The sequence below is a fragment of the Pinus tabuliformis genome, chromosome 3_2 (genome assembly GCF_031772625.1).
Source record: "Pinus tabuliformis cultivar Carrire ecotype Pingquan chromosome 3_2, CPIR1, whole genome shotgun sequence".
NCBI lineage: Eukaryota > Viridiplantae > Streptophyta > Pinopsida > Pinales > Pinaceae > Pinus > Pinus tabuliformis.
The window spans coordinates 251,218,672-251,290,760 of NC_142302.1; positions in this window are offsets into that span (position 1 = coordinate 251,218,672).

Below are 72,089 nucleotides of genomic sequence, written 5' to 3' on the forward strand. Positions count from 1 at the left end.
GTTATTCAAAATATTTTAATTTCTTTGAATTCCAACAGGAAATGGGTTAAGCGGTATATTGCACGGAAATAAAATGGTAAGCAGAATTCCTTGAGAGCGCATGATAAAACATGGAGGTGACACGTAGCATGCTGAGGGGGAAGCAAAATAACTTTTGTCGCGTGCTTCCAGAATTTTATCCCTTGTGATAGTTAGAGCACCATATGACGCAATAACCATTGGATATGGAGGAAGAGAATTAACGGTGGAGATTTGAAGTGCAGGTTGGGCATCAGTAAATGTGCAAAGTTGTGTGAATCGGCAGAATGGTAAATTAATGAAGGGTTAAATGGTTTATGTATAATTTTTATTGTACAAGAGTTATAATAGAAATAAAGTGGAATAACTATATTATGGTTAATGTTGGGATTAAACTAAAATCCAAGTTAAAAGGGTATTATTGATATGCGCGGATAATAATATTTAACCAAAGATTATGGAAGAATTTTATAAGGTTCCGTTCGAAGGTTTATAAAGGTTTAGACTTTGGATAATTGAATGAAATGTTTCCACATAGATTTATTTGAAAGAGCATTAAACCTTGATTTAAGAGAGTTTTTCCTGAGTATGTGATTGGAATTCCTGGGACATGAATATGACATGCATTTATATGCATACTGTGGATATTTATGGCTAAGGCTGTACCAGTAGTTCATTTTGGTTTTTCAAGTTACTATTAGTTGATGTTTTGAGCCAATAAAAGAGCGCTACATGGGCCAATGAATGGCAACCACATGGCCTCTCCGTAGCCTTTAAAAAGTTGTTATGATTTGTAGGGTTCTAGGAGATTCAAACTCACAGCCTCCAACACTATCTTCCAATGCATTATGCCAACTATAGTTCACTTGCAATGGTGGGCATATTGATGTTTAAATGTGCTAGACATAGCGCAAGGAATAATTTGTTATATGGTGTCAAGTCAAAGGACAGAGACCTATGTAGAAACCTAGGAAAGCATTGCATTAGAAACAATGGAATTAACTTTATTCATGGCGCAAGGGTGAATTGGCGTAGGTTCACAAACTATGTTATGGTGCAAAGTGAACATATATGGTTTATAAACTATATAAATACATGGTGGGTGCAAAAGACACATGGTGTCAAGTCTAATGGTGGAGGTTTATGTTACAAACCTATATAAAAAAAGTTATGGCATAGTTTTAACTAAATGTGACAATTCGATCTTGGATATGTGACTTTGGTAATAATTGTTAATATATATGGCAGGGCATTTGAATCATAATGTTTATGATATATGTTTCGGAGTTATTAAAATTGTGAAAAATTTGATATACATTACAACAAAGTTTTGTTATGTGGCATGACAACACAGAGGAGGTGGCACATAACTTCAACATATTAACACCATCGTGAATGGTATGTGAATGTAGTTGATCTAGGTGGCTCCAGAGACACACAGGACAAAGAGGGCTTATGAATGCTCGAAAATCAAAGTGCTTAGAATGAATTCGACCCAGGACTAAAGCGTAGACCTAGTTGTCCTGATCGTAGAGGTTTGAACGGTTCATCAATCCGAGCTCGTATGAGGGGGAACAAGCCAGTCAAAGTTTGGTCAAAGATAGACTGTGGGCCAAGTTTAAGTGTCCTACAATTTAGCCGACCCCGAGGCGTGAAACCTAGCTCCCGAAATCGATTGAAATTGTGGCCTCATTAATTTTCCCAATATCCATTATTTTCTAAAAGTTGGAAAATCTCCACTAGCTTTTATAAAATCAAAAAATATAATATGAGGTGGCAGGCCATGACCCCCGCCACCTTCCTTCCAAACCACGCAATTAAAATATAAAAAAAAACCTTTATTTTTGGGTTGGCGGCCATGACCCCGCCAAACCCTCTGTGCAAGCTCCTAAAAAAAATGTTAATTAAAAATAGGCCTACAGCCATGACCCTGCCGAGCCCCCCTCAACAACCACGAACTATGTAACTAATAGGGTGCAGGCCACCCCCGTCAGACCCACCACCCACATATCATAAACGGAACCTAAAGATTTTTATTGAATATAAGGGTGCTGGCAAGGGTTGAACCCGCTTGACCCATGTGGCCGGCCCCCAAGCGGGTGGCGCCATGATACAAACCAACTGCGGTCCACAAGTATTAATGCACCACCAAAACAAAGGAGTTACAGGAGTTATGGGGGCAGGCTGCCCAATGTGGACCCGGCCCCCAAATCAATTCATGTGATTTTTTTTTAATATGGTGGTTAAAACATAAAGTATGAAAAAAGGGAGGGGTAGGGTTTGACCACCCGACCCCTCCTCAACAAACTGCCTCATTTACCACTTTGCCAAACCACCTTCTTTGATTACTCCACCAAAAAACTTATATATAAACCTGCATTTCACCAGTGCATAGGAAATATGGAGGAACCAGGAGTGGGCATGGATTTCGAGACAAGAGGAGGCTATGCACGCAGTTCGAGGCAACATTTTGCAGGAGGGCCGAATTTTCACTTTGTTAGATTTTGACAAATTTTATATGGTTTTAGCACTTCTCGACACCATGAACATAATGGCACTATCTATGTCTCCATCAGAGTTCTACATTTTTCAGCCATATTCAGTATGAGGGTGGAACCATGATTGCTGCAAAAAGAGTGAGTGAAACCATGACCCTTGTAATTTTCTTGAGGAGGTAATTTTTCTCCATGTCGGAATATAGTCAAGTTTACAGTCGTTTTTCATGGTTTTCCATAGGGATCGCAATGGAAATGTTAGATTTGCCTTTGGAGTTGCAGATTTCAAGTCCACCCATGGTGCAGAATCTTAGAGGAATCTAGGGGGAATCTAACAGATTCCTTGAGCCCGAGATTCTCAACTTCTCAAAATTCAAAAATTAGACAGTCGATTTTGCACTATTCGATGCCACAAATCTGATGGTGCATTCAGATTTCTCATTCTCTCATTCTATTCTTTAGCCACTTTTCTAAGTGGAATGTAGGTGTCAACATCCATGTCTGAGCAGTCATGCGATTGATGCCATGAGATCGATGGTCCAAGCAGCTTTAGTAGTTTGACCTCTGCTTCTTTAGATGGCCCTTGGTTGTCAAGTATATGCAGTGTTCATGTACTTATTTTGTGATGCAATGTGCTGCACAAGTCCTTGATTGATGTTTGATGTGGGATCCTATTTCTTACTCATTTTTATGATTCCTGCTTGACGTGACACGGAATCGCCTATGTGATGTACTTGTTGTCATGACTCATCATGTTGTGTTTTGAGATCCCTTTTTTGTATGTTGAGGGGTACTCATGTGTTGCCATGCATGTTTGTTTTGAGATCCCTTTTATGCCATGTTGGCAAGATTCTCATCATGCATGAGTTTTGTGTCATGACTGAGAGTTCTTGTAGTGGAGCATCTCTTAGAGCCACTCCTGTGTGAGGGAATTTTCCTTGTATGATCGCAACATCATCTCTTGTGTACATCATCACTATTAACAACACTTAATGTAGTGGCCTACACCATCTTGACACCGGGGCCCGAAGACATAGTCCCTCCTGGACGAACTCCATTATCAATGCTTTTGTTTTTATGTTACTGATGATTGACATGTTCCTCTTCTTTACAACATGCAGATGTGTTTGTTAATGTTATTTTAAAAATACAATTTAAAACATCACAAAAGTAAAAGGTCTTGGAAGGGTCCTTCGTCACACCTGAACCTGGATCAGTAGTTCAGTTACAACACTTACCATGGGTTGTGCAATGGGTTGGAGTGTTGTCGTGAACGCCGGGGAGTAAGTCACTGCCAACTGATGAATATGGATGTAGTCATCACCACCAGAGTGTGTAGAGGTCACATGCCATGATTGTCAACGGTTTATTGCCATGGGTATGTGGTTCTATAGACCGTTGGACATGCGGTTACAACAAATGTTACCTGGCATGGAGATGTGTCACATGACAATGGCGTATTCCAACTCATCGCTCAGTTCACAAGCCATGAGTCTATGGTTCTCTAAACCACCGGGTGTATGGTTATATAACTGCCAGAGGAATGCATATGCCATGGGTGTAATGTTGTGTTGGCACAGTGGCATCATATATGGCATGGGGTTCTCCTATTAGTGCACAGTCAACAATGATGTAGAATTTCCATGTTAATGCCACAGGGAGGGTCCATGTTCATCCGCTGAGTTGTATGCCAAAACCTTGGGTTATAAATGTCGTCGGTCCAATCTTGGTATACCATATGTATTATATGGTTACACTATATTAAAACATAATGTGCTAACGTTATGTTTGTTAAAAATAAAGTCTAAAGTTAGAGTTAGTGTATGGCATTGATTTAATTCAAATAAGCCAAATGTAATATTTTTATATGTTTGTAACAAAAACTCTAAACTTAACATTGTGAATAGATATAAAAGGAGGTCTTAGAACCAAAGAAAAACAAGTAACTCGAAGGCAAGTAAAGGCATTCCAGTGAAGCCATTTAGAGGGAAGTCAAGCAAAGCTAGAGTGGTGTTGTAGTCCAGTTTTTTATGAGCTAGAAGGTGTGGAGCCAGTGTCTCATCTGATAGTTGTGCAGCTTGAAGTTCTTGGTAAAGTTATCTTTTGGCTTTCTGGAAGCATATGAAAGTCGAATTGGACACTTGAAGAGCCAAAATAGGGGTTTTGGCACATTCCAAAATCAAAGATAGAACTTGTTCGTCAGTTGCAACAACGAATTCTACAAAATACTATACATGAAATGTGTCTCACCTAAGTGAGTTGAGACAAGGTAATTGGTTAATGTATTGTTGATTCTTGAATGCTCGATTTCATTTGAGTTTAGAGTCATTGCTAGAGACTCTATGTTTTTGCTATAAATGACATGTCGATTATAGATTGTCAAGTGAAATTGTGAGAGTTCTCTGTAGGAGAGCTTTTCCATTATGGGGAAATAGCCACAATTGTAATCAACAATTTTTATGTACCTATTCTTATTTACTGAAATACGAGTGGCCTAGCATTTTGAGCAGGGTGCGGAGACCTAACCTAAGAGGGGTGAAATCCGTCATTAACCTCAGTGTCATTCTTCTTGATGTTGCATGATTATGTGTGTCGTGTCCTTTATGGTTAACTTGCACAAATGAATTAAATCATTGTGTTGAAAGAATCATTTAAAACTTGCCAAGTGTGAGGGAGCGATCTTCTTTCACATTTTCAGATCATTGACAAGGTTCTATGCAACGGTAGTGAGAGCTAGTATAAGCTCATCCCTCGAATGGAGTAGCTTCACCTGCTTTATCAAATTATGGGTGGTCATCGACAATGCTTGGAAACAACTTTTTTCAGGGATCGAGAACAAGAACCCATGGTGAGACCTACATAAGATGAATGAAATCATGTACTTCCTATTGCTCACAACCATTACTAGTATGCCCAATTTATGACATAGGTCTTAATTGTGTTTTACAGTTTTTTCTCTCATGCATATCATGGCTCTTAGAGCTGCTTTTTTTTCTATAATAGGCATAATTAGTTATATTTTTGGACCTCTTGGATTGAACCATTGGGGATTCAATCAATGAAACTATGAAATATCATGTGTGTTCGTGGCATACTAAAGAATAGCCATAATTTGAATACATATTGGAAAATACATACAAAAATAAAAATATTTAACCCCCTACCAATATGAACCTGTTGATGGTGTTGGAAATACATCAACCAAAGGGGTTTCCCTGATGTGATGTCTCAATTAGAGCTCACACTATTTGGAATAGGAACCCTATCTGGGATATCGGATCGATTGGCATGTATTCTTATAGGTTTTTCTTGGCTACAAAGTTTATCACAAGAGAGTTATGCATAGCTAATCTTGGATCATCAAGTGAGCATGCTTGGTGAGTGTTCAATTGTATGTGTTAATAATATTCTATTGTGGAGAGAAATTGTTATCGGGAAATCTAGTGCCTATGCAGAGCTGCTAGTCCCACTAAGGCTGGTAGCTACCTTAGAAAAAAACAAACTAAAACCACTTTCATTTTCCCTTATGAGAAATAGATAAGAGGGGAATAAAGGAGACCAACCTCTATCTTGTGCTTGGTACCTTGCTTGATTCCTCTCCCTTCTGATAGATCTTTGCCACTAGCTTCCTTGTCTACCCAGCTTCAAAGAGCACCTGTAGAATCAAAGCAGCATAACACTATCCAAGAACATAGATATATTATCATAAACAACATAGGACCAGATATATATTGACCGCACAAATGCATATATCATCAATCATACAAGAATGTGGAGGAAAACTTGAATAGCTTTATTGATAATCAAGAAATAACAAAGAGGATTACAACCAATTGTTCTGACCCGGCATCATCCTCTCAGCAAGAAATCCCTTATTCACCTCATGAAAAGCTTAGATCACCCAACATTATGATGTTGCACCAAGAAACGAGCAGCACTTCCTTACAAGACACAAAATTCCAGCCTCCTCCCCCCGGATCTCTGGGATGAGAGATCTATATATAGATATTTGTAGAGGTGTGAGTTAGCTCTGGGTTTTTTATTAGAGTCTTCTCTCTGATAGTTCTTGTTTCCACTTGGAGATCTCATTGATCTCTTACTTATCCTTGGGCGATTCTGAGAGGCAAGTTTAACAGGAGAAGTTTCTGGAAGATTCCATGATCATCCACCTCGCAAACTATCTCTGCCACTTGTCTATTCTCATCCATCGCACCCTATAGAAGGGCTTTTCAGTATGCATCACACCTCCCATGTGCATTTAGGTGGGATGCATCGCACCCTCAGCACTGAGCAATCAGTATGGTCCAGTTTTGACCATTTCTGAGTAGTTTTTCGTGGAGAACTTTTGGAAGATGATGTAATCAGTTGACCTTGTTCTTTTAGGGGTTGGAACAACACTTTTAGGGACTTAGGAGCCCTTGGTTTATGGACATATTTGATTGGGGTTGCAGTGCCCAAAAATGTCTATAACAGTTGCCCCCTGAAGCATGAGGTTGTTAATCTTTTGATGTCGAGTGAAATGCTTTATCATGAGGATCTGAAGTTTTTTCGAGCTGGAAGGCGACCTGTAATAAGATACAATACAATACATTATCTTCATAATATTTTCATGATCTAGCTGAGGTGGGCATTCCCATGCTCAGCTCTATAAATTCATTTTCATGTACATAAGACAGACAATCGTCTGAGTGCAAACTGATGATTCTGGTAGAGCCATCATCCCTTAGATTGGATGATTATCTATGCAGCAGTGATGTACATTTGATGTATTTATTTTCCTGAATATATATCGTAGCCCAGATGGATGAAACTAGATCTGGGGTCTTCAATCTCGTTCGATCTTTACTCAAAGTACAAGTCGATCCATGTGAGAGATGTTCTAGAGTCGAACATGGAAAGACATCACCTGATTACCAGCGAGTGATGTAAGCTGTTAACAGGCGTGAGAGGAATCACCGATAATGATGATGACCCTCAAGGTACGATAGTACAATTCACATGGTGTGAAAAAGGGACTTGGTGTCGAACACCACGCAAAATGTTTCGGTCGAAGGCCATTGATGTAAACCTGTCGCCGGAAGTGAGAAACTTGCCATTGAGGCATGTAAGCTTCAAAGTACTAAAAGGGTTGTTCCTAGATCGACTTCCTGGATAATGAGCTGATGTCGACAAGAAGCGATCCGTCATAGGAGGGCCTTAATGAATGCCACATCTACGACACAAAATGGAGCAAATGATTTTAATGGAGGTGAAAACGATCTGATGATATAAGGTTTAGGGTGGCGGTCATGAAAGAATGGAGTGTAAATGTATTGCAGTGGATGAGACACAGGTGAATTCTCTGAGCGACTTCTCTTGAACATATCGGCGACACTGACATGATGGATTGATAGCGTTAACCCCAAATATTGATGGTATGATGGACCAATGGTGATATAACAACCCAACCCGACTCAGATGTGGAATGAAAGTGTCATGTTCAAGAGCGACTTGCTACCAACAAAGTTTCTCCAAGTTTTCTTCCCAATTTTTCCCCAGTCATTGCTGACCAGTACCTCTTTATTTTTGTCAAGCTTGAGGAGGATAAAATATGCTTGTTCTATAATTTTCCCTTCGGGCAAACCCATCGCTATGTTTTAAGAAGCCTAGCGATAGTGAAACTCGTTCTTGTCTGTATGGACAAGTTTGTCACTATTTGGTTTTAACGAGTTTAACGACAATGATAACTTGGTCCTTTTCAATTTTAGAGAGTCTGAAAAGGGACGTAAAGAAAACTCCAATAATCTTTTTTCGTCATATAATCCCTTAAGTCTGAAAAAGTATAAAATAATACAAAAGGGATGAATTTTCGGTAATTTTAGCAAGCCAAACAACACAAGCACTCGATCTTTTTGTGTAATAATCCCTCAGGTCCAAAAAGATTAAAATATAAAGTAGGGATAGCACTTCTGGTCACTTTAATGAGCTGGAGAGGCCAATTTCTTGGCAATCTTTTCATATTTTACGAGTCAGTTGAAAAGAGCTTAAAGGAGACTCGTTTTTTGAGGAATGAGTGATAAATTCGAGTAGCAGCTAATTCCAGGTAAGGTTTCGAATTTTCCAATCACGGCAGTGTCACAAGGATGGCTAACAGGATCACTCTTCGCAGCTGTTCCTCAAAAAGGGTAAACAATCAAATGGAGGTGAATGATCGGCCAATACAGAGTGGAGGTGATGATGAGAACACGACCAAGGTTTAAAAGGCTGATGATAATGCATTCATGATGGTTATTTACCGAAAATAGGTTCATTTTTTAATGAGATTAAACTCTGGGGGAACATTTTCTCATTGCTTATGTTTATTTTTTAATGAGCTTGAATTCCGCGTTAAAACTGCTCGATGCAGGTTTATTTTTTAACGAGCTTGAACCCTACAGTAACATTGCTCATGATAAGTTTGCATGCCCCCAGCATAATAACGCAAATCGAGGTGCATGCCCCCCAAGCTTCATTGCATTCAACTCGGTGGTTGGAATGAAGGTTTACTTTTGAGATTTGGAAAGGGATTTGTTTCATTTTTTAATGAGGTTGACACAGTAAAAGAACTATCCTCATGACTCCTTGTTTCATTTTTTAACGAGGTCGACATGAGATAAGAACCATCCTCGGAATCCACCGTATTTACAGTATTTTATAGAAAATCAAAAACTGAAGGATGATTAAGGTTGTTGGAATAATCTTCGTGGTAATTCGGAAGACGGGAATGATGGTGTTGATTTTCCCATGGTGCCTCTCCTATCATCATTGACTGAATGATTCCTTTGTCTGTAGAACGTACATGCGACCAAGGATCTGAAGAGGTGCCATATTCCTTAGACCTATCTATCCAAACACTCGATGAGCGCTGATTTGGGTTTGCCCCCAAGGCCAAGAAAATTGATTGCTACAATATTTCTAAAATGGCGATGATCCATGCTGACAAAATGTTTAGGAATCTTCCGAATCCATTAGATATAGAAGATTTCATATTGCAGGTTTCCACTGTGGCCACTTCCGCCAGATTACTCAGAGGCGGTAAGGCAAAAGTACCCATTAAGGCAGGGTCTTTTAGGAGGCCTACTCCAATATTTTGAAGCGAATGAGGGCTTTCGTGGATCATCGAAATGCTTCCCGTAACTTGTGAACTATTGGGGAGAAATGTTTGTTGGTCGACGATCGTAATTCCTCCTTGAAAGGGAAATGCAATCTTCCTGAAGTATGTTGACACAATTGTAGCCATAGCATAAATCCACGGCCTTCCTAGTAGGATGTTGTAATCGAGGTTTTCATCGATAACCTCAACATCAATTTCTACTGTTTTTCCCCCTAGTTCAACTTGCAAGTTACTTAAAATCCCGTATGGAGTGTATGATCGTCCATCAAATGCTTTTAACATCGTTGACGATCACGACAAGGGTGGTGAGCGTAAATTTTTCCAGCAACTCATCGACATAATACATGTAGATTCTCCCTCATCAATAATTGTTCGATGAACAGTTTTGTTGAGGGCTTTCACTTGAATAAGGAAAGCTAGTTGAGCTGGTAATTGAGGGTCATATCCTTTGTGATTAAAGGATACAAGATTAGAATCCGTTGGGTCAATCCCACCTATTACTGATAATAGAGCCTGCATTTTGGAGGAGTAATTTTGTGGTACCTCAAGTGTCGACATAGCAGACGGCGATTGGGCCAGGTCCTCTACTATATTATTATTCTGTGCTACTTTGGCACGAGGATTAAATGTTGATTTTTGTACTACTCCATTTGGCGACTTTATCGTTAGCTCAGGAATGATGGGTGGCACAACTTCGGTTGAAGTTGTTGTCGAACTACTCAGTTGATCAGTAGCCTTGTTGTTTGACAGCTATGGATTCCCGTAATATTTATTCCTTGTCGATATGAAAGCATCATTTTGCTATTTTGAAATGGACAACATAAGCACTTGGGATCGGGAAGCATTTTGATTAGCAACCAGTTTGGTTCCCGAGTTTGGAAACGGATCAGTCAATACCGCTGAGGTTTTTGAACTCTTAAAGAGTTTCTTAACTTCAGCTTTATGTGGACAATCTCTCGTCCGATGATCCTCATCGCATATCTAACACCCCGCAGGGGGTTTCCTTTGCCCATAAGGGTTTGCAGAAGGTTTTTCAGGAGATGACTCATCCTACTTCTTTTTTCTCCCTTTCTTTTTCTTCTTTCCCCCTGGTTGCTTTAGTTTTTTGCCTTTGTTGGTCGAGATGACATTTACCTCTGAGGTGAGAAGTTATTCATTTTCATTTTGATCAGAAATCTTACGGGCTTTCTTAGATGTAGCCTTTGTCGATTTCGTGCTTGTCGTACCTGTCATGCCATTGCTGGTGTGAGAGTCTTTGTTTGATTTAGGAGGTGGAGGAACGAAAAATTCTGGTCTAAGAGCATCAGGTATTTTATCGTAGAGCATGCCAGACTGAGTATAAATCAAGTCTAAATATTGCGCATGAGCAATAACTTGCTCTTATGTGGACAATCTCTCGTCCGATGATCCTAATCGCATATCTAACACCCCGCAGGGGGTTTCCTTTGCCCATAAGGGTTTGCAGAAGGTTTTTCAGGAGATGACTCATCCTACTTCTTTTTTCTCCCTTTCTTTTTCTTCTTTCCCCCTGGTTGCTTCAGTTTTTTTCCTTTGTTGGTCGAGACGGCATTTACCTCCGAGGTGAGAAGTTATTCATTTGCATTTTGATCAGAAATCTTACGGGCTTTCATAGATGTAGCCTTTGTCGATTCCGTGCTTGTCGTACCTGTCATGCCATCGCTGGTGTGAGAGTCTTTGTTTGATTTAGGAGGTGGAGGAACAAAAAATTCTGGTCTAAGAGCATCAGGTAGTTTATCGTAGAGCATGCCAGACTGAGTATAAATCAAGTCTAAATATTGCGCATGAGCAATAACTTGCTCTTCGGTGAAGACTCCTCCCTTTGCCACATCTTCTGTAATGGAAGGTAATAATGACTTAATAAACCATTTAGCTAAAAGCTGATCAGGAACATATGTTTTTACCATTCTATGATGACGTTGCCACTCATGAATATGATCGGATATGTGAGTGGCCGTCGTTTGCTTGAAATTGGTAAGAAGTTCTGTTCCCGTTTCATACCTTATGGGTAACAGAAAATGGGTTAAAAAGGTTGTGGCTAGGGTACTGAAGTTATCAAACGAAGCTCTAGGTAATTCGATATACCATTTTGCTGCCGGACCAGTTAACATTCTCTGAAAAAGGCGAAGCCTAATCGAGTCATCGTTTAGAGTATTAGATGAACACCACAGATGAAAGGTCATCACATGATTCGACGGGTCTTCACCCGAATTTCCATTAAATTTAGGAATATCTGACGGAAGTTTATGCGGAATCGCCGACCACCAAGGGGCGTAAGCAATTGGATAATTCATCAGCCGGTTTAGATCTGGTAATTCTAGAGTTGCTACAAAGGAGAACTATTGATTCAGGTTAGGCGAAGCATACCCAGGATAAGATGGAATCGCCTGAGCAGTGGGTCTTTGCATACCAGCATAAAGTATTTGATGCTGGTAACTTTGATAAGGTTGATGGGCATAACCATTATAGTATGGTTGTTGATAACTGCTTTGGAAATGCAATTTCCCATTACTTACAAAGACTTGTTGCTCAGGTCCTTGATATGATTGCTGGAATTGCGGTTGTTGAGATTGAACCAGCCCTAGTTGTTGGACCATTTGCTGTTGTCCAATACTGGATGATTGACCAAGATGAGGAGTCATAGTACTTGTTTGAGCCTGAGTCGATCTAGATAGGGAGGCACTAACCTGAGGTTGCGATTGAGTCATTGAGACAAGAGGCTGTTGTATTGCAACCTGAGAAACTTGGGGTTGACATACAACAGGTAGCGCTTGTACTTGCGATGCAGTCATCATAGCAGGTATAGTGGGAATATTCGTCACAGGGTGGACTAGTTGCATTGAATATACAACCCTTGGTTGCTGAGGCAGTATTGGTACCTAATCGCTGGATGTAATTCCAGTTTGACCTGAACTTTGTTGTAAACTCTCATATGGTTGTTCTTCGGGAGGGAACAATGAAAAGGCATACTGCCCTCCATATGGTGGCAATCCAGTACTTAAAGGGTAGATTGGCCTTTGAAGACACATTGGATCAATTTGTTGAGTTTCAACATAAGAAATACCAGATGATAATCCAGATGAAGAAATAGGAACTGACCATGTCATCGAAACAGTCCCTAATTAGACTCCGGCTTGTTGTTGATAACTTGTTGGGATAGATGGTATACCGGCAAACATCGTTAGAGTAGCAGCAAGAGGCTCTGCCGCTGTTGCGTCAGATGACACAGTCCTGGATGTCGATGGTTGTTCAGACATATCTAGTCTATCCAAAAGATTTCCTAGTGATTCTACAAGAACTTGCGATGAAGGGAGACTAACTTCTAAGACCAACGAGGGAACAGTGACGTTATTCCGATTAAAATAAATTTTAGACGCTTTGACACAACTTGTTTTTTCAATTTTTAAGAGTCAAGAAAAAACAAAAGATGACTCTAGTCACCTTCGATTTTTAATGAGCTTGAAGTGACAAGTGCTCAGATGGACCTTTTCCTTTAAGGAATCTAAAAAGGAATGAAAGAGACTACTCTGGAAATCTAGACAGAGGGATTACCAAACCAATCGTAAAACTACAGAATATTTTTACGGTACGGCAGTCAATCTTCCCGAATGCTGTGTTCAGTGCATTGCGATCGATAGGGCGGCAAACACGACCTCCTATGGATAAAGGATAAAGCCTATTGTGGTCTCCCAATATATACTTGACAGTACGTGGTAGCACAAGTCCGTACTGGCACTTATCGTCTCAAAGTGGAGGAATCACCCAACCAGAAATGAAAACAACAGTTACCAGGCTTTACGACGCCGAAATACGTCTCTAGCCTAGACTTCTAAATGTTGTGTGTTAGGTTCTAAAGCGTTTTTAGATTCATTAAATTTATTTTACAGTTGATCTTGCTTAAGAAATTTTCCTTTCAGGTTCACCGCATGATGTAGATATACAATTCCTAAAATGCAATCTAAGATGATATACAATCGTTTAATCTTATTTTTGCAATGAAAATCCTAGCTACTAAGGAAAGAGAGACGAAATCCTTTCAACATAGAGCAGAGAGCACACACTATATGCACTGTCCTAAATCAAACCAACAAACAGTCTAAATGCAAATGCACATGCATGTATTTGTTTTCAGCCTTCTTAATGTGTGAATGATAAAAAGAAAGCTAAGTGCAAATCTGAATTATTTTTCAAGGCGACATTACTAACAAGTTTCTTTTCAAGACAAAATGAAGACAATGACGGCACTTTGCGATTTGGAATTGAAAACTTGCTTTCGACACTTGAAAAACTACTAATTCAAATCAAATACAAGAGTAACAGTGTAATCGACTATCAAGAAGAATCAGATTCTCTTCTATGACTGAAAATGATACTTGTGACACTTTCAAATCAAGAAACGATAGTTCAATTATGCTACTTCTTTGTAAAAGAGAACTGAAAATGGATCACAATACATAAAAAAATTTACAGTTCTTTGCGCAATGGAGGTGGAATAATGGTAAGGAAGGGGGTTTCAATAGAGGTATACTGACTATAGACAACAAAACTCCTGAATAGAGCTGAAAAGAGTGAACACAGAAACCAAGATCTAAGAGCAGAAGAGGTCTTTTTTTATCAACGCACCTGTAACACAGGGAAAGTGAGATGCATTGCACCTACTACACTCGAGAAGTGCAGTGCATCCAGATTCCAAAGAAGAGACAGTGCGATGGTCCAGGGACGAGACTTCAACTGGGTTCTGGGTCACAGTTTGCAGCTCAGTTCAGGGATTTAGGCCGAAGCAAGTGGTAACCAGTAAATAAATCACAGGGGTAGATCTAAGGAGGTTACTAGAGCCACCACAAGGGCAATTAGAGTGCTTGTAAATCGATTGTTCATTTTATAAAGAAAACCCGGAGAGAGACTGAAGCGGCATTGATCTAGTTTGCACTTGCATAGCAAATGCAGTTCGAAGGCTAGCTGGCTTGACTTCAGGCTCCGTCTGTAAGTTTATAAAGTAAACAAATATAGACAAACAAACAATCTATTCGCTCCCCAGTGGAGTCGCCATTTTGTTATCAGGAAATCTAGTGTCTATGTAGAGCTACTAGTCCCACTAAGGCTGGTAGCTACCTTAGAAACAAACAAACTAAAACCACTTTCGTTTTCCTTTATGAGAAATAGATAAGAGGGGAATAAAGGAGACCAATCTCTATCTTGCACTTGGTTCCTTGCTTGATTCCTCTCCCTTCTGATAGATCTTTGCCACTAGCTTCCTCGTCTACCCAGCCTCAAAGAGAACCTGTAGAATCAAAGCAGCATAACACTATCCAAGAACATAGATCTATTATCATAAACAACATAGGACCAGATATATATTGACCACACAAATGCATATATCATCAATCATACAAGAATGTGAAGGAAAACATGAATAGCTTTATTGATAATCAAGAAATAGAAAAGAGGATTACAACCAATTGTTCTGACCCACCATCATCCTCTCAGCAAGAAAGCCCTTCTTCACCTCATGAAAAGCTTAGATCACCCAACACTATGATGTTGCACCAAAAAACCAGCAGCACTTCCTTACAAGATACAAAATTCCAGCTTCCTCCCCCCAGATCTCTGGGATGAGAGATCTATATATAGATATTTGTAGAGGTGTGAGTCAGCTCTGGGTTTTTGATTAGTGTCTTCTCTCTAATAGTTCTTGTTTCCACTTGGAGATCTCATTGATCTCTTACTCATCCTTGGGCGATTCTGAGAGGCAAGTGTCCCAGGAGAAGTTTCTGGAAGATTCCATGATCATCCACCTCGCAAACTGTCTCCGCCACTTGTCTATTCTCGTCCATCACACCCTATAGAAGGGCTTTTCAGTATGCATCGCACCTCCCGTGTGCATTTAGGTGGGATGCATCGCACCCTCAGCACTGAGCAATCAGTATGGTCTAGTTTTGACCATTTATGAGTAGTTTTTCATGGAGAACTTCTGGGAGATGATGTAATCAGTTGACCTTGTTCTTTTAGGGGTTGTAACAACACTTTTAGGGACTTAGGAGCCCTTGGTTTATGGACATATTTGATTGGGGTTGCAGTGCCCAAAAATGTGTATAACAGAAATAAAAGTGAGCCTCTAGGAGAGAGGTAATAATACCACCCTAGTAGAGACACAAACACACATAATATCCGTTTAACATCCAACAGAATAGTCCACAAGGTGCGACAATAATTGAAACCATTATAAACATGAAAGACCTATCGAACATCCAGCGAAATAGTCCCCAAGGATGCAACAATTATAGAAACCATTACAACACATTCTCGATATGATAAGTGCTAAAATAACCAAAATAGTTCAACTACTTTAGAACAGATGAAAGCAAACATGAATTACAAACATCCACAAAATAGTCTTACAAATATTCATAATCCATGCAGGAAGAACATGTTGGCCATGAGGCTTATGATATTAAGTAAAAGTCACAAGACACATGTATACAACAAACACCACTAGCCCCAATAGTGGAGGGTTGGAGCCACTCCTTTCTCCAGAAAAGAACTCGTTTATCTCTATAATGCCTTGTGGGATGACCAAGGTAAAAATTCCTTCGCTTGTGTAATGAGGGTGTATTTATAAAAAATGTGGTGATCTTTCACCTTTCTTGTGACCTTTGGACTAACCTCATGACTGTTCGACTTCTCTATGACGCTTTGAATTCTTACCACAAAATTTTTTAGGGGCGAATCTTAGCCCAAGGGTGAAATTTATGGGGTTTTATATTTTGGCGGGGAATTTTTTTTATATTACACCCATTTTATGTATTTAGCCCAAAATTTATTTAAAAAATAAATATTTATTACATTTCAGCCATAAAAAAATAAGGTCGGTAAACAACGCAAAGACCAATTCGCCTAGTTTGGGAGGTTGGATTTGCTTGCAATTGCCTAATTTCCTAGGTTTGAGGTTGGATTTGGTGGCAGTCACCTCAATTTCCTAGTTTCCAAATCAAGGGCAGGGTTGAATTCGGGGGATTTGCCTATATAAATTATACAGTCTCCATTCGTATAGGGCGTGACTTGCTTTCGAGCAAGCGACTCAGTCTCCATTCATGCATGTCGTGAGTCCTTTTTGAGCATGAGACTCACTCTCCATTCGTGCAAGTCGTGACTCATTTTGGAGCAAGAGAATTTGGTTTATAAATAATATATCATAGAAGAACAGTGCATTTTTTAGTTTTACACAGGTCGTGACTCGTTTTCAAGCAAGAGACTTTGGTTTATAGACAATATATTAGAGCAGAGTAGCGCCAAGGAGACCATACAAGAATCCATTCAAGTTGTATATTTTGGGAGTAGTAAGTTCCCTAGAGTATATCCAGAGCTTAGAGTAGAGAGGGTAGTTGATTTTGTTCGTACTGGTAGAGCTCTTGGTATAGCGTGAAGGGCTTAAGCAGGTATAACTGATAAGTCTTTGTAGCCTAATAGGACTTGTACAATATCTACCATAACCTAATGACACTATTGACATCTGGAAATGGATTCTAGTATATCCTTCTTCACTAGTAGCAAAAAATAATGCTTCCTGGTTGCTGTGATAGTACTCAGAATAGAGAAGCACTGAGGAGACCATCGAGATTTTTCATTGTGAATATTCAACTCTTTCAGTTCAATTCAGGCAGTGGAAGAGCACAGGTCAGACTGTGGAAGAGAACATGTCATTTCAAAGTGAGATAAGGAAGAATGTGCTCTTGTTTGAGGCAAAGTGGTTACTACTACTACAAAGGTATTTCCAAGCCCTTGTACTGGGTTAATTTTTTGTGGAAATGTTTCATTTTGTTAAGTAATTACTATTTAGGTATCACATATTCTAGTGGAATTTTGATGGTGGCAGTGTTGAGTTGTTTCCATAAGTGATTCAAGTTCCAACCACCTTCTAGTATGAACCCCTCTCTCAGTCACAGAGTACTCAAATCCCAGCTTTGCATTGAATTGAATAATAATGTTAGAAGATGAGCGTGAGTACCCCCAATGAGGGAAGTTGTAATTGTTATTTTTAATTTAAGAAAAAATTTACATTTTTAAATAAATAAGCCTGCAATCATAAGCCTATAGTATCAGGTGGGGGTCTGCTGGTAGCAGAGAATAGAAAGGCATGCCTTGTTGTCTGTAATTTATTCACCAAAACCCTTAGGATTTTTCATTTTGTTCTACCTCACCCATGGTCTTGATCACTTGTTGGCCTTTGATGTTGATGCCAAAACTTGGGATTTGGTTGAGGTTAGCATGCTCCCTGTGGTTTACCTGCATATACTAGAGCTTGAGGGTCCAGGGGTCCAGTCCCTATGATTCTTCTCATGGGATGAGGCATTATTCCAAAGATTTCACCAACCATACATACAAAAATTCAACAATGTTTGATAAGGTTTTAAAGAATATATATATTTATATCAAAGCCTTTAGCTCTTAGATCTATTGGTTCTTATTGTGTATTGGTGAGATGTCCATTTTTTGGTCAAGGCCACAATGAATCATGGCCCAGATTTGGTAGCATTGAATCAGGTTTTGTATTCTCAAGGAAATATCTTTGCATTTTGAATCTTCTATGCCTCTTCTTGCATATGATACTTTCTTGTATTTAGATGATGATTATCAGGCATGTGGGCTAAGGCGTTATTCCTAGATTTCACCTCATTGACTTATTCTTGAATGGTCATTGAAGAATCTAATCTTGCTTCTATTCCAGATGACATTTCTTTGATTTTAACATAAATTATACAATTACCTTCACAATGGTTTACCTAGATGTCAAGATTAGGTAGAATTTGTGGTCATGTATGACATGTTTTTCGGTTATGGTTTATAAGGTTTAGTGATTCAAAGTGAAAATCTTGTAGCATAGTGGTGTTTATCTATTTCAAGCTATGGATGTGGCTAAGAACTTATGAATGGTGATTATATAGTTTAAAGCATGCATACTCTTGATTAGATTAGTAGATTTGAAAAATGAGGTTCATCATTTTATGTACTATGAGATATTGTTTTCTTTCTAATGGTCAACATCATTGATGGTATAATGAGGAGAAAATAAAACAGTTATATTATTAATTTACTTGAAACTAGTCTTATGATTATTACTATACTAGATTATGATACCATATTTAACATACAATGATTACAATTTGTTTTTCCTTAGTAGGTAAAAGGAAGCCTTGATTCAAATTGAAAACTTTCTAAAGTTCCTTAGTAGGAGTTAGTTCTATAGCAAGAATGTGACTATATCTGTTTGTCTAGTTTGTACAGTTGATATGTGCACTAAGAACATATTATATCTTTTTTTTGTAAGTCAGCTTGTTATATTGAAAAAGAGGAAAATATAGTACAAAAAGTCTGCACTTGCAGATCGAGGGCCGCCAGACTATAGACCTACCTTCAAGATTGACCAAAAGGGCTAACCAGACTATCATAAGCACACCACACAGGGTGGAATTTTCATAGACCTTAACAAAGACAAACACTTAAACATATGCCTGAATGAGGCAGCAGACAGACAACAGAAGAAATAGACAAACTAGCTAGCATAACAGAAGGGAACAACAACAAACCAACTAACCAGCATAACAGAAGGGAACATAGAGGACCAGCCAAAAGAACAAAGAAACCAGCTGCGGTCAAAACAACCCCTTTACATATTGAGCACCACATAATTCCTGGATGTCTCTGGAGCTGGTTTAGACATTGAGATGCCTGTCTACGCAGGCTTGGGATGCTCGCCTTGATGATCTCCCATTGGTTCATCCTTCTGATGTTCGGCTTGCCTTGTATCTTGTCCAATAGTATGCCTTAGTAGTTTGATCAGCACTGTGAGCTTCTTGGAGATGCTATCGACCTCTTGTTCCAGCGCACTAACCTTAAAGTCCAGGCTCTCTAAGATTGCGATGTGTTCCTCTGTCTTGGCCTCTGAGATGTGCTAGTCTCTTCACAATTGTTCTGCGTTAATGATCTGCATGCTCAAGGCTTGAGCAAGTAGTTTTTTCATACGCCAGCTCTCTGCTTGAGTCCTAACGAACTGGGTGGCCCGCGTGGTAACAGTTCCGGGGTCCTGAAGCCAATCCACTTCTTTTTCTATGTCCTGCTCTGACAGCTTCTTTTCTTCCTCATGGACCATGGCTTCCAGGTCAATGATCTTACGCTTGTTCTTTAGCGAGGTATGCATTCCATACATTTCTCTAGTGACCTTGAGATCTTTATATGCAGAAGCGTTGTGACTTCCTTCCCCTGCCATTGTCGTGCCTACTCTCACGGTGTAATTCTGGATGCTTTCTGCAGAATGGGTGGGCTCTGGTCTACTACACGATAAAACAGTGCTTTTTCCCTTGCCTTTGGTGGATGTTAAATAGAGGTTTCCTGGGATGTTACCGGTTGAAGACCGCCTGTCTCTTCGCAGCTTGCATGTCCTACCATAATAATTTTTGCGTGATATCAAATTGTTTGTGTAGTGGCTCATATTATTTCCTTTACGGTCACCTTTTCTCTCCTGCTCCAGTTCCTGCCAAGTGTCCCCCTCCTTGATCTGTCCTCGGCGACACATATCCTTACTTATCTTATCTGATCCTATATCCTCTTTCCTCTTCTCGCGCCATAATTGCACCGAACTCGCGTGTCCTTCTACCCCCTACCACTCTTTAATGGTATCTGCAGTGTCAGCATGTCTCATCATAGTGTGACGTGGTTATGTTCTTCCTCCCACTCATTCTCAATTTTCGTCACCCAGATCTTCCCTGGAAAGCTGGGTGCACTTTTCTTTTAATTCTGGGCAATCTACATTCTGCCAAAAGCTGTCCCACATGGTGTTTGGGTGCTCGATTCCATAGTTCGCCACGTGGTCTGCAACCATATTAGCTTTCCGTCGCACCGCCTGAAAAATCAGACCTTTCATTTCTCCCAGCATACCTACTATGTTGTCTGTAACCTTGGAAAGTCTCCAATGTTTAGTAACCTTACTTGCTTTCGCTCCCCCCTAGAGCTTCCTTGCCGCTGTTATTGCCAACTCTGAGTCTCCCTCAACCACCGTGGTGCCACCCTGAGTGTCTCTGAGAATTCTGAGTCCTTGTTCCATGGCAGCAAACTCCATCTCGTTATTAGTCCCTTCCCCCAAGGCTTTACTGTAGATGTGAAGAATTTCCCCTGCATGGTTCCTTATGATGCCTCCGATGCCCACCAAGCCTGGATTGCCTCTGGAGGCTCCGTCGAAATTCAACTTAAGAAAGCCTGCAGGAGGACGCTTCCAACCAATTGAAGTGGTGCTTGGATTTTTCTGGAAATTCGTGGTGCCCATACTTCGGCCGTTATCCAATTTGAAGGCTTTCAAAATGTGTAAGTCTCTAGCTGAAGCTTGGTTATCTGTTTCTACTCTGCACTTAACCAGAATTAATTGTCTTATATTTTTGGTTATAGTGTCTAGCAAATGCTCTATGTCTTTGTATTCATTCTCAAAGATTCTTCTATTACGTTCCTTCCATATGGTCCAGGTTATAAATCCCGGCAAGGTTTTCCATATGTTGTTAATTCTTATATTATTTGAGTACCTTCTCTGTCAATTCATGATGGTGTCCTGGATGGAGTCCCTGGTTCGATCTATCTTTTGCATGATGTTTTCCGCCCATTTCCACAGGTGACAAGCCCAGTCACAAGTGTTGAAGAGATGGTTCATTGTTTCTTCAGCTGAATTGCACATGGGGCATCTAGATGGGCCATTAAACCCTTTTTTGCGAAGATTCTCCCAAGTGAGAGTTTTCCTTCGCATCAGGAGCCATAGGAATGTTTTAATCTTAGGCCAAAACAGAGTATCCCAGACCTTATTACTCCATTGAATCACCTCCATTTGCTCTGTATTCTCGAGATGTTCCCTGGCTTCCTTGAGCGTAAAATTACCACTCCCTTTCATGCCCCATCTTAGCTGGTCTTTTTCTTCAGCTTTTCTTATCTTCCTTTTGTTTAGTTGGTCGAGCAAATTTCTTATATTGTTGTTTTCCTCATTTGAGCTTTCTGTGGCATTGATCAACCACTCTCTCCATTCCTGGTCCCTGCTGCTGTGATTCCAGTATTGATGGACAGTGTATCTGCCCCTGTCCTGGCACTGTCTCTGAAGGCCTGCGAACTCTGGTCTTTCAAGCTTTGGGAGTTGCTGCCAAGCATCTTCCCAGAATAAGGCTGTTTCCCCATTTCGGATTTCCCAAAAGTTGTGATCCTACACAATGTCGCGATTCTTTCTAGCTAAATTCCATATAGGAGCCCCTTCAGGAACCTCCTGCAACCTTATTAATTCCTGAATGTTGCAGCCTGGGGTATATTTTTCCTTCCAGTGTCTGGCCCATGGAAGATTGGGTTCTTTCAACCATCTCCACCAAAGCTTGGCTCAACAGGTCATGTTGATAGTGGAGGGATCCACAAGATTTAAGCCCCCTAATTATTTCGATTCACAAAGTTTGTTCCAGGCAATAAGCGCCCATTTTTTTTTTTTTTTTCTGCATTGTCATTCCAGACAAAGGATTTCTGGATTGCTCTAATCTGCTGTAGGATTCCTTTAGGGGCAGGGATAATAGAGAGCAGGTACTGCGGAATGGATTGCAATACTGCTTTGGTGAGGACTAATCTTCCAACGAAATTGAGTGCTCTGTGGGTCCAGTGCTGACATCTCTTCTTCATTTTGGCCAGGATTTTCTCCCAGTGGATCTTTTGCCAGGGTTTGTCTGTCAGAGGGGCCCCTAGATACTTAGAGGGTAGGCTACCTCTTCGAAAGCCTAGTATACTAGATAGATGCTTCTGAATGGCTAAATGAGTATTGAAGAAAAAAATAGTGGATTTTGAAAGATTGATTTCCATACCTGAAGCCTTACTGAAGAGATTTAGAATTTTCTTGAAAGCCATGGCTTCTTTCACAGTTGGCGTCCCATGCAGCATTGTGTCATCCACAAATTTCTGGTGCGTTGTCGCTGGTATGGAATGAAGGGGTTGTAGTCCTTTGATTTTTCCCTCATTCTTTGCTTTGCTGATGAGTCTGCTCAGACCTTCCATAAGGATTACAAAAAGGAAAGGAGACAGAGGGTCTCCTTGCCTGATGCCTCGGGAGGGAGAGAAAGGGTCGGAGGGGGAGCCATTGACAAGGATAGAAAACTTAGTGGATTTAATCAGGGTGAGAATCCATTTAGTCCACTTCTTATCAAAGCCAAAAGCGTTCAGTATGGCCTCAAGGTAGTTCCAGTTGACCTTATCATAGGCTTTAGAAAGATCAAGCTGCATCAACATCCCTGCTATTTTCATGGTCTGAAGAGTGTGAACCATTTCCTGGGCTAGAAGAATGTTATCCAAATTATGTCTTCCTTCAACATACCCCGACTGCTCTTCCGAAATGAGTCCAGGAAGAATGGGCTTCAATATGTTGGCTATGACTTTAGATATGATTTTATATATTACATTACATAGGGCTATAGGTCTAAATTTCTCTGGAGAGTTGGCATCTTCTACCTTGGGAATTAGAGCGAGGAAGGTAGAATTTAGCGATTTAAGGATAAAACAGGAGCGTCTGGAATCTTCTACTACTTCCCATATTTCAGTCTTAACAAAGTTCCAGCAGGCTTTATAAAAATTTATGGTGAAACCATCAGGCCCAGGTGCCTTTTCGTTCGGCATACTTCTAACCGCTTCTTTCACCTCCTCCAAAGAGATTTCCCTAATAAGAGCTAGGTTTTGTTCATTGGTATTAATTTTAGGAATAGCCTGAGTTAGCTCCTCAATAACTTCTGTCCTGTCTGCTTGCGGCTCCTGGGATATATGATTGAAATGCCTTGTGAGCAGTGTTGTTACTTCTTGGTGACTTTGTAAAGTTTCCCCTTTTTCATTGTTGAGATAGAGTATCTTATTAGCCCCTCTGTAGTCTAGCGCAGACCTATGAAAGAACTTAGTGTTCTGTTCCCCCTCCTTTAGCCATTGTATCCTGGATTTTTGTTTCCATAAGGTCTCTTCTTGTTGACAGCGTGCTTGCTACTATTGCAACAAGACTTCTTCCTGTTCTGCTGAGTCCTCATTGTTGTGCCCATTAGCCCATTCTTTGTGAATCTATTCTAACTTTCCTTCTATAATAGTTTTCTCCTTAAAAATGTTCCCAAACTCTGTTGTATTCCATTCCTTTATTTTGTTTTTGATGTATCTTAGTTTGCTTTGAAGTTTAAACATTATGGTTCCTCTAATGTCCATTGGTTCGTGCTGCCATTTCTCCACCAGTTGAATGAAATTAGGGTGATTCAATCAGAACTTCTCAAATCTGAAAGGCTTGTTTCTAGGGGTTCCTTGGATGACCGCTACCAAAGAGATTGGCCAATGATCCGATCCTCCACTAGGAAGGATGTCGGATTCCACTATTATTCCTTCAAGTATAGTGCTTTCTGAAATAAGGAATCTATCCAAACGAGAGGCTATTTGCTTATAGCCTCCTCTCCTATTATTCCAAGTGAAAGTTCCACTTTTAAGCTGGATGTCCACTAGTTTGGCAGAATCAATGAATTCAACGAAGAGCTCAGCATCCTTATTGAGTTTTCTAATCCCTCCTTTCTTTTCCAAAAGAGAGGTTATCATATTAAAATCTCCCCCCATGATGATTTTTGAGTTGGGATATCTGAGCTTTAGACTTAAAAGAGAGCGGAGAAAAGAGAATTTATCTTCTAGCTTTTGAGGTCCATAAACATTTGTGCATAAGTAAGTTTCAGAATTACCTATCAATTGAGTTTCCATGGCTATGAATGCTCTTGTAGCTTCTGTCGAGAGGATTTTAATCACTCGGGAGTACCAAAGAATTACTAAACCCCCTTCCCAACCTTGACTGCCGACTTCCATAAATTCTATGTGTTTCCCAAGCCTTTTGCTGATATTCACCATGTTGTTGTTAGCACACTTGGTTTCCTGTATGAACATGATATTCGGTTTCTCTTTTTGGAATTTTCTTTTGAGAAGTATTTATTTCACTTGACTATTAAGCCCTCTTTCATTCCACGATATAACTTTCATTTTTAACTAGACAGATTGTTGGTAAGACGGGAAGGCATTCAGAGCCTTCATCTTGCCAGAGTTTAACATTAAAATACCTAGTTCCTGCAATACTTCAACATTTGTTCTTCGGCCTCTCTTCCTTCTCTATTTCGAGCTAGTTGAGTTGCATAAAAGGCTCTTTGAATGGCTGCATATTCCCTTTGCTATGCCTAACTTCCTATTTTGCCTATCCAACTCTGCCTTCTGCCTTGCAATGAATAGATTATTGATCTTTCTAATCTCTTCTTCCGGAAAATTTTCTATTCCTTAAGTTTTCCAGATTTCTGCCATGACTGGTAAGTTCATTCCTTCCTACTCTAGAACCTCATTTAGCTCCATTTCCTCACTACCACCATCACTGGTAAGCATATATGCATCTTCATCTGGCTCTCCTATTGGCTCCTGCATTTGGACTATTGTTCTGAGGGGATGTTCCTCCCCTTCTTTGGTTTCATGACCTGTCATTTCTTTGTTCCCTTCACTATTATTTGATTCCTTATTTTGTTCATCTGAATCTGTATCTGTCTCTAAGATTTCAAAGGCGTTGCTGGTGTTGCCTTGTGCTTCCCCTATTCTGTTCGTTCTTTTTCTGTTAGCCCTTTGTCTTGCTTTTGGCTTTATAAAGGCATCCCTACTTTTTGCTGCTAGCTCTGGCTTAGGTTCTTCCCCTGTTTTGTTTAATGGGCACTCTCTTACTAAATGTCCATGTTCGTGACATTTTCTGCAGCAGACGGGGATTTGCTCATAGTCGATGGCTTGGAAATAGTCTTCATCCCTGTACTCCAGCCACAATCCTTCGTGTAAAGCTCCTGATACATCCATTTCCACACAAATTCTCATGCATGAAGTGTATTTTCTTTGCATCGTTTCTCCTGAGGCTTTGATGAAAGTTCCTAGTCAATCCCCTATTTGCTTTAGTGCCGCCAAGACCCAGTAATCTATTGGAAGTGAGGAAAGACAGATCCACACTGGGACCTGTGTGAAAGTCTCTTTTTCTGGCACGAAGTTGGGTTTCCATGGCCTCATGTAGAGACCCGCTGAAGCGAAGAAGTAAGGACCCCCATCAAATACTCTATCCTTATCCTCTAAATTCGTAAAAACATCAGTGAAAAAACCTTTTGCTCCTAAGTGCAGTTTGACATCACCTTTGGGTTTCCATTGCTACTTGATCCACTGACATAGAACTCTTTCAGTTGGCCACAGTCCCATGAACTTGCATATTACTGCATGTTCCGACATATGTTCTCTATAGGCTTGTATATCCGGATCTGTGATCACAACTCTTAGGGTTTCTTCTTTTTTTGGTTTGCATGCTCCTCTTGTTGCTTTGTTATTGCTGGGGTTTGGTTCGGTTTCTTTCTTCTCTTCATCTCTTGATTGATTCCCTTCCTCTCGTTCCCCTCCTTCCTCTATTTGTTTCTCTTTATGGGCTATGTGTCTTTGCCCTGTATCATCCTTCCTTTCGCTGTCCTCCTTTCCATCGCTTTCTTTTTCTTTCATTTTTGGGTTACTGTTTGTTTCTCTGTGCACCCTTTGTTTCTTCTCTTTGCTTGTTTCGCTATCTTGCTTAAGCTTTCCATATCCTGTTATCTTTACTCCCTCCTGCGCTGCTTGTTTTTGCATAACTATTTGTTTAAAGGATGGGGTCCTAATGGACCCCCTGTTTACTATTTGTTGGGTCAATCCTTGTCCTCTTCTGAGTAGTTCCACTATTCTAACCCCGTGCGCGTCTAGAACTGATTCTGGTTCTAGAGGTTTGAAGCGCTAAACCCTAAACCTCGAACCAACAGCTTTCCCTCTTCATGAGCCCGCCATTTTTTCATTATATACATTCTAATTTAAGCACATATTATATCACATCCCTTGGAATTTGTAATTATTCAATTAATACTACTAAATGTCATTATATTCACAATTTCATAGTTTTTTACTTGAAATTGTTTTGTAAAGACTATTATAAACATATGTCAGTGCTGACTACTGAAAAGGAATCTTGCTTTCCCTAAATTTATTTCTTTTATCCTGTAGGAAAGTGTGTTGGATTCAACTACTCTACTAAAGGATAAAGGCTTATTTGTGCAATACTTACAGGTTTGTTATACTGAGTATAGTGTTCTATATTAAAAAATTATAGCATTGTTATTTCTCTTGGAAAGGCATGTCAGAAGGTGGACAAAAAGACTAGATGGGGCTCAATAGTTTGGTAACAATATGTGCGGTGATTTCCCAACATTTCTCAGTATCCACAACAACATCAAGATTTTCACACTCATCTAGTCCATTACCACTCTCCAGCCCCCCTTTGTATTTGAAACAGGTAGACTGTAGAAGATCATGTAGCTTGCATCATGCATCCTATCTTCCAGAGTTGTCCAGGATCACTAGTAAACTTGATTTAGAATCAGTAATTCATTCAAGATTGATTCAGAAAACATATTCTTCTTGAATCTATAAAGGATAAACTTTCAAAGGAAAATGTGCTTTTCTCCATATTCCCTCTAAATGGAAGGTGGATAAAAATAGTTGTAGGGTTTTTATTTCTTTTCCTATTTTTAAGTGTTACTTATTTAAGAGTCATTCATACTCCTACACAAGAAGCTTTGAGAGAGGATCCATAACGAATTGCACTATTCCAACAATCAAATTAATTGGTAGATAAAACATCCATGTTTGCAAGCTAACTACAAACAATCATATCATTGTTCTAAATGTTATCCACATCAAGGTGGAAGTCTTCAAAATGGTAGGAGGATTACAAGGAAAGAAATTTCTAGAACAAAGATTGAGTTGGTTGGTGACTCTGACTGGGAAAAATGCCAAGCACTGGCTAAATCCACTATTAATGCCTTTTTATGGTCACATTCATATGTAGCTACAAATTGTGAGAAGTACCCTTGTGCCCTTAAAAAGCATCATCCACCACCAGATGGGAGTTTTTATGCACTTTCTGGATTCTTTTTTGTCTACAAATTTTATAATCTATCTTATGTTCCCACCTATCATGAGATATTAGATAAAGGTGAGAATTTCTATTCAAAACATGGAAATATGCTCAGAAAAGTGTAGTTCCACAACCATTAGTAGAAGAGTATTGTTTTCGTGCAACAGAAGTAGTAGCACTCCTTACAAATGGGTTGCATTTAAAAGATGAGAAAATCACTGTTGGATCTGGGAGCATAACGTTGATATTGGGTGTGGGTATAATGGAAGCTACATAATATTTGTCAACCGATGAGAGTTTGAGAAGCCAACACTAGCATATTCATGACATGAGATATATTGGGAATGAGGCGATGGATGCAAACACTATTGAGTATATAGACAATTGACTAACAACAATACTCCAACCCTTGCTTGAATCATAGGGTCACCAAAAACTCATTATAAACCTCTAACATGCCAAGTATATAGGATAGATGGTAACTAAAACATCTCTTAATGTTTAGGTAACTTGTAAATGACTTCATTAAGTAGGTTTCAAACTATTGACCTCTTATAGTGAAAATATTTAGCTCTCAAACATGTTAGCTAAAAATATTGTTCCTACAATATAAGTGGTTGCATCTTTCATTTATTGAGGCAGTGGGATCTAAATTATATGCATGAATATAATTTTAGTTAACAACTTTCCGTGAATGAAATGATAAGATCTAGGAGTCAAAACAAATGTAGATGATGAACAATAAATAGATAAATAAATATGAGCTGAAAATTCCTTCAACAATCTCTAGGGAATTAATATGTAGCTCTTGAGGTGATTTGCACATATTGAACTCCTTTTTCTGATGATATCCTAACACCACATTCTCCACCTGACCCCCAAGTTAAGTTGATCACTAATTTATTATGTATTACTCAGCATCCATTGTCATGTTAATCTAGGAGAGATTCCACCCTAGCATCACTTCCGAGCTAGTCTCTTCCTTCAACCTTAGTGGAAAAATTGAAAGACTACCACATATCACTCCCCAGTGGACCCATCAACCTAGGCCATTCTCAAAGAGACATTGGGAGACAAGCTCTGAAAGTGGACATTGCAGTTTTTGGCTTCAAGGACGAAAGTGACTATTCCTTTTACTTACAATCAATTCCTACTTTGAGAAGGTATTGTTAATTAGCAACCTACAATAATTAGGGTTTTTCTTATGGCTCTTCTATGTACAAATTTTCTTTTGTAGTATTGGGATATGAAATTTTCAACTTTGTACTCCCAAATGGTGCACCCAACCTTGCTCCCATAGTGGTAATTATATATCCACTTCACATTATCTCAAGAATTTCCTCAAGATCTAGATCCAATCAGGATTCCTAGTTATGAACAAATTTTGGGTTGTTTAACAACATTCAATAAAGTTCTAATGAAAACTCAAATGGAATTACAAATTCTCACATAGAATTCCCATTTAACACATGCAAATTTCATTGATTCACCCACTTATTGACATACTAGATGGCTACACAAATGTAAAACAACAAATGGAATTCTACAACAAATCCATATGAAATTTACCCATTTAACAATGGCTTTCATGCTAGATCATGCCTACATTCAAATCCATGAGGATTAATATTCTATTTTCTACACAAAACTAAAAGAGTCGCCAATCGTTCTAATAGATTTTTTCCAAAAAAATCACTGCATGGGAATGGGAATGATTCAAAGCCCATCCACAGATATCTAGCATGGATATCAACCCAACCAAACTAGTAAACCAAAAGGATTAAGATAGATTTGCAAGGATGATGTTTTTTCAATGTTATACAAATGAATTATTATATTTTATGTCTTAATAGGTTCCCATTACCATTGTTAAACAAGTTTTTCTTTGTGCAATTCCATTTTGCCTCAAAATTCAATTTTTGATAAATGTTCTTTCAATGTTTACTCAACAATTATTTTGCAAAGTACACTTCTATTTTCTATGAACAAGTCAATTTATATGAAGCATATCTCATTGAAGAAATTTGGGTACAAATGGGTACACATAATTATGAAAGGAAAGTGTAAATATTTTTCTCTAAAATCTTTGAAATAGTAAAAATATGTTGTACCCTAAGTGAGCTCAAGACAAAAAAAGAAAACATGGCATATAATGTATATTGGCTCTTTAAGTGATGTTTATTTTTATTGAGTATGATGAAATCCTTTTTGATTCATATGTACTTTTGAATTATGCCATATAGTATACTTTGAATACTACCCACAAATATAGTAATTCTCAACTCTTGGAAACTATTGATGCATGTTTAAAGATTGATTTTAAATTTTACTTGTAGAATATTCAATGAGATGTCAAAAGATAATCGTGGGAATAAACCATCAAGGAAAATTGATCCAGATTTAAACCGGAATGCAACAAATTACAGATATAACCATACATACAAATATGCAACATAAATAATACTTCATTTCATTACTGTAAAATACTGAAATATGCTTACAAAAATCAATGGAAATAAACTAGCTAGGGTGATGGTAGCTTATCTCTGAGAAGAGATGTGGTAGCTACATGCCTATGAATTGTCTTATAATGAGGCTCGAAGGCCTATTCATTGTTGAGAAATAATGGAAAACCCTAAACATCCAAAAACCTAACCCTAGGAGATGAAGCGCCAAACTACGGCCCCGTTTTGGGTAAATTGGTACATCAACTTCCCGGGGTCGTAACTTTGGCATATGATCTCCGTTTGACGTGCACAATACCTTGTTAGAGAGATCTATATGAGAACTACAACTTTGGGAAGAGAAACTTCGTCCATGGATCCATGTTGCTCCTAGTTTTCCCAAAAAACATTGTTTAGGGCCTCAAAATGGCTTCAGAAGTTCATGACCTAAAAAACTGCTAAAAATAGTAAATTGTGCTACAATTAAGGAAATTGAAAAACTGAAAGAAACAATGGTGGGGGTCCAAGTGGAATTGGTGAGTGGCCACCAATATCCACCTGGATCATTCCTCCCCCCTTAGGAAGTAATGGTCCCCATTACGTTGATTTCCTCCATGAGATGAGGAAACTTTTGCCGAACTTGGTCCCTGGTGAGCCACTTGCCCTGGTGAAGGATTTGGATTGCTTTGACAACTCGATATAGTTAGATCTTATGTTGGTGAGTGTGCTTGATCTGTGTGTCCATGATCCAATTAGTTACAACTTGTTGCATGCAATATGGATTTAACTATGTGGGTGTGAGTTGTTCTGCAATGTCAGATGTGTCTAGTAGTGGTGGAAAGTATGGACGAAGGCTGTCCACATTGAACACTGTGTGCAGGCCAAGGAATGGGGGAATAATGAGCTCAAATGCATTATCTCTCACAACCTTGGTAATTGTGTATGGACCATATCAGAGTGGTCTGAGTTTCCGATATTCTCTAGTAAGGAGTTCCTTTTGAAAATGCAACCATACTTTGTCGCCCACCTGAAACTTGTGTGGCACCCGATGTTGGTCATGTGGTTGCTTGTACTTGGCATTTGATTTCTCCAGAATGTCGTGGGCCTACTAGAGAATATGTTGGATGTGCTCAATGAAGCTTTTTTCCTTATTTTTTTCGAACTAGACATGAGCCAAATCTACTGAGTAGCTACAAATGGCATGGCCACATCAATGGGACATAGTGGCTGGAATCCCAAGCCCACTTGAAAAGGTTTGTGGCCAATTGAGTTGTGGAGAGCCCAGTTATAGCTGTGCTGGACATAGGGGAGGCTCTCATCCCATGTGCGTGGGTGCTTTGAGTTGTACATGTGCAGAATGTCTACAATCATCCTGTTGACAACCTCTGTCTGACCATCAGTTTGGGGATGGAAGGTTGTGGACTTAGTGAGTTTGATGTCTAGCATCAACCATAGACTGGACCAAAATGTACTGAGGAACCTGCTGTCCCGATCTGAGATGACAGACTGGGGGATCCCAAAGTGTACCCACACTCATTCAAAGAAGAGTTTAGCAGTGGTTTTTGCTGTGATATTCTTCTTGCATGCCACCATAATGGTCATCTTCGAGAACCTGCCAACAACCACAAAAACACAATCGTTTCCATGATTAGTATAAGGAAGCCCCAACATGTAATCCATGGAGATGGATTCCCAAGGTCAACTAGGGGTACGCAATGGGCTATAGAGTCCTTGCTTCATGATGGTCGGCTTGGCAATGGCACAGGCAGTGTAGGATATGATGTACTTCTCGACATCCTGTTGAAGATTCAGCAAATAGAAACACTTATACAATACTTCCACCATTTTCTCGACCTCGAAATGCCCAATAGCTTGACTTTAGTGTGCTTCCCAAATAATCTTGGCACACTCGCTTAAAGAAACACAAAGGTGAACCAAGTGGCATAACAGGGCATCCTAGAGGTGAAAATATGGAACATGCTAACCCTCCAAGAGTGTTTGGTATGTGTGGCCAAATTCTTGGTCACTTTTGTAGAGAAGTGGCCAATCAGAAGTCTTGTGCCCACAGGAGTTGAGCACGCTGGTTAACACCATGATCGGTGGTCGAATGAGGAAATCTATAACATTATTGGTGTTTCCCTTCTTATACTTGATATTCAAATGAAACTATTGTAGGTATTGTTAGTGTCGGTCTTGAAACCCTCCATCAGCGATCAAAACTCTTTGCATTTGCATAGGTAGGTGTCTCATCAGTGTCAAGTTTTGCATCCCGTTAGGCATGCCATAACCCTGATGGAGGAGCTAGTGTATTTATACCCCTCTTGGCTTTGCTAGATTAGTCATATCAGTCATTAAGCTCTTTCAAGCTTGTCTTGTTTTGTCTTGAGGTCAAAGTCCTAGGTCTAGGGTTTTGGTCATTTATATCTGCAAGGTCATGTCTTTTAAAGTCCATGAGTGCTCAGCAAGCTAGAGGGAGGGTTGTAAACATGTTTCTTCGATATTTTTATCTTGTACAGTGAATTTTCACCTTGGATTTAAAAACTTTGTTTTTTAAAAGCCAAGGTCATTTTTTTTTGAATTTTTGTAAAAAGTGATGAAATTTTCAAAAGACTGCAACAAACATCATGAAACCCTGGTCCCCTTGCCAAGATCCCTCAGATGATCTACCTGCAAAAAGAATCAAGAAAAAGCACTAAAAGAGTCAATTTCAGGACAAAGGAAGCCAAAAAGTCAGTTTTATAAAGTGTCAAAGATAAACTTTAGAAAGTGGGTTTGAGCATGAAATTTTTTTAAATGGAGGTTACAAAAGCTCAATTTCCCTCCTATTATTCTTATTATGCATCCAAGGCATCGTTGAGAGAGAGTGAGCAAGCATCAAGAGTGTTAGGCGAAAACTGGTCGAATTTCGGGCTTAGCACAAGCACGCGACCCGTCAAGACAGGCGCGCGACCCGTCAGGAGGGTGTGACCCGTCAGAGGCCATCCAGTAGTTCAGTTTTTGAATGGGCGCGATCCGTCAAGCGTGCGCGACCCGTTGGGCGTGGCGCACGACCCGTCAAGGTTTCCCCTGCAAACTCGAAATAAAATCGCTTAAACTCCCTCAAATCTTCAAGATTGTTCGAGGTAGGCCCTCTACACTTCAGTTTGGTGGTTGGTTATGATTGATGACCCTCATGCTTGTGTTTAAAAGTTAAATTGTGCAAGTGGATGAAATTTCAAATGACTGTAATGTTAATGTTTAAATGTGCTAGGGTTTGTGTTGTTTCAAGGTATTTCCCTTGGTAAATTGTTTCCTTCCTTCCCTTTGTACTCATATTTGCATTCATATCTATTTTCCCCATGCTATGTTGTAAATAATTGCAAACCCTCCCCTCTCCCTAATCACCAAAAATACAAACCCTACCCCCCTCCCAAAGCATCAAAACTCAAACCCTACTCTTGCCTCACCATATGCATGCTATAAACATAAAGATTTCTTGGTAAATATGTGAAAGGTTTTGTAAATAAGTTTCCAAATGTTCCCTTGTTACATACATGTATTCCCTTATGTTCACTGTTTATACATGTATTCCTATATGCAGTGATTTTGTAAATGATTCCCTATATCCTTGTTATGTACATGTATGCCTGTATATATGCAAATATTTGTTTGCAATGTATTCCCTAAATTCCCTGTTATTCATATATTCCCAATTCCTTGTGCAAGAGGTCCCTCCCCTAACATTTCCCTCATGTCATTGTCCCCTTGAAACAACATAGAATTCAACACTTTTAAAGGCAGAAACAACAGTACATTTTGTCCATTTTGCTCCTCAAACATGTCAGACACTGAAACATATGAGCAGAGTGATGACCATTCATCATCTCCAGAGATTGAGGTACAAAGGAGGCCACATAGGGGTGGAAAAGGTGGCCATCACAGGAGAGAGGAACCTACTTCTTTGGCAGGTCTACAAGCTTGTCCTATGGCAGTTTCTTTCTTTCAGTACATGTCCTGTTATGAGTTTTTTGAAAGGATCTCTCGGATTCAGCATCACCGAGAATTGGCCCGCCTCTTTGCCTTGCACTTGCATGAGGGTCATGTTAACCTTGCTGGGGTGGATTTCATTTTGACACCCGAGATCATTGCACAGGCTACAGGGATTCCAAATGTCGGAGAGATTTGGAATAAATGCAAGGTATTGGATACAGTTCACTTTGAGCCTTTTGTCCGGCCACCATTCATGAGACATTTGGCCGGTGTGTTTCCTTTCAGGTTCCTCTGGAGTTAGTATGCCCCCATGATGAGACTCATTATGCTTTATTTCACCTGTGAGGGCAGATTTTCCCAGGTATACTCATATCACATTCGCCTCTTGATGCACTTCACTCGAGTGCGGATGATGAACATCCCGGTCTTCTTTTATCAGAACATTGAGAAGATGGTGTCCATGATGCAAAGGAAGAGCCCGGCACAACAGTAAAGGAGCCTTTATCATTATGGTTTGATTCAGCTAGTGGTATTGCATCAGTTGACTCAGCAGGGCATCTCTTGGGATGAGTTCATCTCTCGAGATTTTTTCATAGCACCACCTTCACCACATCATGGGGTTATTCATGAGGAGGGAGGACCATCACAGCAGCATGACATCCCTGTCACTAGACATGTCAGCTCCTCACCTCTGGTTACATATCAGAAAGGCCCGAGGGCCTTATTTGTAGCAGTTAGGCGAGTACTATCTCCACAGCAGGTGGAAGGGGTCTCGCCTTCATCATTGGCTCAGCGAGTGTTATCTCCACATCAGGTGGAAGGGGCCTCACTTTCTTCACTAGCACAGGTACCAGAGAGGGGAAAACAGCCCATGATTGATGAGGGTCCATCAGGAGTTCCCAATATTGAGCTTGTTGATCTAGAGGCTAGTTCTCCGAGCCAAGAAGCAAAGGAGACCATTCAGCATCTCAGAGCTGAAAATGATGCTTTGCAGAGGAGATTAGAGGGGGCACAATGGACCATCACCTACCTTGAGAAGCGAAACAAACAGTTAGAAGATGAGCAGGCACTTGATGAGTTATGGAGGATTCGTAGTGACCGAGTCTTAAACCGAAGAAGACCCGGTGATCCATTGCCCGCTGACCGAGAGTCCATGCTCATCCAGGAGAACGCACACTTGGAGAGGCTGTTGGCTAAGGCCAACCAAGAGAAGAAATTGCTGAGGAACATGAAAAACCATTACTGGGCGAGAATGCATGTGTGCAAGGCCAAGATGAAAATGTTTCAAAGGCGGTTGTCCGAGGCCCTAAAATGGAAAAAGAAGACCAATCCACTCCGTATCTTGGCTGAGGCTTCCCTCAAATATCAAGGCACTAATTAGCTCAGCCACAGCACAAATCCCAAAAAATTTTGAGAATTTTGGGTGAATTTTGGCAATTTTTAGCAATTTGCAGGTTTTTCCCATTAACGGGTCTCACCCCGCGCGCGACCCTACATCATGGCAACTCAGTTTGGTAAAAACTCAGTATTTCTAGATTTTTCATGCAAAGTTACATATGCCCATGGATGGAATTGAGATTTTGTGCAGTTTTGGTCCCACAAAAGGTCAAAAAACTACCAAAAAATGACTTTCTGGCCCTTTTTTGAGTTGCAGAAACCAATCTTGGGAGAATTAAGTTTTGACAGGACCTCCAAATTCAAAAATTCCAGTTGGGTTGGAAAGCAGACTCACAGAACTTTCCAACAAGCCCACTTTTGCTCAATTTGGACACCTGAAATTGCTTCAAACATCGCTTCAAAGGCACGTGACCCGTCAGGCAGGGGTGCGCGACCCGTCAGGCAGGGGCGCGCGACCCGTCAGGCAGTTTTTGCCAGATTGCATTGTACAGCCCAGAAAACGCAGTTTTAACCCAGTTTGACTTTTTGGGGTGCAATATGATTATCTTTGATGTAATTATTGTAACTCTAAGACACTTTTACTCTTGTTTAACACTTCTAGAAGATTCATTCATGTAAAGGGTAAATATTTAATGAACGGATTGGTTTCCTAGCTTATAGAGGCAAGTTGTTTGACTGCCTAGATTGTAGTGCTTAGTTTAGAAGTGGTTGAAACAACTCCTAGGATGGTGAGCTCGACCCATGGAGGCAGGGAAAGAGGTTAGATCATCTATATTATGTACTTTCTTGCTCATTTTCATGGTTGGACTCTTGAGGGAGAAGCTATCATTGTATTATTTCATTGTATCTCTGCAATTTTTGGCTAAGGAAGACCAGGGTTTTGCAGTCCTCTTTGGGATTCTTGTGGACTCATGTGTTGATGGTGTGTTTCTCAATGTTCTTGTAAGTGTGTTTATGTGAATCATTTCCTTTCCTTTACTGCTGCACATTAAACAAATGAAGTGTTAAAGTAAGAATTCATGCTTGCCATGCTCTGCTTTTAAATTTGTTTAATTTCTATGTTTTCTACTGTTTAAGGAGGATTCAAAGTGTTATTTGCTCTCCTTAGCTCCTCACCGGTCTTTTTCATCCACTCACCTCAATCAAAGGCATCAATATGGTCTCCTACCTCGCCCCAAAGAACCCCCTGCAGAAACTGTGTCAAATCCCCGCACCCAAAATTGCAATTCCTCAATTTGCCACCAAAAACCCAAAAAACCCCAAATCAAACTCTTTGATCAGTTTACTAGCCTAATATCAGTGTTACCTTATTGGTCATCTCATCTATTGAAGATTTTACCGATTTAGATCGGAGAGAGCCTTCTCCTGCCCCGTAGGGCTAGCTACGAGGCTAAATGGTTTGATGTTGCCTTGAGGTTTACCTTTCTCAGCCTGAGGTGAAATTTCAAGCTCTAACAGGTATGTGGACCACTTCTGATGTCGATCATTCTACAATTTCCCTTGGGTCTGTATGAACTGCAGGGGCTAGTGGTCTGTGTGGATGACTGCTTCCTTCCCCAAAATGTAATGCTTCCATTGTCGGTAGGCTTGCACAATGGAATACATCTCCTTTTCATAAGTGGGATACTTCCAGACTGTGTCTGAAAGTGTATCACTCTGATATGCCACTAGATGCCCATGTTGAGTAAGGACTGCCCCAATAGCGTAGTTAGAGGCATCTATCTCAACCTCAAATGGTTGTTGCAAGTTTGGTAATGCGAGCACTGGTGCCGAGCATAGGTGATGTTTCAACTCTGTGAATTCATTTTGTTGAGATTCAGATCGAAAGAATTTTTCTCACTCGTCCCTTGGTGACTTGACTCAAGGGCCAAGTGATATGAGAAAATCCCAACACGAACCTATAGTAGAAGTCGGCAAGACCCAGAAAGCTATGGAGCTCTGTCAGAGTTGTTGGAGATGGCCAATATCGAATGACTTGGATCTTGGCTCAACCCACATGCACCCTCCGTTCATCAATAATGTATCCTAGATATTAAACCTGGGTCATGCCTGTCACGCAGAAAGAGTCGTTAGTGCGGACACAACCGACCTTCCTAGAAAGCCTAAGACTTTCTAATGACAAACAAGACAAATAAGAGCAATCCTTCCCTAAATATGCTTTTCAATATGAGAAATCAAGTGTCTAGATCCTACCTGTAATCCAACGTTGTTGTAGTAGTCTAGCTTCGTTGATCCGGATGAGCTCCTCTTTCCCTTCGAAACCTGCATTCACCAACAATCAAACGATTAAATAGCACCTGAATATCACATAAAATAAAACATATTTAACATATAGACCAAGGAGTATATGAAACAACTCATTAATAACAAATTGTTGAGAAGAATGGACTAATTTGTATTAAAAGGTAACAAAAGGAACCATTACAACCTGAGCCTTGGTGTTATACAAGCTCCTCCCAGGGTCCACAAGAGTTCTCCCTTACTCTGATCAGCTCACCCACCTCCCAATGGAAACAAGTAAAGATGGTAATCTCTCCTTACAAGCTTCTACAAGGAAGTCCTAATTCCAGCAGCATCTACCCTTAGGAATGTTCAGCTTTCAACCTCCCCTCCCTTTGGCCCAATGCCTGTATTTATAGTGCTCTAGAGGAAGTTATTCAGGTCCACCATCAATGGGATAAGCCCCTCTTTGGATGGGATAGCTCCCCTATTGATGGGATAAGTTCCTCTTTGGTAGGATACATGAACCATCTGGAGGCGCTTCATACACGTCAAACAAGCTTCTAGAAGACTCTAGAAATGACGACAAGTAACTTTTTTGGAGTGAAACTTGCGCCTTTTGACCTTTACAGGGGTACGCACCCACCCCTTTACATACAGAGCGTACAAGTATGCAGGTATTGTGAACTTGGGTTGCGTACACGCAGGTAAGGCTAAGAGAAACTGCGTACCAGAGATAATTGACTTTAAATGACTTTTCTCTCTTTCTTGAAGTTTGACATGGAGAGCAGAGGCATGAGACTTGCCAAGGAGGATAGTATGACAGTGGATGGAGCCATACTGACTGTAAATAGTCATGGTGACATTTTTTAGTGTAACAGATTGCCCCCTAAAGTGCGAAGCCTGTAGTAGATTAGGGTTTTTATGATCTAGGAAGGGTGAAGTACTTTATCATTTCAAGGAGTATCTTGCGGAGGACCCGGTCAGAACCTGCAAATATTCAACACAAAATAAATATATAAGATAATATCATCGCTGAGGTAGGCATTCCCATACTCAGATTGAAGACTTTAACTAACAATCTAACTACTGCTCTGATACAAGAATGATTTTGCAGTACATCACAATCATAGACTTTTGTAGACACAGTATGGACGCAGCCATCTATTTTATGGTTAGTCTACTATATAATGAATACAAAACTCCTCGCAGCCTGGATGGTGGAAACTAGATCCAGGGTCTTCATTTCTACTTCCTGAATTGGTACGATTCTATCCATGCGAATAAATGAGTTGATGTCGAGCATGGTAGAAACCACTTGATTACCAGTCAATGATGTAAACCGTTAACAAGTGTGAGAGAGACCACCAGTGATGTCAATGGTTCTCAAAGTACCCAGTACAATCTATGAAATGTGAATGAATGGGTTGATGTCGAACACGTCACGAAATCCTTCGACCGAAAGTCAATGATGTAAACTGTCGTCAAAGGCGAGAAACCTGCCATTGATGCATGCAGACTTCAAGGTACTGACGATTTATAAGTCATCTTCCTAGATAATGTGTTGATGTCGATAGAAAGCGACCCGTTGCAGGCAAGCCCACAACACGAAATCATTGTTCAAGTTGAAGAAATGTTGCTGTAAGGACTGACTCAGGGATGGTCAAATGGATGACAAGTATTTTGCATATGAATGGTTTATTTGCAGAGACCTCTTGAACACATAACGACACGACAGATGGCTTGGTGACGATTGACCCAAAGTTAATACCCGGAAACGGTTGAAGACTTTCAAAGTGGTTTGATCAACTTTTAAGGCAAAGGATTACCCAACCCAGGTGAATGGAAAGTGTCATGTTCAAGAGCGGTGATAAGGTTCTTCTGTAACAAAGGATAACAAATCGGTTCATTCTTCTCTCTTTTGCCCCACCATTTCTGGCAAGTACCTCTTTATTTTTTACAAGCTTGAGGAGGATAACATATGCTTGATTATAAGCTCATCCTTCGGATGAGTCCAACTTAGTTTAGATTCGGACCCTAAGAAGGAACGGTCCGTTCCTGTTTGTAATTGAACAGGCCCTTTACTGTGAAATTTTAACGAGTCCAGTATAGGAGAAACTCGGCGTTTTTCAATTTTAAAGAATCTGAAAAAACTAAAGAAGACTCCAAGGTGAACTTTTTCGTAAATTTGTGTCTCCCAAGCCCGAAAAAGTATAAAATAATACCTGAGAGAACCGCTTGATCTTGCGACCAAGAAGTACTTTCATGATTAGTGTCTCTGACCTGAAAAGTAAAAAGCGATCAATGACACGTCGTTTTATTTCCGTATCGAGTTTGAAACGACAAAAACCCGGCAATCTTTTCCTGTTTTTACAGTCAGAAAAGAGCTATAAGGGGACCGTCTTTTAATTCCGTTTTAACGAGTTTAAAAGAAACGCTCGGCAATATTTTCATGTTTTAGGAGTCAGAAAAGGGCTTAAAAGATGACTCTGATGTCTTGGTTTGTGAAAAAATGATGATTTTACTCTAAAGTCCTTTTGTCCTGCACAAAAACAACACATTACTCATACCTGTTTAAGATGGGCAAAAATACATTGAAAAATATCTTTTCATGGTGAAAAATAAACAAACTAAGCATTCATTCATCCAAAAAACCTATAAAAAGACTTTTTACCATGTCATTTTTACCATTTTACTATTGAGGTTGAGAAAAGGGCTTTTGACAAGAAACTTCCCGTGGACTTTGCGGAGAATCCGACCATCAGAATCGAGCGCCGTCTCTTCCAGGTATTTCACAACATCCTCCTCTTCGATTTCATCCATTTAGAATTTCATTTCAAGTTTTAGTTTGATTTTTTGGAGGGTTTAGGGTTTTAGAGTTCGTTTCTCGGGGGACGCAGGTGCCCCATGGGCGACCTGCGTACCCCGACTTTTTCGTATATGGGAAAAAGGTCGGGGTACGCAGCCCGCCTTCAGAACAGCTGCGTATCGCCGCTCTGTTTTCTGAACGCGGGGTGCGTACTCCGTGAAACGCGGATTTTGAAACCCCAAACCCCAAATTTAACCAACCAAATTTTGTTTAATGAATTCTAATCATTGTTTTTTGGTGTGTAGGTCACTCACCATGCTAGATTGGCGTGAAAGAGAACATGAAGACGTTGATTTGGCCGCAATAGGTCATCAACCTTCTATTGATGCGTTAAAGGCATGCGGTCTCTACAAGTACTGGGCCATACCTGGCATGAGGGCCCAGGTGCCATTCTTAGAGTGGCTGGTTGAAAGGTGGAATATTCAGGATCAATGTTTTTACATCGGAGAACACCAGCTCGAGATAGAGTCCTCCAACATATACTTTCTCACTGGCTTGCCTAGCAGGGGCGAGCAACTCTCTCTATTCGGGACTAGGCCGGGTGGCCAATCCCTTGCTAGTCTCCGGCTAGAGTGGTGCAATAATCAAAACCAGGAGAAGGGGATAGAAATCAAATACATATCCCGAACTGAACTCATGGTAATTGCCTTTACAGTTACCAGACTTTGCGGCGCTGCCACTTTGCACATGGCCACTGGTTCCCAAATGCGGATGGATATAGATTGCTTCCAAGGCACCATTTTCAACTGGTGCGATGCTGTGCTGGCCAATATGAAGGGCCAACTAACCAGGGCAAAGAAAGGACAACTGAAGACTTTTGGATATGGGCCTTTAGTTGTGAGCTTTGCCCTAGAGAGAGTTCCAATGCTGATCCCCCAGCATCTTACAGTTCCAGTTCGGGTTCCTCGGGAGCCTAAGTTGACGAGATGGGTTGCGGTAATGGCCCGGCATCTTGATGAGGGAGTAGCAGTTGTTCGATTTCCTGATGGTTACTTTCACTGGCTGGAGGGCCAGGTCTTTGCGATTCAGGATTTCCCTTATGCCGGAATGGATTTTCGCAATGATCCGGACATGGTTCTTCCACAGGGAGAACAATGGGACGACAGAGGTACTTCATTTTTCACAAGTTTTTTAAATTATCTATTTTTTTTTTGTTTTTTATATATCGTCTCAAAACTGACAGCACAAAATTTCAAAATGCAGATGTAGGTCCACGGCGTCCAGCCAATCTCTGAGCTTTTGAGAGAAGAGTACCAGCTGTACTAGCACCGGCCCCACAAGATGCGGCCGCAGAGACCTTAGCTGAGCTGGAGCAGGATCTAGAGCGTCTGATGGCGGATATACCAGAGACCACTATAGATGACATTCCTATCCGACTTCAGCGCTACGTGGTCGCAGTCCCAGGACCTTTCAGGAGGTTCCTGTGTAGGGTAGCACGGGCAGTGGTCTCGTATAGAGAGCACCACCAGTGATTGGCTAGTCACTTTTGTAGACACATATGACATTTTTGGTTTTTTGTACTTATCATTTTTGCCGATCATAAGGTGTTTTTCAACCTATGATCGAAGACGATGTATATTTTTTGACACACTCCTATCTATATATATATCATTATTACCGGCTTATTTTGTTAAACATGTGTGATGAAATGTTTATAAATTTACATTTATGATTGTTACAAATGTCTATTTAACATTCGAGACGCCATTGCATCTGCTAATGTATTTAAAGACCTTGGAATATGCTGATATTCAATGTAATCAAATTCACGTTCCAAGAGACGCACCCTCAAAAACAATCTTAATAACACCGGATTTCTAATGGCATAGAATCTATTAAGCTGTAATACAACGAGTTCAAAATCTAACCTCACTATCAAACTCCGAATCCCAAATGAAATAGATTCAGATAATAATTCAATCACTGCACTGTATTCTGCAATGTTGTTTGTTGTTTGACCGAGGCTCACCCCATGCATAGAAACTAACTCGTCAGAGGGCGAATAGATAACCCAAGCTGCAGAAGAGATATTCCGTGTACTACGACAAGCACCATCAGCAAATCCAATGTACGTTTGGAGAGGCGTCGACATCTGCAATATCAAGAGTAAAACCAAGATAAGCCAGAATAACGACAAAAACACACTCTTTAAACTAAGCACACAGTCTAAACTAAGCAAACATACTAGCTAGAAAGAAAAATTAACCTAACTAGAACTAACTAAATCTCCATACCCACCATTTAAGCATAATACCTCTTTAAGTAAAGTCCATTTCTAGGCTTACCTAAAGAGTCCCCATCAAAATCTACCAGCTCATAGGCCCCTTTTGCTAGCTTTCGCTTGACAATGTAGGGCCCATGCCACATGGGAACGAATTTTCCAGCACCTAATTTATCATTAGCTTGATCATATAATAGCACTAGGTCTCCTTCCGAAAAATTACGAGGGGTCACGTTACGATCATACTGAGCTTTCATCCTTTTTGCGTGAGTCTCGATTGCCAAAGCAGCATCACGTCGAGTCTCATCTAATTTAGCTAAGTATAACAGACGCTTCTCCTCTTCGGAAGTAGTTGGGAGTAATTCGATAGCCATTTGAAGTGATGGGATTTCGCATTCAATGGGAAACACTGCTTCTAAACCATAAACTAGCTGGAAAGGAGTGAACCCTGTTGATGTTTTTACTGAGGTTCGGTACGCCCAAAGCGCTGAAAATAACATGTTGTGCCAATTCGACTGATGAATACCAATGATTCGTCGGATCATGATAACTAGAACTTTGTTGATGGATTCAACCAAACTGTTTGCTTGAGGATAATAAGGAGTAGAACTATCATGACGTAAACCAAGTTGGCTTGTAAGTTCTGTCATCATAATGTTTTGAAAATGGCGCCCATGGTCAGTGATTATCGCTTGTGGGACACCAAACCTAGTAATAATATGATTGAATACGAAAATTGCTGCTGTTTTGCCGCTTGCCTCGAATGTAGGCATCGCCTCGGCCCAATTAGTAAAATAATCAACCGCAAGGATGATATACGCATGCCCCCCGGCCGAGTGAGGGTTACAAGTAATAAAATCGATACCCCATTTAGCAAAAGGACCAACGACAATTATAGGGTGGAGAGGAGCAGGTGGTGCGCGCATCTTGCGATCAAACACTTGACAGTTGTGGCATTTTCGGACCGTAATGATACAATCTTTAAACATGGATGACCAGAAATAGCCAGCACGCAACACCTTCTGAGCTGTGGCATACCCAGACATATGACCCCCACATGCTCCAGAATGACAGTCATTCAAAACCCTTTCTGCCTCTTCATGAGTTAAGCAACGACGAAAAACCAAGTCCGCCCCACGACGATAAAGAGTGTCTCCAATAATTCTGTATTGTTGGGACTGGAATCGAATTTTCCGGCGTTCTGACTTTGAAGCTTCGGGCCGAAAGGATTGGGTTTGGAGATAGACAATTATATCTCCATACCACGGATCTAAAGTGCTGATAAGAAACAGAGATTCGTCCGCAATGGGTTCCTCTGCCACAGTTTCCGTGTCAGCACGCGGGAAGTCACACATCAATTCCGCAAAAACTAAGGATTTCTTAGACTTGGACTTCTCGAACTCCAAATCGAACTCTTGCAGGATAACAATCCATTTGGAGTACTTGCCCCCTAGCAATTGTTTTGTCAAAATATAAATCAGGGGGTTGCAATCCGAAATCACTGTAGTTTTACGGAGGAGAATGTAATGACGAAAACGCTGGACAGCCTGAACAGCTGCCAGGGCCAATTTCTCCACATGCGAATATTTTAGCTCAGTGGGATTTAACGTCCTACTAAGATAATATATCACATGTTCCGTTCCGAATTCGTCTTCCTGAACTAAGACCATTCCAATGGTGGAGTGGGAGGCGGCGAGATACAAAAAGTAGTCCTGGTTGTAGTTGGGAGGATGCAGCAACGGTGCATGGGTCAACGCGTGCTTAAGTGCATCAAAAGATTTCTGAGCTATCTCATCCCAAGAAAATTGAGCGTTTTGTTTCAACAACCGGGTGAAACCTTTTGTAACCTCGGCGTAGTTAGGAATGAATCGACGTAAAAAGTTTGCTTTCCCCTGCAAACGTTGGAGTTGGCGCAAACTCGAAGGAGGAGGCAATTTGATGATGGCTTCGACCTTCGAGGGATCGACGCGGATACCGGCTTTTGAAACGACAAATCCTAGCAATCGTCCCACTTCTATGCAGAAGACACATTTGTGTGGATTCAACCAAATTCGATAATGCCGACACCTCATAAAAATAGCGCGTAAGTGGACAAAGTGATCAGCTCGATGTAAAGAATGAGCAGGCAAATCATCGAGATACGGTTGCACAATGTGCTTGATGTCGTGAAACGCGTAAGACATTGCCCGTTTGAAAGTGGCTCCGGCATTCTTAAGTCCAAAAGGTAATTTGCAGTAAGCAAATGTCCCCCAAGGACAAATGAAAGCCGTTTTTGGTTTATCGGCAGGTAGAATATTGATTTGGTTGTAACCGGAAAAACCGTCCATAAAGGAAAATATTTCACTGCCGGCACAATCATCAATTATTTGATCGATATAGGGTGTAGGATAGTTGTCTTTTGGACAAGCACGATTTATATCCCTATAGTCGATACATATTCTTATTGTTCCTTGTTTCTTGTTAACCGGAACAATATTCGATACCCAATCCGTTAACGGGATCGGATAAATGAAACCTGCTTTCAACAGCTTTTCGACTTCTGCTTTAATCGCAGCCGCTTTCCTAGGGTGTATCTGACGCAGACGTTGCCGAACGGGTTTAGCGTCCGGGTAAGTCTTGATTTCATGAACAACAATGGAGGGATCAATTCCTGGCATTTCCTCATAGGACCAGGCAAACACGTCGCGGAATTCTTGAAATAGGACCTTGTATGTTTGAATTTCGTTATCTGTACACGAGGCACCTATATGAATGTTTTCAATAACTCCAGTTTTGACTGAAATGTCGATGGCAATAGTTTGGGAAATGTTTCCCAAATTCAACTCTGAATCAGGATGTTTCATGGGATTCTGAGCGTCCTTGACATATTCAGCTGTAAAAATTGATGAAAAATCATTTTCAAAGTCATCACCCTCAGGTAAAAACGAAGATCTATGATGAAGATCTTCCCATGGTAGATCGTCTACACTTAGGATTTCACGAAGTTGTTCGTCAGATGACACGACTTCAGGAAACGTTATCCGTTCTGAGGTTGATGTGAAAAGTGATTCCTCACGGACCACATTCATTTGGTCGAATTGGGTTGAACTGGAGTCGGCAAAAGACTGCACGGCCTCATAAGCAAGTTCATATGGACTCAAAGGCATTGCATTACCGAATGAGTCTAGCTCAGATTCAGATGGGACAATCCAAGGATCATCGTAAATAATAGTGTCTGAAGTAATCATATGAATGGATGCGAATGAAGGGTCTGCGTTGATCGTAGGAAAAGGAAAAGTTCCCAGTAAACCAGAATCTTTAACTAATCCTACACCAACATCCTTGTAAGGGATAGTCGTTTTACTGACATGCTAGATACTCTCTGAAGAGGCTGGGTCGGATGAAAAGTAAGCCAGCTGGTCTATCGTCACGATCTTACCATTATGTGGAGACTTTATAACTCTGAAGACCGATGACACGACCGCTGTCATAGCGTAAGACCAACTGCGACCCAAAAGAAGGTTGTAGTCTAGAGGGGCATCAACCACCTCCACATCCAGACTAACGGTTTTTCCTTCAACCCCTATAGGAAAATCCTGTAGAATGCCAAACGGATGGAACCCACGGCCATCAAAGGCCTTAAGAATCGTCGGGGATTGGTTCAGTGAAGGAGAACCAAGCGATCTCCAACACTGAATCGACGTAATACACGTAGAAGCTCCTTCATCAATTACAGTCCGATGAATAGGCCTGTTTTTTACTATCACTGGAATCTGGAAAGCCATTTGATGAGGGAGACGCGGTGTACTATTTTCTAGATCAAAGATTATCAGGTTCGGGTCCTGAATATCAACAGCTCCTATAGCCGACAAGAGTAATTTTCGTTGTGCTGGGCATGATTGCAGCACTTCCAAAGCCGACATTGCTGAGGGTGAAACAACTAAATCCTCAACAATGTTATAATTCTGAGCTGCTCTCGCATGTGGATTGAAAGCAGACTTTCGAAGTATACCCTTGGCGGGTGGTTTAATTACCAAGTCCGGGTTAGGTTTCTCGATCTGTAGTGGATCGGAACCAGGAGCTGAGGTTGATGGATTAGAATGAGAAGATTCTGCTTGTTTGCCATCAACAGGATTCTTACTACCATAATCTTGCGATCGAGTCGCAATCCGTACATGAGACATCATCAATATGGGTTCTTCACTGGCACTCGAGGAAGAACCTATCATTTTACTCTCCTGCTTCGGAAATGGATCTTTCAAAACAGCAGGAGTTGGGGAACCCTTAACGATTTTCACAACCTCTGCCCGATGAGGGCAATCTCTGGTGAAATGATCTTCTTCACAAATTAAACAAGGATAGCGAGGTTTGCGCTTTTCGTCGTTAGATTCTGACTTCTCTTTTTTCTCCTTTGGAGCCTTGTCTGCTTTATCCTTCTTCTTACCTTTCTTCTTACCACCGTTTTTTGATTTAGCCGTAGATGACTCTACATCGTGAATATCGGCAGTAATTTCAGGAGAAGGCTCTCCTGTCGGGGAGTCTGGTAAGGTTATTATTGGAGAAGAATTCTTTGAGGATTTCTTCTTACTTTTAGTATTCACCGTACCAATCATGCCATCAGCAGCATGAGACCCCGAAGGAGCAGCAGCAATTTGATTCGACTTAGGAAGATCTGGGATCTTCTCATGCAGCGTACCCGACTGAGTGTAAACTAAGTCAAGGTACTGGGCTTGAGCAATGACTTGCTCCTCAGTAACTACTCCGGCCTTAGCTACATCTTCAGTAATCTTCGGTAATAATGATTTTACAAACCATTCAGCTAAGATTTGGTCCGGGATAAAAACTTTCACTAAACGTCTTCGACGTCTCCATTCATGAATATGATCGGAAATATAGGTGGAGGTCGACTGTTTTAATGAAGTTAATAGCTCCGTGCCATTATCGTATCTGACCGGCAACTGAAAATGAGTTAGGAACGAGGTGGCTAACTGGCTAAAATTGTAAAAAGAGGCCCGTGGTAACTCAATGTACCACTTGGCCACGAGACCAATGAGCGTACGCTGGAAAAGACGTAAGCGGATCGAATCATCCGAGATAGAATTTGAAGCACACCAGAGGTGGTAAGTCATCACGTGATTGGACGGATCCTCTCCAGACTTACCTTCGAACTTGGATATATCACTGGGCAACTTATTTGGCATTGGCGGCCAGAACGGAAGATATTGAATTGGATCATTCGTTAGGCGTGTCAAGTCGGGTAAATCCAAAGTTGCGATAAACGGTAACTGCCGGTTAGGATCTCTAAAACTCTGGGTCACAAGACCAGTCCTAGGAGGAGGATATCCAGGATAACTTGGAACAGGAATCGCATTCGGGATATTATATCCCCCTGGAAAACCAGGATTAACCGGACCGTACTGGGGTTGTTGAGGTTGTTGATAAGTGTACCCAGGATACGGTTGATACTGGTAAACCGGTTGTTGGACAGCAGGACCGAATTGGTACTGTCCCTGGTACTGTTGGTAGGTAAATTGAGGTTGGCTTGTTACAACAGTACTTAAACCAGGCTGCCCTACAGGCATCTGAACCATAGTTTGAATCGTAGATCCGGACAACGGTAAAGATGTCTGAGGAGTGGTTGCAGAGACAGTAGAAACCGGAGCTGTCGATACTCCAGAAGTAAGAGCGGTAGATGTTGCGGTAGTTGCAGCAGTCGTTTGAGATGGAGTACTAGGTGCAATTGGCGGCTGAGTAACTACCGAAGTTACAGAAGTTTGAACATTTGACTGGACAGGTTGCAGTTGCTGGGGTGAACCAGAAACTATGGGTTGTCCAGTTTGAGGTACCAACTGTATACTTGGCTGCAACACCTGTTGACCTTGTGATGGATCCCACACTATCATTCCGGGGTATTGACCCGTAACAGGTTGAGGATACTGAGATCCATAACTGGATTGAGGATAGGATTGATAACTGAAAGGTACAGTTCCCATACCTTGAACATATGACTGACCTTGAGGTGGTTGATAACCTTGACTCAAGTATTGACCTTGAGGTTGATAACCTTGGGGTGAATACTGATACTGGGGTTGACCTTGACCTTGAGGTTGATACCCTTGAGGTTGATACCCTTGGGGTTGATACCCTTGAGGTAAATATTGATACTGAGGTTGACCCTGGGGTACATATTGAGGTTGGGGTTGACCTTGAGGCATGTACTATACTATGGGTACATACTGGCCTTGAGGTTGCCCCCCAGACACAATTTGTGTACCTTGAGGTTGCCCCCCAGGCGTTAATTGAGGCTGCCCCCCAGGTGGTAATTGGCTACCTTGAGGTTGAGAAATGGGAACTGAACCTGACATCATGTAAATGTCTCCTACACCCAACGGTTTATTACCATTGTTTCCAGCTAATAACCCATGATCAATGGGTTGAGGAGATGCCCTCGCAAAGGTACCAGAAAGTGACTGATACCCGGTGGGAACCGAAGGACCGCCGTGTAAGAAAAATTCAGGAGATTGAGTGAACACGGACGACTGACCAGACATATTTATAGGAGTATAAATACCTCCAGGTGGAAAAGGAATACGAGGTGGAGAAAAACCTACCCCTGAGTTGTCTAAATAATTGGTTAACGAAAGGTACCAAGTAGTACTTCTAGGAGGACTGTAAAAGATAGATTCACGCTCCCTTAGATCAATAGTAGGTTGATCTTCAAGGATAGATACGCCTAATTCTTCCTCTGGAGCAAGTTCTTCAATAGCTATCAACCCAGTAGGAAGATTTTCGGTGATGACTCTTTCTACCCAAGGTGAATCTGGTACACTAGAAGTTGGAGTAACAGGTTTAGATATCTCAGGTTCTTCGCCTATATCACTAGTAGAGGAAAAACTACCAGCAAGCTCAGAAACTTCAATTGCTTCAGGATTATAACCTGTTTCTAGACTTTGGTAATCTTGATGGACTACCAACGAAGACTCTCCTTCTTCTGGTGAACCTACTCTACTGCCACTAGGAGGAGTTACAAGGACTTTTAAACCTTCGTAATGACTTGGGACGTCTTGAGGAGATTCACCCCGAAGTCTACGGGATTTCCTTAACAATTCGGCCACACAAACAACCTCAGGAGACTTGCCCCGAAGTCTACGGGACTGTCTCGGTAATTCTGCCACAGTTAAAAACTTTTAACTACTGCACACGCAAACAAAGTAAAATCTCAAAGCAAACCACCTAAAGTCTCTAAAGAACCAAACAAATTTGAATCATACGCCTAAAGAATCTAGGGCATCAAACCAAGCACAAACAGTAGCCTTCCAGACCGAAAATGCTAGTTGGAGATGAAACCCAACATCGCCGGATTCAGTACAGAAGTGGCGGGTGGAACAGTTACCCCGGCAACCTGCTTAATGAATAGACCGGCACAAGTTCCTCCACTTTAACCGTCTCGAGTGAAGTGAACCCCCCGGAAAATCCAAGTGAGTCTAGCCGACGTCTGCTCCAGGTACAGTGGGATCTTCCCTCCACCGTCACCTCGGTAGAATCCTAAAGATAATGGTCACTAAGGTTACCAACCGCAACAAATGCACCTGGGGGAATAGTCTACACTCCGACAGCACGCAAGGGCAGAGTATCAAGCTCAATCCCCTTGCCGGCTCCTTGACAATAATCCAAGGTTTACCGACAAGTGACCCCTGGCTCCTCGACAATGGTTAATCCGAGGTTTACCGTTTGTAATACGTGCGTGTCTGGCGTCGTTCCCAACGAGGGAGGATTGATCCCCTCACTGGTTCGGACACGAGCTCGTGCTTCTCTTTTAAGAGGAGCTTTCCCAGAGTACAAATGAGACAATTGGATTTATTCTATCACAAGATAAGCTACTTGTTTGGTTTTGTTGTCTTGGAGAGTTAATTACTCTCCTACTCCAAGACACTAGCCTGATCTAAATTGGTGTTTCAGAGCCCTAGTAAATAAAAGTTACTAAGTTGATTTTACTTTAAGCGTTAATTTTATGGTTTTTCTTAAAGACAAAAAGGTAGTGGAGATGAAACTGGTGGTGTGTAGACTCGACTCACAACCACTACAAAGATGCACCTAAGATGATTTACACTACTTTTCTTTTTCAATGAATCTCCTAACTAAGAGAGTTGGAAAATGCAAATTTTATAAAAAACAACTTTCTCAGTAAAGACAATCAAAGAAACAATTCTCTTTATCTTTTCAAAACACACGACTCATGACCACTAATTACTCTACGAAATTTCCTTTTTCTCCCCAGAAGTCTACAAATGCTACCAAAGCAAACTTTTTCCAAAAGAATTTTTGTGTTTTTTCTATATTAATAACGCATGTAAAACTATTTTATCAAATCGAATTTAACAAATCTAAGACAATCAAATCAAATTCACTCAAAAGCAAATTAAAAGGAAATTTACCTAAAAGAAAAAAATAATGAGGACAAAAGCCTACAAGGATGATTCCCGGATGTTTTACTTAGTCAAAATGCAACTAAGGATCAGTTCATGCAGAATCATAAACTAACCAAAAAACAAAATCGAAATCTTTTTGTTCTTTTTTCTCAAGAATGGAATTCAAGGCTTTAACAAACAAACTTTTCGAGATTCGCAAAGAGAAGACACAAAGGTAGGTCTCTCACTAGGGTGACTTCTATGATAGGCCCGACTCCTAAGAGGACTGAACAAAACTAGGGAGATCCAAAGTTTGACAACCTCTAACGCCAAAGTCACTACAGGACCAGTGAAAAACCAAACCCTAAGGCAAAATCCCTATGAATTCCACCAAAACCCTCGACACTAATGGGACAAGTTCAGGTGAAGATCTTTGACAGTAAACTGATGGATCTGGGCAGTAAAAACAAATTGAAAACAAAATCTAAAGAGAAAAAAAGCAAAAATTGAAATTTTCTCAAAATTGACAGGGGTACGCAGGTCATCTGTTCCCACAGGCGCGGGTACGCACTGTGCACAAAAGATGCAGTGCGTACAAGTACGCACTGTGTCAAACCCAGAGACTGCGTACTGCTGGCAAAGCTAAGAAAAATAAAAAACTAAATTGACTCTAAGCTAACCCACCCAAATACACAGCTAAACAACCAAAAATCAGAAAACAAGCAATTTTTCTCAGACCAAAATATCAAATCAAAAAGAACTCAAACACATTCATGGAGTCCCCAGTATGGTCGCCATTTTGTCACGCGGAAAGAGTCGTTAGTGCGGACACAACCGACCTTCCTAGAAAGCCTAAGACTTTCTAATGACAAATAAGACAAATAAGAGCAATCCTTCCCTAAATATGCTTTTCAATATGAGAAATCAAGTGTCTAGATCCTACCTGTAATCCAACACTGTTGTAGTAGTCCAGCTTCGTTGATCCGGATGAGCTCCTCCTTCCCTTAGAAATCTGCATTCACCAACAATCAAACGATTAAATAGCACCTGAATATCACATAAAATAAAACATATTTAACATATAGACCAAGGAGTATATGAAACAACTCATTAATAACAAATTGTTGAGAAGAATGGACTAATTTGTATTAAAAGGTAACAAAAGGAACCATTACAACCTGAGCCTTGGTGTTGTGCAAGCTCCTCCCAGGGTCCACAAGAGTTATCCCTTACTCTGATCAGCTCACCCACCTCCCAATGGAAACAAGTAAAGATGGTAATCTCTCCTTACAAGCTTCTACAAGGAAGTCCTAATTCCAGCAGCATCTACCCTTAGGAATGTTCAGCTTTCAACCTCCCCTCCCTTTGGCCCAATGCCTGTATTTATAGTGCTCTAGAGGAAGTTATTTAGGTCCACCATCAATGGGATAAGCCCCTCTTTGGATGGGATAGCTCCCCTATTGATGGGATAAGTTCCTCTTTGGTAGGGATACATGAACCATCTGGAGGTGCTTCATACACGTCAAACAAGCTTCTAGAAGACTCTAGAAATGACCACAAGTAACTTTTTTGGAGTGAAACTTGCGCCTTTTGACCTTTACAGGAGTACACACCCACCCCTTTACATACAGAGCGTACAAGTACGCAGGTATTGTGAACTTGGGTTGCGTACATGCAGGTAAGGCTAAGAGAAACTGCGTACCAGAGATAATTGACTTTAAATGACTTTTCTCTCTTTCTTGAAGTTTGACATGGAGAGCAGAGGCATGAGACTTGCCAAGGAGGATAGTATGACAGTGGATGGAGCCATACTAACTGTAAATAGTCATGGTGACATTTTTTAGTGTAACAATGCCAAAAGTGAATTTCTCCAAATTGGAACATAACTTGTGTTGTCACGGTGTTTGGAGAACCTGTTGGATGTGGTGGAGGTGCTCTTCCCAACTCTGGCTAAAGATTAGGATGTCATCCAAGTATACCACTACAAATGAGATGGTGAATGGCCATAAGATGTCATCCATTAGCCTCATGAAGGTTGCAGGAGCATTCATCAACCCAAAAGGCATAACCAACCATTCGAAAAGGCCCTCCTTGGCTTTGAAGGTAGTCGTCCACACATCGGAGGGTTCAATTGGTACCTAGTGATATCCTGACTTCAAATCAATCTAGATAAAATATTTTCCCCCCTTCAGTTGGTCCAGGAGGTCATCAATCCATGGTATTAGGTACCTATTACGGACAGTGATCTTGTTCAGCGCCCGATAGTCAATACATAGTCTACAAGTCCCATCCTTCTTCTGTACCAACACGATCAAGCTCCCACAGGGCGATGAACTTGGATGGATGTGACCTTTCTGCAACAGCTCCTGAATCTGCCTCTTGATTTCATCATTCTCTAGAACAAAGCACTGATAGTTTGGTCCATTGGGCAGCGATGCACCTGGGGTCAGATCGATGGAGTGCTTGACTTGACAGTGCAGAGGAGCCACTGTGGGGGAGTTGAAGATGTCCTCGTACTCCTCCATGACCTTGTTCATCTGTAGTTGTCATGTAGAAGGGCCCTGTCTCAAGATTGTGGCCACCGTCTTCTTCTTTCCTTGAGGGCGTATCATCAGGAAAACGAATTTCCCAGTTTTCGAAATGAGCTTACTGCATTGTTTTACAGTAACCAAAGAGATGGTGGTAGGAAGTGCTACCTCCGGTATCCTGTACAACGTATTTCCCAAATTAACTTGATTCATACACAACATGTCACTTCTACAAGTATGGTTGGCCTAATAATACATCACAAACATCAAGTGGAGCAACGTCACACAACACCTCATCTGTGAAGGGCTTGATGTTGTATGGAAGGTGACACTGCTGGCCCACGCGAAGATCCCATCCTTGGTGAAGCCACCTGATGGTGTATAGTTGTGGATGTGTTGTGGTCAGTAAGCCTAGCCGCTTCATGAACTTTGCTAAAATGAGGTTCTTTTGGCTCATGCTATCAACAATGAACTATAGCGGGGAGCCCTTTACCACATTTGGAAGTGGAAGAGGCGCTACTCCTCCTATGGATCTTCGGGTTCCTCCTTCTGGATATTCATGGTGGTGACGTTGGGGTTGGGATCCACATTGATAATCTACCTCCCTTTGTCATTCCCATTGGTAGCTTCTGACTCAGAGTCGAAACATGCATCTGAATCTGAAACTTTTAGCTTGGCCACCAATGATTGCTTGGCCCAACACTCACTTGTGTTGTGAGTGGAGCTCTTATGAAACTCACACCACTTTCCCGTGTCCCTTTTTGGCTTCGTGGCACTATTGTCTTGGGCTGCCCCACTTTGGTTTTGTCCCTTGTTCTGCAATTTGGGGGCACCTTTCCCTTGCTTTAGATTCGCAGATCCAAAGTCTCGCTTCTTCTGTTTAAACTTTTTCTCGATCTTGACAACATATCGGTATGTCATGTAGAGTGAGGAGATGTTCAGGAATTCTATTTTGTCATAGATGTACCTATGTAGGCAGCTAGGGTATTTGAGTACCAAATGGTACTCCGAATCCTTAATACCCAACTTTGTGCGAAGGGTATGGAAAATATTGGTAAACTCCGGCACGTCTTTGTCTCTTCCCTGCCACAGTGTGGTCCACTTTATGTATTGATCCTCATAGCTTCCAATGGGGTAGTACTGCTCCTTGATGGCATATTGAAATGAATTCCAAGTGTATGCGGCTGAAAATAGGGAGGCTGTACTTTCATCCTTCAGCTCGTAGTAGGTTTCCCACCAGTCCTTGATGTGAGGGGCTGCTTTAAGAAGAGCGAAAGTAATATTTTCCAGGTTGGAAAAATCATGAACAAAAAAATACCCTTCTAGTAGCTTTAACCATTTATCTACAACGTTTGCATCTATTTGACCCTCAAATATGGGAATTTCAAAGTTAACTTGTACCTTAAAGGGTGTGGCGCTTCCAGAGTAGCTGTTGGAAGTAGATGTGTCGCCCTAGGTAGCCGCTGAAGGATTTGGGCAAAGCTGTCCATCATCGCGTTCCTTTGTTGCTCGAGGGCCTCTTCGAGCAATATTTTGATTGGATCCCCTACACCCTCGTGTTTCTTTTCATCTGCCATGGGAGGCCATTGCGATTTGCGAGGCTGGTCTTGCAAAGGTTTGACCAGTTCAGCCTTAACTCCTTATATCCCGATCTCATTGTGAACATGCAAAGAAAGACAAAGAAAGAGCAGACTGCTCTAATACCATTGATCTAGATTTAAACAAGAATGCAACAAATTATAGATATAACTATACATACAAAGATGCAGCAGAAATAATGCTTCATTTCATTACTATAAAATACTGAAATATGCTTACAAACATCAACGGAAATAAACTAGCTAGGGCAATGGTAGCTTATCTTTAAGAAGAGATGTGGTAGCTACATGCCTCTGAACTATCTTACAATGAGGCCCGAAGGCCTATTTTATTGTTGAGAAACAATGGAAAACCCTAAATATCCAAAAACCTAACCCTAGGAGATGAAGCGCCAAACAATGGGCCCCGTTTTGGGTAAATTGGTACATCAACTTCCTAGGTCATAACTTTGGCATATGATCTTTGCTTGATGCGCACAATACCTCATTATAAATATCTCTCTAAGGAATACAACTTTGGGAAGAGCAACATCAGTCCATGGACCCATGTTGCTCCCAATTTTCAAAAAAATGTCGTTTAGGGCCTCAAAACGGCTCCAAAAGTTCAGGACCTGAAAAACTGCTAAAAATAGTAAACCGTGGTACAATTAAGGAAACTGAAAAACTGAAAAAAACAATGGTAGGGTCCAAGTGGAATTGGCGGGTGGCTACCAATATCCACCTGGATCACAAATGGATTTATTATAATACTTTCAAAAGCCTCCATCCAAAAATATACATTCTCTTCATGCTTCAAGCTTCTTTGAACAATTTGTTACTTAGAGAGATGTTAACTCTTGTGGAAATGAATTTGATATCCATATGATCGATAAAAGAATAGGTTCCTCAAGTGATCAGGGTGAGATAAGCGTAGTTTCAACATAAATTGGTGATGAAAATGTTAAATATTTTTCCTTGGAGGGTGACACAATCAATTCACAGAAAAGGAAAAAAGGCTAGTGGACCATAGGGAGACGATTCCAAGAAGACTAGGTCTCAAGTTTTCCATTTATTGAAGCAATACCTCTTACAAATGAGAACAAGGTTTCCCAAGAAGTTAGATGTAATGCTTGTAGTGGGAAAACTCAAAAGGCAGTGAAATTTCCGATGAAGCTAGATACAATACAAAGACATGTAGAAAAGGTGTATGAAAAGAAAATTATAAATGGTAAAGAGAAATCTATTGTTAGATGGAAATATTTTGAGGAATGTTGACATATCGAATATGAAAAAGAATACAAAAAATATTTAATAAGAAAGGGGAAACTTGATCCAAGTGGAGGAACCATCATATCTCTATTTGAAAAGATGATGGAAAGAAGTTTGTTATCCAAGATGATACAATTGACCACTATATTTCACATCTTATCTAAAGTTCGTCCTATGACAGGTTATCCAAACCACATGAAATTTGTATCTTTTCTTCATGTGTCAAACTTTCCATATTCTCATTGGTCTGTAACCACTCATTGGGAATGGGCAAGATATCTAGCTCAAGTAGAAAATGATGATTTGAAAGAGAAGATTGCAAATGCTAGGTTTTTGGCATTGTCTTTGGATGAGGTTACAACTGTAGATAATACTTCATGGATCTACATGAAAATTTTATTGGTTAATGACCATATTAGGCATTCCTATCTACTTGGGATTAAAAACATGAGAGAGACTTCTAAATCTAAAAATATGTATGAACTTTTTCTTAATAGTTTGAAGGAAAGTGGTACAAATCATTTAATGATTGCAAAAAAGTTGGTATGTGTTGAAACAGATGGAGCATGAGTAATGCAAGGACAAAGGAATGGCCTTTGTGTTAGACTACAACTATCAACTTCGCCATATATAATTAATATTCATTGTATGGCTCATAGGATGAATATTGCATTTAAAATAGTAAGCAAGTTTCCATGAGTTTCAAAAGTTGAAGATCTTGTACGTGAGACTAATGCATACTTTTCTCGTAGTCACAAACGATATTTAAAGTTTCAACAATTTGTAGATGGTGTTACGGATGGAAAAAAACTACTGAAAGATGTTGATACAATATGGATCTCATTAAATGGACCAACTCAAAAACTATTTAGTGATTTCAAATCTTTAGTAGGGTTGACTTATGAAAATCGTTACAATGTAGACAAAGCTCAAGATCTTCTTTTCCGACTAACTAATATAGGGACATTATTGACATTGGCTATAATTCTACCTATGCTACATGAAATGAATGTCCTTGCGAAAATGTCTCAAAATCGCACAATGTATATTACAAAATACACAAATGCGAGAAAGTCTACATGCCTTGCATTGGATAATTTGTATATGATGCCAAACTCTTTTACTAGTCTAGAGTTTACAGGTTGGACTAAGATCATCAATATAGAAATATTGAATTTCTTTTGATGTTTAATGAAAATGGGATACTATGTATTGTACTACATGGGTATATGGTTCCCTTTCATTATATTAGTAAGACGGGACAAATCACCAAGCATTGCCCCATGTCAAGAGACCAATTTGATAATATTGTGATTTCAGTGAGACAAAATTTGATAGAAATTGCAAGATCACTATCATCAGAGATAAGAGAATGATTTCCTAAAGATGAATTGTTGGAGGCCATGTGTGTGGTATACCCTCAACATTGGAACAATTTTCAATGTCCAAGAACTTTAAAAGTTGATTTTCAAAATAGATTAAAATGTTTAGTATACCAATTTTGCAAGAAAGTCTCGATACATGGAGAACAAATTGAAGGTATTTTAGATTCATCAAAATTGTATCAACAAGGTGGATGCTCTACTAAACCAATGTGGAATAAATATCCCTTTTTGGAGAATCCTAATGAAAATGGTAGTATAACAATATTATGGACTACTTTAAGTGCTAGCCAATAGCTACAAGAAAACATTTCAAAATATTCCAAATTAGCAAATTTGTGTCAAACCATGATTTTGGGATCAGTGGAGGATGAGAGAATGTTTAGTTCATTATCATTCTTGAAGTCAAAGTTGAGGAACAAGCTTGATAAACATGTGGATACATTCTTAAGATTATATGTAACAAAGTGTGACATTAAGAATTTTCCATATGAAAGAGAACTAACTCTTTGGCGATTAGATTGTGATAGAAGGGAAAAAAATTATAACATTTTTTTTTAATGAACTTGATACATAAAATAATGTTTTGGAGGCTCATAATGAAATTTCATTTGGAGAATATCATGTTCACAATGTAGAAAATGAGGACCAAGATGAGAACTGGGAAATTGAAATACCCTAGAACCCTTATTTTGGTATACATGTTCCATTATTCACACAATATTACTATATGTCAAATTCAGATAAAAATAGGTTCTATATTTTGTATTTTTCATTGTAACATTGCAGCTATATTTATTTGATGCATTATTTTAAGATTTACGTTTCATATTTAATCATTACACTGTTTTTTTCTTATTTGTGACAAGAAATAAAGTTGGATTTGATGAGGCTGGGATCTATTTCTTTTCACATAGATAGTGTCTGACTAGTATTAAATGATAAATAACTAATTTAACAAGACTAACACAAAGCATCAATGGGCTCATTCAAGTACATGAAACTACCTTGATCTATAGCTCTGATATCTTGGAAGATTTTAATGGTTTATATGTTGTTTCTGTTTGGGGCATTTTATTGAGTTTCATTTTGGTGAAAGATTATGTTAGTCCCTTGATTGATTTTAGTTCTTACTTCATGCTTAGATTCATGGATCTAGTTTTATAGTTATTATTTCTTTTCTGTATATATTTGGTGGTTTGAAGAAAGTTTTTTTTATTTCCTTTTACTTTGTGGCATGACTTTAGCATATTCACTTTTAGAATCTGGTAGACTACTATGATTATTTTATATTTTCTTGGAAAATAATTATTGATATTTATAAAGGGAAATGAGCCATGGCTAGCTAAGCGAAGAGAAAAATGGTTATGTACTAGGTTCTTGTGCATTCATCATAGGAGACGTATTCACATGAGACCAACATTCTTTTGTATAGTCTTGTTCATTAGGGGATTTTTGAGGTCTAAAATGGGCCTCCTAAAAAAAATGTACAACCAAAATAAACTTTATAAGAACCAATATGATTCAAGATGATGATGTCAACCATGGGGGATGATTCACCATTTTTGGAGTAAAAAATTACAAAGGTTAAAAAATAATAAAATAATGAAACTATTTTTTCAACTTGCATTTTCAACTTATCTCCCTAAGGTTTTACTCAAATTTCGAGTGAGAGTACTCATTGGATGAAAAATTTAATTCTTCATCCAAGGAATACTCATGTTGCATACTTTCGATGGACCCTGCTACACGAAAAATGAGAAATACATGAAAACATGTGATTGCAATCATGTTTTTCATGTATTTGTCATTTTTCATCTAGCAGGGTCCATCAAAAGTATGCAACATGGGTACTCCTTGGATGAGGAATCGGAATTTTGCATCCAATGAGTTTTTCCATTTGAAATTTGAGTAAACCCATAGAAAGATAAGTTGAAAATACAAGTTGAAAAAATAGTTTTGTCTTTTCTCCCTCTGAAATTTGATGATGTAATCTAATCTTATTTTATTATTTCCACTATTATCTTATAATTTCCTTAGGGGGACCATTTTAGACCTCAAAAATCCCCTAATGTAGTCATTTTTCAGCCTTGCTTTCAAGTATTTCAGGTACTAATTTGTTCGATTCCCCACATGTCCTTAGGACCATTAAGGGATGAGATAACATGAGTCAATCCAACTCATGCCATGAATCTACTTTTTACCTATTGATGTAAGTGTTTTGTTACCGCTTCTTATCACCAACAAAAATCTACCATAACATAACCCAACTTGAAGACAACACTTCTCATATTCCTTTTACATAAATGCTCTATGGATCTCCCTACTATACTTTCCTAAGACCAGCGTCCCTTCTTGGTAGGTCTCTCCACCATATCACTAATCACACAATAGACACACACTGTTAACTACCACACTCTATAAAGCTCTTTAGTCTCTGTTATCGGTGTCCTTGTCACACTCAACCAATATAGTCTTGCCAGTTTATTTTTTGTTATTTTATGTCTTTAACTTTAGCACCATCCTGTATTTCAACATTTGTAGGTAGTAAGCAATGGTTACTTTGACACAACACTAGCAACTGAAGTGTCAACATAGTTATTGATTACAAGAATGTGGCATTCAATATCACAAAAGGAGTTAGTGAATTTTCTTCATTGCATGAAGGTTGATTGAACTAGCATTGAATTGTTTCCTATCTAGTAGTGTTCATATTTAGTATTTAGTGTCTTACATGATCATGTTATATTTTTGAAAAGTTTAATTTTTTTGAGGGATATCCTTTTGTTTCACTATGAAATGGATTATATGAGGGGTCTAAGTGGTTAGGTGTCAAGATTTATAAAAGGAGTGATTTTATATTGGTACTGGAAATGAAGTTGGATTTGATCTTTGACTGTAAATGAAGTTGAATTTGATAAATCTTGGACCTATTTCTTTTCACATAGATATTGTTCTAGCATTAAATGATAAATAACTAATTTATGAAGTCTAATTCTAATCAACAATGGGCTTATTTAAGTACATGAAATTGTGTTGATGTCTAACTCTGATATCTTAGAAAATTTTAGTGGTTTGTTTGCTTCTTGTTTAGAGGATTTTGTCGAGTTTGAAATTTTTGGTTTGTTTTGGTCAAATATTTTTTTAGTCCCATTAATTCTTATAATTCTCATTTCATGCATAGATTGATAGGTATAGTTATATTTTTATAATTATTATTGTTTTCTTTATATATTTGGTGGTTTGAGGAAAGATATTTTATTTCCTTTCACTTTGTGGCATGATTTCAGCATCTTCACCTTTTAGAATATAGAAAAATATTATTCTTATTTTATATTTTCTTGGAGAATAATTATTGATATTTGGAAAGGGAAATAAACCCTGGGTAGCTAAGCGAAGACAAAAATAGTCTATGTACTAGGTTCCTACACATTCATCGTAGGAGACATATCGGCATGAGACTGACATTCCTTTTGTGAAAATACACTTTTGATTCCAAGGACGAGCTGAGTTTGCCGACCTAGGAAGGATAGTGGCAGTTAATCATAATGCTAAAGAAATTAGAATGTTGGTTTCAAAAGTAGGATTGTGAAAGTTGTTTTAAATAGTTCTTATTTTGGTCATATTGACTACCAAATTTGTGTCTTGTTGATTTTTTACATTTGTAATGACCTTGTGCAAAGTTGGTTTGAAGAGCTTGATGTTAGAGTGAGAAGACTATCTACAAACCATAGGGACTACATTGGCTCTGATGAACAATGCCCAGAGGGCACTCGATGTTCTTGGTGTTGTAGAGTCTCTTTGCTTGAAGCATCAACATATATAATGGTATGGGCATAACATCACTTAATTTGATCCTCTTTACTGATCTCCTCACAGCTTGAAGGAGAGAAATGATCAGCTGAGCATCTGCCATTATGATCAGCTAAGAGAAAGGTGAGCATGTAGATCCTTCAAACAACATTGAAAGAGGCCCTCCTCTTACTAGTAACAAACGACGTGAAACCACAGGCTCATCACCTTAACAACTAGAGGTCTTTATTAGTAAATTCCATGGTCTATGAAAAGTTCCGTAGTTCCATAGTGTACCAAACTGGATTTTTTCTTTTGTTTGTTCAATTTCAAATCCATGATTATTACAAGCCTCTGCACATCGAACTATTCCATTAGGTGAAGGTTAATTTTTTATGTTCCTATTTGGTTAATATTTCAAAAGCAGGATTGTGAAAATTGTTTGAACTATTTATTATTTTGGTCATATTGACTGCCAAATTTGCATCTTGCTAATTTTTTACATTAGTAATGACCTTGTGCAGAGTTGGTTCGAAGTGCCTGATGTTAGAGCAAGAAGACTCTCTACAAACCACAAGGACTACATTGGCTCTAATGACCGATGCTTGGAGGGCACTCAATGTTTTTGTTGTTGTAGAGTATCTTCGCTTGAACCATTGACAAATACAGTGGTATGGCCATAACATCACTTAATTTGATCCTCTTTACCATTTGATACTTTGTCAATGTGTATGAGTGGTCACATGATAGCAGTAAGGTTCAAGAATATATTCCAGTAGTGGTGCATTTAGTATATGGAGAATTTGTTGAAATTCATGGTCTTGAGAATGGCCTTGCATATCTCAGGGTGCAAACTAAACCTAGACTTGATAAATTTATGTACAATGAATCTGGAATACCGAGGGTTTCCATAGAACCTCTTCTGAATTGGACAAAGCAACGTATTCCTTCTTATGCATGTAGAAATATTCCTATTTTTCTTCTAGCTACAATTGACCTCTGCAAACTACCAATCTATGATGCAAAGTGGATTTTGGACAAGGCATGGGAAATATTGGTGTCATATCCATTTATGTGTCAGAGGACATGAGTAAGGGTTATTAGTGGGGTAGAAGAGGCCTATTATGGATGGGTGGCTCTTAATTACAACATGGATAAGATAGGTAATACACATGGGCACAAAAAAATTGGTGCACTTGACTTAGGTGGTTCCTCAATGGACATTACTTTTGAACTCGATGAAGAGACAAAAGGTGAATATCTCGTGAAGTTAAACATTGAGTCAGTGGAGCACTGAATTTATGCATATTCACTTCCAGCTTATGGTTTGAATGATTCCTTTCAGAATTCAACCATACTCCTACACTATAATGTTTTAGAGAGGAGCCATGGAGAACTGCACTATTCCAACAATAAAATGAATTGGGAGATAAAACATCCGCGTTTGCAAGTTGGGTACAACCAATAATATAATTGTTATAAATTTCATCCACATCAAGCTGGAAGTCTTCAAAATGGTAGGAGGATTACAAGGAAAGAAATTTCTGGAATAAAGGTTGAGTTGGCTGGTGACTCTGACTGGGAATAATGCCATGCACTGGTTAAATCCACTGTTAATGCCTCTTTATGGTCACATTCATTTTCTCTCTAAAAATTGTGAGAAGTACCCTTGTGCCCTTAAAAAGCATAATCCACCACCAGATGGTAGTTTTTATGCACTGTTTGGATTACTTTTTGTCTACAAATTTTATAATTTGTCTTCTATTGCCCCCTATTATGAGACATTAGAGAAAGGTGAGAATTTCTGTTCAAAAACATGGAAATATTCTCAGAAAAGTGTAGTTCCACAACCATTTGTAGAAGAGTATTATTTCATGCAACATATGTCGCAACACTCCTTACAAATGGGTTTTAGCTTGCATTTAAAAGATGAGCAAATAACTGTCGGATCTAGGAGCATAACATGGACATTAGATGTGGCTCTATTGGAAGCTACATAATCTTTGTCAATTGATGAGAGTTTGAGAAGCCAACACTGGCCTATTCCTGACATAAGATTTATTGGGAATCTTCTATGATTTTAATGGAAATGCAAAAGATATCTAAAGGTTTCCTAGGTTGTGATGTGAAAAATGTGGGGCTCATTGTGCCTACCTATTTTAACATTTCTAAGAGGAGGGCTACCAAATATGCGACAAATGTTTTTGGTCTTAGTGTAATGAAAATTATTAATGAACCCACCACTACAACTATAGCCTATGGATTTCACACATATGTTTATTCTTCCAATAAAAATAAGACAATCCTGGTTTTTAACTTAGGTGGATGCACCTTCGACATCTCCATTATTAGATGTTCATGGTGGTAAATTTGAGGTGAAGGAATTTTTTTTTTTTTGGCGTTGTGTTCGACTCTTAGAAAGAAAAATCAAGAAGTAGTGGAGCATGAGTGCTATAACTCTTCGGATACTTCATTCAAAATGTGAGAAGGAAAAGAGCATTCAATCTTTCACAGTGGAGACTAATAGATATTGATTGTCTCTACAAAGGATTAGATTTCAACATGAATATCACAATACCCAAGTTTGAAGAGCTCAACACTGAGTTTTTTGGAAATTCCCTGCAAATAGTGAAGAAATGTTTGGAAGGTGGCAAGATAAACATCAAAAAAATTGACGAAGTCACTATTGGAACAGGGGGGTATTCTTTTTGGATCTTGTTTGGGCTACCTTCTATGGTTTGTTTCGATAAGGTGTCTATGTTGTGACAGACACTACAGTTGATGGAAGTGTCCTTACTCTGAAATTTTATCAAAAATAATTACCTGGAAGTTCTTTGCTGAGATCTAGTTCAGTGCTTAATTTGTCATAGGTGAATACTCTAGTTTTCTTGTTCTTGCTTCTTGAGTTAATATTTTCTAAAGGGATTCCAAATTATTTCACATAATTCTTATTTTCAAAGATGGAGTGGAAGATTTTTGAAGTCTCAACCACACTAGTGTGGGGGTGACAAACATTTTCTAGAATGGATTTTGGAGACCATGGCTTCAAGAAGAGTCCTGCTCTGTCCCAAAAACAAGATCTGCTAGTTAAGGCTCTGGCTCTCTCCTTTAAAGCTTTGAGATAAAAAATAAAGAAAACATCTGGCACAAAAATTAATGTGATAAATCTAGCCCAGTTTTTGGCTATTTTTTTTATTACAATTTCTCTCTTTGTCTAGAATTTGTTGAATTTGTAGAGGTATATGCATTCTATGTAATGATGAAGCTTGTTTTTAGCTTTGTTATAAGGTGATTATAAGTATTTTTATTTTCCAATTTATCTATAATATATAATGAGGTGTAAATATTGATCACAAAAATGTAGTACACCAACCTCAGATGAAAACTGATAGAGTAGAAATCGTTGTTATCTTGGCTAGGTAGTCTAGACCAAAAGCCATGGTTTCAGAAATTGGTGAAATCAATGATTTGTCTAGGCATTTAAGGAAAATTATTTAGGCCACAATGGAGGTTGTGGGTCCACTAGAGGTTGGTTGGAGCATGTCTCTCCAAAATTCCTTAAGGCATGGTGGGCCTTTGGCCTTGAAAAGGGAACCTCTTAATCATGCGAAATAATTGTTGGAATTATCATGCATGTGTTATCCTTGATGCAAACACACTTGTAACATAACAAGCATATGGTAAATAGATGAATCCAGAGATCAGTTCAGAGGTGACAAAATGATGGAACAAAATACCATAATGATGGGTCAGAAGTTTAGAAATCAGAATCAAAAGTTTGATATGGGGAGATTGTTGGCATTATGAATTAGGTGTTGTCCCTGATGACAACCTATTTTATGAATGGAATATGTTGACACCTAATCATAGGGATTGGGTGAACAAATGTAATTAGTGTAAATAAAGAATAGAGAAAGTGGAGAGTCATCGGGAGATGAACTGAAGAGTCACTCCCTCTTGTATATAATAATGAACAACCTGAATGAATAATACAATTACATTTGAGGAGTTACCTCCTGGTCTGACATGGTATCAGAGCCAACACCATTTTTGGCTTCACTATCTACTTTGCAACTCCTCTCTCATAACTGCTACCCCTCTTTGGCAACTGCTGCCCCTCTCTGGCAACTGTTGTCCCTCTCTAGCAACTGCTGCAGACGTTCGGCTGGTTATGTGAGGCAACTGCTCCACAAGCATAGTTGAGGTATCACTCTCTTGGTTTCATAGTGCTAAACATGGGTGCGATGAATGAAATTCTCGTTTGACTATGTATCGGCATTCTAGACCCTAATCAGGTATTTTTCTCTGTTTATACATTTTATTTATAAATCACAGTCAATTAGTGTTAAGCGTTAATACTGAGTTTAAGCGCTAAAACTTTTCTTAACCATCTTTATTAAAATACAAATTAAGCACGTGGGTAGTATTCGGAAAGTGGTAAGCGGTATCTCGCATGCCCTAAAGGCTGGAATCAATATTCCTAAATTTCACGCGATTAAACTTAGCGGGTGACACGTAGCACGAGAAAACCACTTTTCTCGCGTGCTCTCAATTTGTTATGCATCGTGCAAGATTTCACGCAAGATTATGAAATAGCTGTTGTATCAAGTGGGATTGATCGATGGTGGAGATTGGCCAAGCTAGTTGGGGAGCAGGTGACGCGATAGCCATTTGATTAGATGGGTTAGATCTGATGGTGATCATGTTGGAAGATTCATGTGAGTTAATTTAAATTTCGGACGCGATAAGGTTATGAACTAGGGTTTTAATTACTTTTGGTTCCGTTATGAGATTGCATGACAGCCGTTTGATTGGACGGGTCCCATTGACGGTGGAGATCGTCTGGGTTAGTTGGTGAGCGGACGACGCGATATTCGTTGGATCTGGAGAAGTGAGATCAACGATGTGGATTGAAGCACTTGAGAAAAAGAGAAGTCAACAAGGGATCAACAGTGATTTGTTAGATAAGCGGGACCCTTAGGGGGAAAATACATGTACAGAAGAGCGATTTTTTTCAACCTCGTGCGTCATGTTTTTACTAGCAGAAGAGCGATTTTTGTTTTTTATACAATACATTTTTAAAATGAACTCATTGATGTCTATTATGGGAGTGGTTCTCATCGGGAAGGAGGACTATCCAGAATGGTCATAGAAAATCAAACACACTCTCATTTATAATCCTACTTGATAAGTTGTCTCTTGATGAAAATATATTTGTTAAAGGTATAAACAGGATATGTTCATAGATCTGATAGAATGCATGGCAGTTCAGAGGAATCAATTCAAAGGAATGATACATTTGGAATTTCAATAACTATACACGGGTTCTGTTAAGCCAAGTCGTGTATGCCTGCGAGTTTAGTGAAGAAAATTAGCGTATATTTTTTACACCATGGTATTCTAAATACCAGGTGTCCTTGCCATGGTATTGGCCCATAGTAATGAGCGCGACAATGGATATTGATCCCCTCAAAGATTAACACCGGAACTAATGTAGTTTTGACCCGTGGTATTAGATAAGGGCTAAACTATATAAAGAGGTGAAGATCAAAGTGTTAGGTGTGCAAGTGATGGAAATATTATGAAGAGTTAGATCAAAAAAAAATATGCATGTTATGGGTTATTGATGCTTTTCTTGATCTAAAGTAAGTATGCACCTGGGAGTTTGATGATGGATGAGATCTAATAGATCTAAAATAATTAAGAACCAATAAATATAATGATGGATTAGGATCATGAGACCTGAAATGAATTTTCATTGTATGATCTACTCATGGATTGACTAGATCTCAGTATTGACGCATGTTTTTATCTGAATATTATGATCTAGTCTTTCTAAAATTTTGAATATCTGTACAATTTTAGGTCAAAATTGGAAGATATATATGTTGGTTGGTCTAGGGAAAATCATGTATACACATGGGTTTGCTTCTTTAAAGTCACATATATAAAGTAAGGGGTTTCTGTTCATAAATGACTGATCAAGCTGATTAGTGCTACTACTTCTTTGTTTTTTGTCAATGATATCCTCATGATTGATCTTAGTTGAGTGATAATGTCTAAAGTAAAACTGATTGAAAGATGAAGTTGAATTTGGTTATTGATTGAAGAATACTTGCTGATTGTGGTTAAAGGTCAGAGATAGTTCTGTGATTGGTTTAGAGTACTGCAATAGATTTGAATATGAAATGAAAAATTTATTGATTTAAAAATACTGATTCACTCCCCCTCTCAGTATTTTTCCCAAGAACTGGTATTAGAGCAAGTCGTTCGGCAGAATTCTGATCACTTGAAGGAGATCCGTTAAGACAATGGGAAAGAAACAAAAGAATAAATAACCTCAAAAGAAGAAGAAATCTCAAAGAGACAATGATAGTGTTATAGATGATTGGCTATTAGGTGGAATAAAATATTCAGATTCAGAATAACCTCATAAGGTCAATGAACAAGAAAAAGAATTATCGGGTACTGTTTTTTCGTCCTCTGGTGATACCTTTCTCTGTTCTTGCAATATTGAAGATAATGAATATGACAATGAAACAACTGAATTTTCTCTTATGGGTGAAAGTGAAAGAAATCTAATGCCATAGAAGTATAAGTTAAAAGGCTCATTGATAAAATTAGAAATCAACAAGATCTATTTGATAGAAGGGAATGTACCTACAAAGAAGAGGTTACCAGGTTAAAAACTCAGTTGGAGGAAGGAAAAAAAAGAAAAGGAAGCACTACAAGGAAAAGGAAGATCAATTTAAAAGGCTGCAAGATGAAGTAACATCATTGAGAAATCAAGTGAATGAAATAGATACTACAACAAAGGAACTAAAGAAAGAACCAGTTACTGTTAAAGTCTTGAAGCTAAGGTCTCCTCTCCAAAAGAAGATCTTGAAAATCAAATAAGCAGAATGAAGAACTACTTCAAGAATTTGAAGAACAAGAAACTGAATTAAAACAACAAATGGAGGAAGGAAGAAAAGTTGAAGAAATCATGGAGAAGCAATACCTAGAAAAGGAAAAGCAATATCAAAATGAGGTAAATATCCTAAAAGGTAAATTAGAAGAAAAAGATAAAATTTTACAATTTCAAGATAGTAATAATATTTTGGATAATATTATTAGTAGTCAAAGGTCTCCTACCATCAAATTTGGTCTTGGTTTTCATGAAGCTGTTAAAGGTGAATCTAGCTCACAAGCTGAGGAAAGGAATTATAATGCAAAATCTGAAATGCTCCATAAGGAGATAAGAAGTCAACCCCAACAACAACCAAGGAAAGAAAGTCTTCAAATAAAATCATTTACTCCTAACTATAGAAGTGTTAATCAATATTTTCCTTTGATGAATAATGTTGTATGTTCTATATACCATAATTTTGGACATGTTGTAGCTAGTTGCATAAGTAGAATGTTTCAAGCTAATAATCGTCTCACAGAAAGATCATTAGCCTCCAATTGCTTTAAGAGAAATTGTTTTTCTTGCAACATGTTTGGTCACAAAGCCATTGATTACTATAGAAGGAATATGAAACATATAAGATGCTATTCTTATAACAAGTTTGGGCATGTAGAAAAATAATGTAGGAACAAGTCTATGGATCTCTATAGACAATATGGTAAGAAACCAAATAAGAACATTGATATCAGAAAATATGAAAAAGATGGATCTACCAAAAAGCAAGAAAAGGAAGATCAGATAAGGTATGGTCTTTCTCTCTACTCATTCAAAGATGAAGATGAATGGTACATAGATAGTGGATGTTCTCATCACATGACTGGAGACAAGAGTAAAATGGAGTCTCTGATGAAGAACCATCATGGTAATGGTATTCTTGGAATTGATGTTTCAGCAAAATTTCTAGGGCCAGGTAAAATCAGAACAGACTCAAGGGGAGTTGAAAGTGTGAAATCTAAGTATTCCACTTCCTATACATAGATCTTACGAATAAAAGTCGCGTATATATGCTAGTTCGAAACTGAAAAGTTGTGTATATGTTGGTTTGATGAAGAAACAATGGGAGAAACTCAGAAAAAGGGTCTGATATGGTTCAATCAATTATCAATTGTCTTTTTTGTTTTGATGAATGATGATTATAGTTTGTTGATACTATTTAGAAGTGCGTTTGGCCCTCATAAGTTGTTGATGACTTGATGTATAACTAGTTGATGATGATGCCTTGATGATTCTTACTCGTATATGCAATGATCATATCTGACAGTGAACAACTGGCGCACGTTTGGGGGGAGTATTTTCTATGCTTCTAATAATGCATTGTGGAATTATGTTTTCTTTAGTAGTCCTTGGTACATAATGATTCTTATAAATGGTGATGATGCATATGTTGCTATGCTGCGGTTATGGGTTTCCTACGGATGAAATAACAGATGATAATTATATATTGCTTGAGCCACATAGTTTTTTTGATGCTACTGATCAGATTTATGGATGATTATTTAGATGCATATAGTACATATGTTATGTTACTTACATGGTGATCTTCATAAGTTCAAGGAGAAAAACAAATATTGAGTACACAACTTCATTGCTTGATGATGATAAGTGTCACTAATTACTTTTATGTTGCTATCATCATGACTTCAAAGATGCATAAATTTCATATGGTGGAGTTATGAATGAGGATTCCTATAGTTCTTGGCTCTCACATGGTATATTGTTTGAGGATTGTTGCTCTTGATGGTATCAAGAATGTTTGACAAATAACTGTGAGCTCATGGTTTTCTTTTCACATTGATGAGAAGCTAGATACATATTGCTATCTCTATGATGGATACATTACATATAAGGTTCACGTGGATGATTACTTAAATTGCACATTGGTAAATGATGTTGGTATAAAAGATCTTCTTGTATGAATAAAATTGGCCAAGAGAATGGTGTTATTGCAGGTTTCATGAAGACATAGCTATTTGAAGACATGGCTATTTGGAGACATGGCTTACTTAGTCACATAATGATGATGACTTATTACTTTATGATGATAGGCTTGGTTCTCACATAAGTTGATTATCATGGTTGATGCTTATCAGATGTGGGATTTTAGAAAACTCCCTAGTAATGACACATGTTTGATATATTGAGGAAAGAACATTCAGTTCTTGCTACGATGATTTGATATTGGAAACATAACCACTCCTTCCATGTTTTCTTTCACCCCATTAAAAAGATTAGTTGGATCCAAAATAATTGTTTGGCATTTCTTTGCTGAGTTCTAGTTCAGTGCTTAATTTTACATAGGTGAATACTCTAGTTTTATTGTTTTTGATGCTTGAGTTAATATATTTTCCAAAGGGATTCCCAATTATTTCACATACTTCTTGTTTTCAAAGATGGAGTGGAATATTTTGGAAGCCTCGCCCACACTGGTGTGGTGGTGAAAAACATTTTCTAGATTGGATTTTAGAGATCATGTCTTCAAGAAGAATCCTACTCTTTCCCAAAACCAAGATCTTCCAATTAAGATTCTAACTCTCTCCTTTGAAGTTTTGAGATAAAAGGAAAAAGAAAACATCTGGCACAAAAATTAATGTACTAATTCTAGCCCATTTTTTGACTATTTTTTATTAGAATTTCTCCATTTTGTAAGATTTTGTTGAATTTGTAGATGTATATGTATTCTATATAATGATGTAACTTATTTTTAGCTTTGTTCTAAGGTGATTATAAGGATTGCTATTTTCCAATTTATCTATACTATATAGTGAGGCTAATTTGTTATACATGGTGTTTCTTTGCTTTGATGCCATGTACATGTGTTCCTTCTTGGACCGCTTATAAGGAAAGAAGGGGGTAGTTTCCCATGGAGTCTTGATCCTTTCCTGCTGAAAGGCTGGCTATATTCACCTTGTTGTTTTCTAGGAAATGCTTGAGGTTTGATGGAAATAAGTTGAAGGGTGGAGTGTTATTGTTGCTAGGACCTGGCCTTTGATTAAATAGAGGGAATTACGTGACTTTCGAAACACTTTGAGGTGAGAATATTCCTTTTGTTTTTGTCTCTTTAGTGTATTCTGACTTCTAGATTAGTTATACCATGAATGTTATTAGGGGATAAATTATTAATTTCTTTTTAGGTGCAAAATATAGTTCCATCCATGAAACCATTTTAATTCCTTTTTCCTATGCTCGCTACTTTATTGCTTCTTGTATGCGTTGAATATTTCATAAGAATGTAAACATTTATGAAAATGCAGATATACCAATTTGAATTTCAGTTATTTTCTTATTGCATTATCATTGTTCATGCAACGTTGAGTAGAAAAAATATCGATCATGTAAAGTTAGTTTTCATTCCTCTGTTTTCTCTTTTCATGGAATATATTTTAGCACTAACTTCCATTTGGATTGGAACATAGTGAG